The sequence below is a fragment of the Agelaius phoeniceus genome, chromosome 1, assembly GCF_051311805.1.
Source record: "Agelaius phoeniceus isolate bAgePho1 chromosome 1, bAgePho1.hap1, whole genome shotgun sequence".
Taxonomy (NCBI): Eukaryota; Metazoa; Chordata; class Aves; order Passeriformes; family Icteridae; genus Agelaius; species Agelaius phoeniceus.
In genome coordinates, this window is record NC_135265.1 from 110410455 (window position 1) to 110481390 (window position 70936).

The following is a 70936-nucleotide window of genomic DNA, read 5'->3' on the forward strand; positions in this document are numbered from 1 at the left end:
GGTGAGCGTCAGAGCTTACGCATTTGGGTCTGCAGTGCTGAGAAGCTCCAGGAGCTGCTTTGCCCTGCATCATCTCACCTCACCTCACTGCTCTGTCATTCAGAGAGATCCTCCAATTCTCACCTGCTTTTTACCTGCCAGCCACTGCTCAACAGCTGGATCTCACTGTGAGCTGCCATTTGTACCACCTCCAGCCTCCATCAGATAAGCCCAACTCCCCCTACAAGGGTCTCTCTTATTTCATCCAGTTTCTAAACATGATGCTCTTGATAACCCACTTTGGACAGGCTGTCCTAAAATATATACCAACTGTGACTTAGAACACTGTGGCCTACAGAGCACAGCTGAATGGCATCAATAATGACTTTTCTTTCCCTAAATGGGTGTAAGACAGAAAAAGCAGTGATGACACAGCTTAAGGCTACAACGCAGAGAACCTTTCAGATTATTCTTTCAAGCTGTACATCAGCAGAAAAGGCCTGAAGCAACATATTCATGGACAGAGAATATTTCAGTATTCTATTGATTTAGTAACATGATCCACAGTCCTATTAAGTTTGACTGTGAAAGGTTATGTGCTGTGAATGGGCTCCAAGTCTTTAAGGAAGTCTAAAGTCCTGGAGACAGTCATGCAGTAGTACCAAACATGAGTAAAATTGAAGGCCTTACCTAAAAAGAATAAAATGTATCAGAAGGTAGATGTCCTGTGAGGGCAGCAGCACCTGTGGATTGCTACAGCTGTACGCAAAGGGAAGCAAAAAGGCCACCAGTCCATACAGTGAATATGGTGTATGCTTTATTCTATTTACAGTACATTTGTTATAAATATAATACATTTCTTGAAAATCTTGAGTAGATTTTTTTTAAACAGATCTGTTGTTATAGTTACATAATAAAGTAAGTGACAATTTAAATGACAATCTCATGGTTGTGAAATAGTGCATTCTGTTTTGAGATGAATGAGAAAATACTCAAACTGGTTCAAAATTTTTTTTAACACCCTAGGTGGACTTTTATGTAAACCTTGAAAAGTCACCAGTTTCTATAAATATGAAACCAAAATCTTTAACTAAGGAACCGAGAATCAGAAATGGAATTGAGAGACCTTATTGAACTTCACAGTAAGGTTGGGATTTACCATGACTAATGGCTTCAGACAGGAAAAAGCCAGTGAGGTTTTCTTCCTGAATCGTATCCTAATACAGCCACAAATATTAAACACACCATGCTGGAAGTTGTAACAGCAGTCAAGCTGCATTTTTGACAGGGCATTGGACATACAAGTATGTTCAGATCTGCAGTTAGAGTATTTTATGAGTATCTTAATTACCAGAGAAGAAATACATTATAAAAGGATAAACGTATGCTCAGTCCAACGTGCATTGCATCGAGAAACAAACTGACAAGTCATCTGAATATTTTGCTATTTTCTTTTCTACACGATCTTTAGTAACAAGTTAGATGTTTGAGGTGCTATTTCAAAAAAACTGCAGCAAAATGTCAACCAGCAATGTAAGAAAAGAATCCCATTTATTCTTTCTTTTAGTGCCTTTTTTTTTTTCAGAAAGTGGTCAGATATTATTGATAATAATCAGTGCAGGCATGGAGTTCTGCTGACTTGTTTCAAACAAAGTAACTTGGTCCACGAGCTTGGCAAATACTCTGGGGGTTCCAAGGTTATAGACACCTGTATGAACGAAGCAAGCTTTGAGCTGCAAGCTATAGACCTCCTGGCCTTTAAGTTGAAGCTTGTACTGTGTTTGCCCAAGCCATGTGAAAGATCCATGTATTTCTAGTGCTTCGGAGCTGAAAAAAAAAGGATAAAAATGTTAATTCTCTGCACTTGAAGTATGTATTACCAATTTACAGGACTCCCTCCAAGTTTTTCTAAGATTTCAGAATGCACTGTGTCCCTGTCACCAGGCCCTTACAAAGACTGATACTTTCTAGAAGTTTTTCAGAAGTCAGTAGGGAACTTATGTTACTATTCTGGTTCTCCTTGGATGAGTGCCAACTGCCATTTGTCTTTGATGCTGCTGAGTCTTTTTGACTGCTTGCCTACAATCACTACCCTTAAATCACTGCCTTCCCCAAATGCATACTGCTGTCTTTGTTCCGCAAACCCTCCTTATCTTTAAGAGCAGGTTTTCTAGCAAGACAAAGCTGGACTTTTCGAGGATTAACAGCTGACATCATAGCTACAGAGAGAACTCCACTTAACATTTTATTGAGATACTGTAATGCAACTTAAAAAAAAAATCACCTATGTCTGTCTTCTTTCCTACTACATCCCTATCCACTCACACCTGTTCCCACAAATACATAAATACATGCAGACTCAGAGTACCTGGGTACCCTTGGGTAAATTTTGGGATACTTATGTCTATCCATCAGCTCAATTTAACTCTGAGTCTTACCAAATATTTTTTAATGTTCTCTGTCTCACTTAAAAATCCTTAAGAGTGGCTCTTCCCTTAGCTCAGATGAATCATTACATTTAATGCGTTTCTTTGGTTCCTAATGTACTGTACACTATACACAGGACATTAATTACACAAAGATGTATAATGAAGAACTCAGTGTATTCTCAGCTTTCTACATAACACTAACACTAAACGTAGTAACAATATTCAAATTTCATAGTTTAAGGAATTCCTATTTCAGGCATTCTTACGTCTGTCCCATGAGCTAGAGTTAAATCAGCCTGCATGTCACACAGGAATTGTCAAAATGGACATACACTGCTTTAGAGACACTGCACTGATACATTAGGAGAGAGCATGAGGGGGCTTTCTTTTTAAGCAGTTTCAAGGTACATGAGGAGTACACTGTCTTAGGACATGTCTCCCAATGTAATGCAATATGACCATCTTGTGAAAAAACAGATCAGTGAATGGCTCCCTAACTGTACCTGAAAAGTAAACCACACTTAAATTTTCTGTCTTCCATTTCTGAACCTGTGTATTGGGCTCTGGGCTTTTAAAATCTTACTTCGCTCCACGGACTGTTGGCAAGAAGCCACTGCTCACCCATGACTAAGCCCCTGCAATGTCTTCACAATCTTTCTCCCCCTTCCTGGTGGCAAACAGACTAGGTAGTATTATACCTAAGAGGGCAGAAGGGGAGCTGTCACCTGCATTACTCATGAGTTGAAGTTGCCTTGTTTAAACAGAAGTGGAAGAATTACAATGGTATAGATATCATGGTACTGAATTCTCTATCCGACAAAAAATCTTCAGTGAAACTTTTAGAAGCAACTCATGAACACTTCCTCAATGATAATATTTTCCCACATACTGTTACAGTACTGAGCAAAAAGGCAGTCATAAGAATCAGCTGCTAAACATAGAGGAAGTCTTAAAAATATCCAAGGTTCTACAAAATTTTACACAAAGCCAAACTGCGGGAGGAAGTTGCTGTCTACGAATTATTCAAAGTTTTAAAAATGAAAACCTAACAATTTATGTTTAATAAAGGCTGGTGAAGCTCCTACTTCACTAGTGGAAAAGCACTTCCCTTTCTCTAGAAAAGATCTGCCAAGTTTTAACTGCTCAAGAGTCACAATTAAAGGTCCTGTCTTAGCAGAGACTGAAGACTCACAATTAATTGCATGAGACCTTTACCAACTCCAATTCTTTCAAAGAAGCCACTGTAGAAAAAAATCCTATTCTAGATATTCAATGTAGTTAAAATATTACAAGACTCTCCAAGCTAGGAAGGGTTCTTAAAAAATATTGGTTTATTAACATTTGCACACTACCTTGTTGGTTTATGCCGCAAATCAATCATCACATCTACAACAGCCTGGGAACAATTGGAAAGTAGGAGAGTGACAGGTACCAGACAGAGGCTGCAAAGAGAAACAGTTCTACATTAAAGAAAAAAAAAATCTTATTTTGGGTAGTCTTAATTATACTCTTAAATAGTTAAAATGATTTCCAGTAACACAGAATTTATATGTAGTTGTCAATTATGCCAGTGTAGGTAGAAATACAATCACTTATACTGAATAGAGCTACTTATAACAAAAGCTGTCAATTAAGGCAAACTGCATTGGCTCATTTGGGCCAAATGAAGTTACCACCTCCCTTCATCCAGCTGAGAAAGGAGAGAAAAAGCATAAATACCATCTCAGTTTACAGGAAATCTGCTTGTTTGACATGAAACATACCAGAATGGGATAACATGGTCCAATACACTATATTCTGGATTTCTGATTGGCAGACTTTGACTGGATACTTCTGCACTGCCTCCCATAGAGGAATTGCTGACACTGGGCTTTAAGTTATAAACTGAACAGTGCTCAACCAGAACAAATAGCACACGTATACGTGGATTTAATGCAGACCTTTATACCAAATAAAACTAATACAGTTAATGGATATTCTGCTTGTTCACAATTACTATTATTGTTTCTATAAATAATGCTGGAGCAAGAAAGACCCCAAGATATCAACAGGCAGGAACACCAACTACTGCAGCTAAAATAGCTCTATGTATTCAGCAAGTGATTTGTGTCACTGGAATTCCTTGCCGTTGCCTAAACACTTAAAATATCCTAAACCTGAATTGTAAGAAAAGAACAATTTGAGACTGTAACCAATAAGAGCTGAATGTCTTACAGGGAAAATACATGCTTTATCACTGTCATTAAAATCCAGCACTTTATAGAACATTTAAATGTTAGATTTTAGAAACAAATCCCTTTCTTTTGACAACTTACATTAATTGTTATAAAAAACTGTAAAACAGTAGAGCTTTCAGATAAACAACTCAAGTCTAAATAGGTACCTTCACGTTTCAAGTACAACCCATTGAATGTTCAGAACTTAAGCCAGGGGGTTTGTTCATGTCATTACAATTTTGAAAGACTCATGCATTTTACAGGCTCCAACCAATTCACTCTAGCAGCAGGCTTTTTGAAAGAGGTTAATACTGATATTCTTCCAGGAGACAAGCCCCAGTGATCTGAACTGTTACCACCTTTCCTTCTGACGCAAGTCAGAACCATGTGCAGCTAATTTTGGCAAGTGAGATGTTGTAGACATAACAGTTCCTTTGAGCTAAAAGTGCATCTTTCTTTCTGTCTGGCTTCTCAAAGAAATCACACTGTTTACTCTGACAACAAAAATAAACACAAAGGGAGCAGACTATTCTTTTTCAGTAAGTTTGATAACATTACTTGTTAACATTAAAACTGTGAGCTATGGTGTTACAGGAAAATTTCATTTTATCTATAAACTTCTGAAGGAGTGAGTTTAAAAACTTAACAACATTTCACACTTGCATACCAGACTTTTAATATCATAACGCACACAGCATGTCTCAAAAGGATTTATGTCTAATTAACAATATTTTTAAAGTTTCTAAAGGTAATGTTTCACTAACCTTTTTTGATGAAAAGAATGATTAAAAGACTCTGGATAATGAAGACTTGTCTTAATAAGATTAGAAAGCTGCTCTGGCGTTGGTCTTGCAGGTACAGGTGTGTTTTCTGGTCGAAAAAACTTTAAGAGAACTGTTTCTGGTAGTTCCTGAAACAAAGTTAAAGTAACATTGAAAATAGTAACATAAGGTATGAGAAATCCAGTCACAGAAGTTATAATTCTCCATTATGAATGATAACTCATAAGGGAAACAAGTCTGCAGCATCATGAAGCTCACATTTTTTCCAACGTGGTTTGTATTTAAGCATGCTGGACAAGGAACTGGTATGATTTATCTATTACCCTCTTTTCAGACAGATTTCACAGCTGCTTATGAAAACACTATCTGTGCAAGTTTCACAAAAGCACACTATTGTTGCAGTGATTTGCTAGTGCTTGGGTTTGGCTTCTAAGGAAAAGGGACAGCATTTATACTGTTCCCTGTTCAGTAGCTGTACCTAACAACAAAAAAAATTCACAACCTGCCCTAGGAAGTTCAAAACAGGAAAGCCAATGCACAAGTTACCCAGAACAGATCCAAAGTAAAGCAAACAGAAATTTACAGGAATGTGTGAACACTGACAGAAGGATTGAATAACAGAGTTTCTTTGAAATTGCATAACAAGCAGTTGCAGATATGAAAGCTACCTTTTGTCCCCAGCTGAAAGCCCAAGACAAGCTCTAACACACTACTTGGGATTCCCCCTAACCCTTTGGATGGAATGAGTCTCTGAAGCAGAAGAAATTAAGTGATACAGAAAGCTGCAACCAGCCTGCATTTGGTGCAGCATTTCTGTCCAACATCATCTAATCTGGTTTGTGAGCAGGATTTATTCAGGAAGGGGCTGCCTGTAGTACTTCCTTCTGAACCTATTCTGCAGAAAATCCATCTTGAATGGAAAAAAAGAATTTGCAGCAGTAAATGTCACTGCCTACTAAAAACACATGAAACAAGATTTTTAAAAAGCCACCAGTAAGTTGGTACAATATAATAAAGTTAATACTTTTCATTAAAAGGCGATAGATTGTACCTTTTAAGTTGAAAAGAAACAGTACAGGCAATGAAACCTGATTTAAAAACCAAACACACTGGGCATTCGGAAATGTGTGTGAACACCTTAGTCACTGTGCTGATAATAACAGGAAGACACCAAATGTTTTCACAGGCTTGTAAGTCTTCCCTTTGAAAGGAAGAGTAGTTTGTGGTTTTTTTTCAAAAAGTAATTTGATAAGAAAAAAAGATATTCCATAGTAACAATAAAATATATTTTAAGTGTTGAATGAATTTGGTGTTTCCATCCTACCCAATCTAACAATGCAAACTAACAGCATGAAACACAGCAGAGATTATAGGTTCTCATTTAAATTACTCTCTTCCCTCAAATAATAGTCCAAACAATTTTCAAGGCTGCCTTCAACCACACAGCAATATCCTACACACTGTAGTTTGCCCTAGAGTCAATTACCTGTTCCAAGTCCTCCCAATCAGAATTCCCGAGTATTTTTTTAAAACCCTACAAAAGACAAATACGAATATTTACCTCTACAAGTAGACAAGAACATCATGAAATGCAGCAGAAACATATAGTGGTGAAAGTACAGAGTGCTGTTGGTACCTCAAACCTTTACTTCTAATATTACACCTCTGACAAAGGACTGGAAATCAGCAAAACTAATCATTTTCCAGCAGAGCTAAACCTTAATTCCAGCCACCTTCTGGGTGTCAGAGTCAGAAAAGATGTCTGTCTATCCAAGTTTAGCTGCTCAGACTCTAGGCTTTTTGTGATTGTGTACCTAGAACAAAGGCTAAGATACACCATTTAGCCCATTTTTCTCTTACCTAGTGAATGGTTCAGGAAAGAATTAAGGACTTCCAAACAATAACCAAGAAGATGTGCATACAGATCAGAAAGCTACCTAGAGATAAATGCTAAGTTTAAAGATGCATTAAACTCCTGGCCTGTTCTGGAGCTTGTGAAATTGGATCAAGGCTTTAAAAAACCAAACCAAAAGCCCATACCTACTTGGCACCTGTGTCTTCCCTTCAAGAATACACACCAAGCAGTAACAGCCTTATACTCACAAACAAAGCAAAAGAAAAATCAAGAACTAAACAGGTGATATTTTGTTGCTGAACACCTTGATTATCAGCCCAAGTGAAGTACTGCCTTTTAAAAGGGGAGGGGGGGGTGAATTCTGACCCCTAAAATCTGCTTGCTGACCCAGTGTCACTCTTTGCAAAGCCTCCAGAAGTGTCACAAGCTCCAGTAACCAGCAGAAGCTGCATACAAGAAAGCCACATAAATGGTTAGGATTTTCCCTTTCGAAAACGTTATGGTGTAATTTGAGTGTCTCATCTATACAAACTAGTAGAGGTAGAGAGGCTTGACTGGAAGAGGTTGGAAGACGGGTGTGTGTTTTTGTTATTGTTTTACATTTTATAGCTGTATTTTAAAGCTTTTTTGCTTTTGCCTAAAAATACACAACAAGCATTAGCACCAGAACAACAGTGCTCCCTCAGTTATGTTCCAAGAGCTACAAACTGCACAACTGGTGCTTGGCAAGTGGTTTTCTATTTTTAGAAAGCTTCTTGTTGCCCAAAGCCATTTACACAGGCCAGCTTCAAACAAATACACTCAAAACTAGACAGAAGATTTCTAAATCAAGTAGAATAATCTCAACATCTTCACTTATTTGTGTTACAAGAAAGTCACAACCATTAGAGTCTGGTATTTTGCTAGGTTGAAATAGCTATAAATCATCTCTACATACACTTCTGAAATGGTGCTTTAGTCATTCATACTAGTTTCAGATCTCTCCTGCAATTATGCTTAGCTAAAAGTTGAAAAAGCAACATTTTAACAATTTAAAGCATCTTTTAATAGATGTAACAGACAGATCTACCCATAATACATTCCTTAATATCTCAGAATGCATTTTCAAATTCAGAAGTTCCTCCTTTCCACCAGATAGACAGAAGTGATGGTATCTTCACATACAGTCATTTTAAAAGATTTTTATACCAAATGTTAAACAACTTAAAGTTTTCAGTTTCATAAACAATATTCTTTGTTTTCTTATGAATAACTGTTTTCTCATCAATTTTCTTATGAATAACTGACCCAGAGACTGGGTCAATGTGCCCTTAAGCACACCAGAAAAAGCACTGTAATTTGATTTCCAAGTTGTATAGAAAATCAGCATATTTGCCCCATAAACCACAAGTCACACATAGCCAAAAGGATTGATGTGCTCAGTCAAATATGAGGGACCAGTATGCACAGAAGAAAACCTAAACAGGAAACTCTTGAATGGAACTAAGCATAAGTAAAAGCAGAATATATGAAAGCAGTAGAATAAGAGTGAGACATCTAGATGATGTGCTTTTTCCCTTTCCCATTTTAGATCTGAGAATTTCTATTTTAAAACCCCAGTTCTAAGTTGCTTCCTTCAACATGTGACTCATCCATATTCATTCTAGCTCTCAATTTACAGAAATGAGAACTCCAGGAACAGTATTTTACTGCTACAAAGAATAAAATAATGCATTTGAAAACAGATACCTTCAGCTCTTCAGTCCACAATGAGTAAAACAGCAGATCAAATGTTGCAACTACTTGTAATATTTCACTCATGACAAGAATATAAGCCAGATCTCCCCAAGTGGTACTTTATCTGCTCTATTAATTGATAAAACAGAGTGAAAAATGTGTGTTTCAGCTCTTGACATTCATGTACCCTTAAGAACTTTGCTTTTCCTCTACTGAGGTGGTTTAAGGAAAGTCTTAAATCCTTCCAACAATTTTGTTTTATTCAAGCATCCTCTCCCACATGTTCTGTAAAAAAAGTCCTGAAGTAGCAAAAGATGTCACTTCCAGTAATAGGAAAAATAGTTACTTAAAGCCTACCATCCTACATTTCAAGAATTCCTGCTTCCAACCAAACTGTTGCTGACTCACTAAGCTGCATACATTTTAAGAAGCTGTCTTACCTAAAATTATCCTCTGTGCTTGCATTCTATACACATTTTATGGATTTTACTTTGGGCTAGCACTGGTCTAATGCACAGGACTAAACATGCAGCCCAGAACATCGTGCAGTCCCGAAGCACACCTGGAAAGGATGGATGCTATTCCCAACATGCCAACATTCAAATGACAAACCTCTAGGCTGCTTCTCACCTTCCATTGGTGAGAAATCTTTGTAAACCAGAAGTGTGTCAAATGTCCTATTACTTCCACTATTACTTCTATCCCACCATATTACACTGAACTTTTCTTTCAGAATCTTTTGGATTGAACTCACCAGATTAGAAAAACAGGAAAGAGAGCAGTAAGAAATAATATTAATCAATAGCCCTAACTGTGACTGGATGTTTAATGCATTTGAAGTTTTTGTCCTTACACTAATTTAAAGCAGAGAGGTCAAGAAGAAGAGACAGAGTAGCTGTATTTCAAGTGCAATTTTAAGTTGACTTTCAGTTAAAACTACTTGATTCCAAAAAGCATGTTTCAGAAGAGAAACAAAACCTACAGCAGTACCATAGCTGAAAAAACCAGCCCTAATTTACAAATTCTTAACTGAATTTATAAGTGAGGCTTTTATTACTTGGCCTGAAATGGATTTATTCAAAGCAATTCACTTTATTTACACCTTATATGATTTTTTTTCTTCATATATTGCTGCCTGTGACTATTAACATATCACTTTGTGGCACCTTCTGATTCAAGGCAACAAACTATATTTAGCATTTTTCCCCTACTTTTAGCCAAAGGACATTTTTTCAAAAATACAAACGAGAGGAAGGATAAGAAGATAAACGTTTTCCATATAATCTAGAGAGATTTCTATATGAAACACATGAACACTTTAACAAAGTCAATATTCTGTAAGTGGTTCCTTCAGCACACTGCATGTTATGACTCCAAACTTCTAGAACATAAAAGTGAAGTAGATTGTCACATCTCTTGGTAGGTCTATGCTATCCAGTAGCCTGTGCTCTAAAGTAGTGCTATTTTGTTATACAAAAAAACTCTAGTGCAAACAGCAACAATAAACATCTCTAATTTAGTGACAGAAAATCAGCTTTAAAGTCATAGCTATTGTAGTGGTTGGAATGAAAAAGGATTAGTGTCTCTAATTCTATTTTGAACAAACATGGGAAGAAAAGGGAGCACATGAATTTGAGCATCAAAAAACTTGTATAGAATTTTACTGCTGATTACCTTTTTAATATGTTGGTACATATAGAAATTTTACCCAGAAAAACATTTCAGCCTTCCCCCAAGCCCCACTGTAACCAGAAGTTCTATCTTGGTTTTATCACATACTATAGCAAGTTATGCTACCGTGGTACAGGAATAATTGCACCCTGCTGCCTGTTCCAGATCCCTGTTGTGCATTAAATGTCCCACAAGGACCCAAGCAGAAGTAACCACCCATCACCATGGTTCAGTCAGCAGTCTAACAGACTCTTATAGACATATGAGGATGAATTTATGCCAATTCACCCAACTACCAATCTACCAGAAACTGCTGGAACAACTTAAACATAACAGTGCTGAAAAATATCTATCTCCTGCTCTTCACTACAGTGCTTTACTGAAGCTTTGTTTCCCTGAACAGTAGTAGAAGCTTCTGTGAACCCAAACTACATATTTAGAAGCTGACAAAGAGTTAATCTGAGATACACCACAAATGACAATGTAGCAGAAGCTAACCAGTACAGAGAATTTAACCAAAATATAAAGTAAGTGATCTCATTTTTTTTAACAGAGTTGTTTGATTAATTTGGCTAAGATCTGAGCCATTTCTCAGAGGACTAAAATAAATAAAGGGGGGGGGGGGGGGGGGGGGGGGCAGAGAGGAATTCTGTTCATGTTTCGTCAGTGTCCACTGCATGACTGTTCTTGGGCTGGGGATAATTGTCTGTGTCTGCCAGACAGAAAAAAATTCCTTTACTGCATACAACAGCATGAAACTAAAGAAGTCAAGAAGAAAGTCACTGTAGAGAAGCAACAAACAAAACTCAGCAATAAATGCAGACAGTGGACTCTTGCATCCTAGGTGACACCCAGTTCAGAGTCAGGAATTTTTTTTTCCCCCCCAGATCAGAGCAGCCCTCTATCCTTTATGAACTGGTAACCCACATGTGTTAGTAAAAAGCATGCACCTCCATCTCCCTCTGCTGTTCAGTCCTCAGAAAACAACCAACTTCAATACTGTTGGCACAAGGCAAATCAGAAACAGTCTAGAGTAGTTTCCAACCCTGTTCATGACTTAAGAGAATAAATACAGGCTTATAAGACAAAATTATACACTGAAAATACTAAATTAGAGGTAACATTTGAGTTTGGGATTTTCTACCACTGCCCCCCCCCCAACTTTTCACTGCTTGTGTTACTTTAAAAGAGCAAAATAATTCAAGGACAACACACAAATCTTAAGAGATTAAGTACATTATTTTCTATATCTAGCCTAATCTAATTTTATTTTGGGGAGTCTTTTAATTCTGAAATGTGGACTGAATGAAGTAAACTGCTGCAAAGTCTCAAATCAACTAATTGTTACACCTCAGCTCCCACCTCAGAGCAGTCTATCTGCTCTCCCCACACTCTTATGAGCCAATTAAAAAAAGCAGTATGTAAGGATATGCAATTTCTCAATTCTTAGCAGTCCTCAGATCACAGATTCTTAAAATTTATGCTAACTCTGGGCTTTGGTTATCATGAGGACACAGAATTTACATGTTTATTAAAAAAACCTCAACAACTAATTACTCTTATAGCAGATTTCAACTGCATGACAATGCAGATGCTTTCTTGCTCCCAACCGAATTTCATTCTCCCAACAGAATGCTTCAAAAGAAGTGCACTCCTCATGGAAGTGAATACAATAATCAATGTACAATCTATATGAAGATAGTTGTAACAAAACCTGATTAGAAATAGATTTTAGACAGAGAATGCTAATACAGTAGCATATATTCCTCAAAAAACATTGAGAGTACATACAGATCCTCCTTGTAGCTAGTGGCAGGATCAATTTCTTTAATTTGAAATTGATTGTGATACAGACAGAGTTCCAGTCAACAAGAAATGTGAATTTCTACTCATACCCATACCATTCGGTCATTTGTTTATTTTAGGATGCAGATGTGATTAATTTCTATTTTCTCTTCCTATTCATTTGAGAATCAGAACTTGATGAGATCAGAAGCTCACAGTATTGTGTCTCCTAACCTTAGATGTCTACAGAGTGATCTACTGTTCTACATATACATTAAGACAGGGAAAGGAATACCTGAGGGGGCAGTTGTCATTAGATCAATACAGCTTCTTGTACTCCTCAGCCTAGCTAGGGCACATGTGTGCCAATTCCCATTTATTTCATAGCACAAATAACTAAGTGGAAAAAATTATTTTAGCAATGTACAAATACTTAAAGGCTGATGAACCAAAGCCAAATGCACAGCTTCAGAGTAATTCACTGCTTGCATTATAGCATGGTATTTATAGGAAGACATTTGTCCTGTATTGTTTTCTTGACAAAATTAGTACATAGTACTCTTTGCTGCAACTTTAAGAGCTCACTAAAAGATATATATTATGTTTGCAATATTGGTAAAAACATTAAGCATGGCACCAAAACAAGAAAGAACAGCAATATGCTGCTCAGGAGAAGTCTAAACAAGCACAAGATCTATTTCCTCTTTTTCTGAACATTAGTCTTCTTCATCCACATAAACTGCATTTAGTACAGACATTTTTACAGAACCTTATCTGTAACTTCAATAGTTGTTATCAATTCATGTACCAGAAGACAGCCACCAGTTTTTTACAGATGCTGTTTTCTTTCATCAAGCAAAACAACTACAAACTTCACCATTTTACTACTGTTATGTAATAATCATTACCTTTCATGCCATTAACAAGTTTCTAGTTCAACCTGAAACACCAAAGAAGAGTTTACCTCAACAACAGCTCATCAACATGCTTACCTGCATATTGCTTTTCTCATGTTTCAACTGGGCCTGGCTAGTTCAATACAGAAGACTAAGCAAACCTGGAGTTTGTCAGCCTGAATTATTTAGCAATAACACATATCTGATGTTGAGATTCTACAAAAGCTTACACTTACATACTAGGGAATTCATTAAGTCTATTTACAGCAAGAAGCAATTGTAAAGGAAAACTTCACAGTAGATTACCTGCTTCTGAGGAAATGAAAAGGCCTCCTTCCCAACGGTGTTAAGGGCAACATGATGCTGGCCCTCCAAAATAAGCTGCTTGCTGTCTTCCACAACATATGCCTACAGAACATAATACAAAGACATTTGCAGACCAGAAACTATCATAAGAGTCATAACACAGAATTACTGACTGCTCCCTAACTTAGGTGGAACATGATGTACTGATCAAAACTTAGAGGCTAGCATGACATATTTCTGCTAATTTCCATTGCTTCAAATGAGACTCTTCTTCAAAACAGACTGGGTTGCTCTTACAGTTCTGTAAGATTAAGCATTAATAAGTCTCTTAGTTTAAGATTTTATAATTTTCTCTTTTAAAAGAGAGATTAGAAGAACTGGGTGCATCCAGAGTAATGTAGGGACACTTATTACAGTAATAGATACTAAGACTATCTTTGCTGTTGGCATCATTATAGTTTGTTTGATTGTTTTCAGGAAAAAAAAATTCACCCATAAATTCCATATGTATATGCCTGAAAGTTCAGGATACCACATAAAATTATTTTCTAACTGTAATGTTTCATGTCCAAATTACCACAAAGGCCACAACCATACATACCTTCCACAGTACCACAATGTTCAAATCAACTTCACTGCATTTTTGTATCAATCTGACTGTTTCATCAAACGATTGTTTCACTGCCCTTTGAGATGCATGAGTATGAGATTGCACATGTGTTCTTTTAAATTCAGAGGATAAGCTTTGGAAAAAAAAGTCTGCACAAGGACTGGCTGAACTTATTATCTACAAGAGAAAAAAAGGAAGAAAGTGTTCAGAACAGGATGTGAGCTGACTCAAGTTGCTCTAACAGAGCTAGCTCATTGTAGCATTTCAGTTCCATTATCCCAGTGGCCTTCCCTTTGCAAAGCTACAGGATGCCAGACACCTTGGTTTCTGTGCCTGACCTGTTAGAGACCAGAATAGCTAAAGGGCTGCTAAAGGTAATATAGGGAACACAGTGCTATAACTTGCTAGTTTAGAACTACAAATACCAAACTTGGAAATAGGAGCTTTGACAAAGCAGTCTACTGTGATATATCAAATCTATTAAAGAGAGCTGCAGCATCCAACTAAGTCACACAGAAGTCATTTTTGCTTACTAATATTTTCCTCAGCTTAGCTAGAATTATTTACCTAAATTAGAAACATACATTTTGCTAGCAATAGCAGAGATAATAGATGTGCACAGCACATCCCCACAGATACATGGCACAAACAGAAACACTGTACTGTCATGCGTACCAAGCTCTTCCAACACCAAAAGCCTGGCAAAGAAACTGGTTTCTAAGAGCAATGATACTGTGTCCTGTTGGAGGCAACAAGATAAGCAAGGAACTTTAGCTTTGCAACCCCTTCCTTTCAAAATTGCTAGCTTTTCCAGAATATGCTGTTGCAAAGCTGCTAATTATTGCACCAGCAGAATGCTGATACCCAGGGAGAAAATCCACCTTTGGAGCCACTGCTCAGAAGGGAGGACTCCCTCCCCATCTTTCCACTGTAATAAAATGTTCTCAAGGAAAGCTAAAGCTCCTGTAGCTCAGATTCCAACTCTAAAAATGCACAGAGGTATCATCTACCTCAGATTTTTAGTCCTGACTTCAATTTATATGCCTATGAAATGAAATGGCAGTGAATAGGTTTTCTTTGGCTTTAAAAGCTGAATAAATTCAGGAAAAATGTATGCTCAGCATAAAATAAGCAATCTGTCATTCAACTGACTAAATCCACTATGCAGATTTTTGACCTAATGCAAGAGGCCTACTTTCCTCAGGTTTTGGGAAAGCATTTGTAGAACCAAGATCATTTACCGAGAGGATTATTCAATATCTGTGTGTTTAAAAAAGATTAGAAGAGCATGGTAGTCTAGAATCCTAAACTTCTAGAAAAATCAAACAGACTCCTTGAATTCACTGCAACCTCCTGTAGTAGTTTTGAAATTCGGGGACCAACATCCATTAGTTTTCCAGTTTTTCAAATAAGCTATAATAAGAATTTTTAGCCTGTCTTAGTAAAAATATAATTAAGAACAAGAATATAATATCTGCAGGCCTCTATTAGAAAACTAGAGGGCTGGGACATATTTGAAATAACTACTCCAAGAGTGAAAAGGAAGGAAAAGCATTAGCAAAAAGGCCCAGCATTGCAATGTGATTCCAAAGTAGTTCAGCTGTGGAGCTGGGATCCTACTATTCCTGACTACAAGCCAGCCTAAGTTACCTTACCACCTCTTTGTCCTTTCACATGACAGGGACACCTTACAGAAGACAAAATATGCAGTTGCACCCATCCACCTACCTGTTCATTTCCAAAGACAATATCTGCAAATGTGTAATTTTCTAAGGGATAAAAAGAGAAAACACTGTTTTAGCATCATGGGAAGTCACAACTTCAGCATAGAGTATCCAAAAGAGGATTTTTTTCAAAAAGTTACCACATTCAGGAAAAAACCTACCTTCTGAGTTTTTGCATCTCACTGCTTTAAAACACAACTTCGCTCTCTCTCTGCTAGCCAGTTTAGTATCTGAAAGAAAAAGGTGGCAAGATTTTTTTATTCGCTCTCAGCATGATCGGAGTCCCTTAGACAAAAGTCTTGAACATTCACAAGCAGGAAACACACTGATGACACCCAACAAGCACAGCTAATCAGGCATAGCAATGGCACACAACACAACCATATTTCTTGTGAGGAAAGTTATCAGCCACCCCACACATGGATTTCTCTACATCACAGAAATAATTTACCTGTAAATTAAATTTGTTTTTAAAATTCATTAAGTCTGAATAAGTTATCTGTGTATATATATTTCTTGAAATATAACAGAAGAAGGGCTTTACTATTTTTGGAATGGACAAAGTTATTAGAAACTAATTATTCTAAAAGCCAAATTCAGTTCCTTGTAAGATTCTTTTAACTATTTTTATCAGCCAGAAGCTAGACTTGCCATCATTTTGGTGATAAAGATACACACCTTTGTCTCCAGAGATGTTAACAGATTTTTGAAGCTTCCAGTGCTTGCTATTGCTTGAAACTTGCACTATATGAAATTCCTTAACACCCGTCTCACTCTACAGAACAAACAAAAGTTATGTCAAAGAAAACCAATCACAACTGTGATGTGCTACATTGCACAGTAAGTGTTCACTGCAAGGTGGCACTGTTAGAATCTTAATTTAACTCGTTATTCACACCACTCATAACACACAGTACTTAGAGACAAGGAGAGATGTAAGACCCATTGTAAAGTAAAGCAACAGTCCCAGATCACAGCAACTTCCAATTCCAATAAACAAAGCCACACAAAGAGGAAATAAGGATCCCCCAGAAAAAGACTCACAAGCTAGTACTTTAGATTAAGAACAACTTCAACAAGAACTAGGCTTTTTAACTCCAATGCAAACACTGTCCACAAGGCTGCTTAGTTTCTAGGATTACTTTAGGAGCATTGCTATATCATAAATCCTAGAAACTCAAGAACTATTTTGGGTTTACATATATATACAATAAAATGTAGCTTTTCGAGTTGGCTTCCTTTCTTGTAAAGAGTGAGGTGGTGGTAGAAAAATAACTCTGCCTCACACTGTTAACTTGGTAAGTCCTTTATAAAAACATTTCGCCCTCCTTAAAGGAGTGGACAATATTTGGTAAATGAAGAAAAAAACCAGAGTGTACACACCTTTAAAAGAAAACAACAAATCATCTCAGTGGTTCCATTACCAACTAAGTGTCTATGAATTCTATGAACAGACAATTCAGTTACCTTGCTTTGTGACTGAAAAAATGGGAGCAGCTTTGCCAAAAAAATGAGTAAATTTAAATTAGCATGTTTGAAAAACTGAGTATTTTAATCTGCTTTAGTGAGTCAACAGACATATCTGTATTTGGATTGTATTAGTAAAAATGTCTTTATAGTTTAGTGATAAATGTAAACAGAAAAACTTCCTTCAAATTGGAGCTTAAATTCTGACTTTGACATTACCACTAATTCTACCAGTGTTTCCACTGAAAATGGACACAGTTCTGAATAAGACAACCTTGGAAGCTGAGACCAAGAACACTCATCAATTTGGAAGAAATCTTCCTAAAAACACTATGAACTATAGTCTTGCAATATGATTAGTATAGGAGACTTCCAGAGAGTTAGGATATAACTTCACATTAATACTCTTTCCAACAGTAACTGAATGATCAAATATGCAAGGTTTTGGGGTTTTTCTGTTTGCAAAGTTACTGTAGAAAAACTTGAGTCTTGGTTCATATCTGCTGAGCTTCAGGACAGTACTATTATTATTAATACAAATAAGAACTTACAGTATTGATATTTTCTACATCCACAAAGAGCAACATGTTGTCCCCTCTGCCTTCTTCATCCCCAAGTGCATTACTTCTGCAGACAGTAGCCCGAATGTGCAGAGACCGACTGGTACAAATAACTGCAGTGTGCCTTAATACTCTGTGACTAGGAAAGGGAGGAGAGAAAGGAAAAAAAAGACAACATTTTGAACAACCAAGACTGCCCAGAACATGACATCAAGAAATTTAGCTTTTATGTTTGTCAGTATTAAGGCCATTAGACAATTTGTTCATCCCAAGCACCAAAGATACACTTTTCACTGAAGATACCCCATCAAACCTACTTTATTTTTAACCATCTTGCTTGCATGGGTGGGTGCTCTTTAAACACGCAGTCTAAGTCAGGGTGAAACATTGGAGAAAAAGGTTCAGGTGTTACCATGAGGAAAAACACTTCAGAAATGTTTCAGATGTAAGACAACTGGCAGAGTGAAAGCAAACATACATGTATTGGCACACAGATATCATTAAGCTATTTAATGCCACCAAATGCTCTGGAAAACAGTTTCTGAGTAAATAAGTGAGAGAAAGACCACTACTTAGTCACATCTCTTGCCATAAATATTTACTAAAAAGCACTTAGAATACCACTGCATTCAATAAATTCTCCTGAAAAGAGAATTTAAAAAAAGGAGAATCAAACTACAGCTACCCTGCCTATTTCCAGGTATGCTCAACCTCCAGGACAGCAGTCCCTTTGTGAAAGTTATCTTTCTGCTTTTCTAAGGATGAATTAATCTTGACAATTCCATTTGTAGCTGCCATCAAAGCACTTGAGCTTTTCCAATGTAGAAGCTTTTAGTTACCATAACTTCCACTTGGAAACATTTTAGAGGCATGTAAAAGTTTGATACGCATTACCTACTGAATATGTTGAAACATAATGTGACACTTGGTTTTGGGAAGGAAAAATCAGTGGCTTCCTAAACTCTGCTTCACAATGTCACAATTACGGAAGAAACTTTTAAGTTTTGCAGTTACTGTTCAGATATACAGATACCTGTATATCTTTCAACTGGTACAAATTACATAATTTTTTCAACACTTAAAAGCTATGCTCCATCTACAAAGAGCACTCAAACCAGAGCAATTCCCTTAAGTTCCCCTCAAAACTTCAGTACAGTAAGGAACAAGTACATTACTCAAAAAACCCTCTTCCATCGCTCAAGCACCTCTGTTTCTGAATAATATGAGTTGTAAGGGAACAAATTCCCTATTCCTACAGATTAGCTTACAGTCAAATGAATGCTAACTTTGATATTTGAGAAGCTACAGAAAAATCTAAAGCAAGGGTGCATTTGTATGACTTCAGTTTTGAGAATATGCTACTGATCCACTGTCTCAACCATCTTCAACTTACTCTGCTTTGGTTTATGCCCCAAACCAGTCTCACAGTACATGAACTTGGTTTCTCTCTCAGAACTAGCCTAGAAAACAAGCTTCAGCCACAAGACGACATTCAGTCCATCTTACTGGAGTTTATCTGAAGTAACTCTGGTACAGACACCAAGTGTGCAGGTTTAGGCTGGGACAGTTAATTTTCTTCACAGTAGCCAGTAAGTGGCCATGTTTTGGATTTGTGCTAGAAATAGTGTAGACACAGGAATGTTTTTGTTGTTGCTGAGAAGGGCTTGCACAAGATCAAGGCCTTTTCTGCTCCTCACCCCACTCCACCAGCAAGCAGGCTGGGGCTGCATAAAAGGCTGGGAGGGGACACACTGGGATGGCTGACCCCCAGCTGACCCACGGGATATTCCATATCATATGGTGTTATGCTCAGCAACAAAAACAGGGAAAAGGAGAAAGCAGGGCCTGATGATCACTTGCCAAGTAATCATTAAACATGATGCAACCTCCCTTTTCTGAAAAGCTGCCTGCCCACAGAAGTGGTGAATGAATTTCTTGGGGCTGTTTTAGCTTGTTGTGTCAAACTTGACTGTGGACTCTCTCAAGATGGTCCAAAAAGGAACTATACAATAGTGTGCAAATCAAACTTGGTATTTAACCTCTGGAAAGAGACTATCCTTCATCACAATACAATTACTAACCAGATTTTAACTAACAACAAAATCTTTCATTCAATGCAGACAAGATTTTGTTTTATAAAATGAGAAACAAATTAGGTTATGATTTTTTACCCTATACCTCAGAACAATATGGTTCCAGAGGAACTAAATACAAATAAAGGTTGTTATAACAGAATTCCATTAACCTGCCTTCTATTAATTTATTTTATTAATTTAGTATTTACTACTCCAATAAAAGCAGCATAGGCTACTCAATTTCCTATGGAAATTAGATCATATAGTAGAAAAAATTTTGCTTAGAATAGCAAATAACAGGCCATTTTCACATCATCACAGTGACTGAGAGAAAATCAGTAATATTTACTTTTACCATTCCAATCACAAAACCACAGAATCTAATAAGCATGACAGAGAAGGTAGATTAGAAGAACTTACCACATTTTTGAGTGCTTTTTAATACTTTCATAGTAGAACAAGAAGTTAATTTCATGAACGCCTTCTTCATCTGGTCCCCGTAACCACATTGGCAGCTGCACCGAAGCCCCAGGAAGAAGAACAGCATCAGGAAGTGGAACCTGTATTACTTCAGGTGAACCTCCCGTGCCAACCCCAAAGTCTGCAGAAGAAGCTGAAGACAGCAGTGCTGTTCGCACAGAGGTAGGATCTGTCACAACAGTCTTGTAAGCACTACAGTTCTCCGAGGCTGAAGGACTTAGCGGTGTTAAAGCAGCAGTATTTCCACCAAAAGTGAAAAATTCTGGATGCTTGGACACGACCTTCAGTGCAGTAAGAGGACACTTGCTTACGTTCACAAATTCTACATATGCTTTTCTGATTTCTCCACAGAGAAGCCCGGTAGGAAAATTTATAAAGAACACCTGTATGGGAGCGAAAAAGAAAAAATAAAAACCTGAACACTGAGCCAAGTTGGGAATGCCATGAAAACAACCATTAACACAAACTCTACAGCTGCCTAGAGCTTCCTGCGGGGAAGTGAAGAGGGAGGTTCTCTTATCCCTGAAATCCAGTGATCAGACATGTGGGAATGGCTCAAAGCTGCACCAGGGGATGTTTAGACTGGACCTTAAGATTCATTTCTGTATGGAGAAGGTGGCCAAAAGGGTGGAATAGCTTTCCAGAGAGGTGGTCAATGCCCCAAGCCTGACACTGTTCAAGGGGCATTTAGATAAAGCCATTAACATACTGTAACTTGGTCAGGCAGCTGGACTGGATGATCACTGTAGTCCCTTCTAGCTGATCCATCCCACTCTATAGGCCCCTATCATTAACCAGTTACCATTTTAATAACCCTAGAAAGAAAAAGCACTGTATTTTAATTAACCAGTTGGAGTAACATTTCTGGATGGATGGCAAGCAAACAGAAAAAAGCTTCTTTGACTGTTCCCTGTTTACTTTAAAATCTGGCTACCAAAGGTGTTGCCGACTACAATTCTAAAGGGAATATAGCAATTTCAGAAGGATACTAATTTTGAGGCTTCAAGTTTCAATTAAAAAAAACCCACACAAGTTTGTCACCGACAGATCAGAAATTACCTGGAAAGATTAGGCATTACCAGAATCCAAGCCACCATTGTTAGAATTGCATTTATAAACTGCATTTAGCTATTTTCTCAAAACCGCCAACAGGAAGTAGCTACATACCTCTAACAAAGGCATTTCTTCTGTAATAATGGGATCTAAACGTCGATCGGGTCCATATTTAATCGATGTTTTTTCCTCTTTTGTGTTATTAAGTCGAGGTCCTTGGATTTCTAAATCTTGTCTTCCTCGTACAGATAACCCATTGGAAACAAACTTTCCTGAAAAAGAGGTTTTTAAACTTTTGTTTAGTTGGTTTTTTTTAAGTAATTCCTGACTTTGTCTCTAAGAAATGATCCAAAGCTTCCAATCAAATCTCAAAAGTTAATTTTTGTCATGCAATGCGGTTTTCATTGATTAAGCAGCATCACCAACAAAGAACTATTCAAAGCTTACAGCCACATGACACATGGCTGGCTCAAGTTCCAACAGCCAGTTATCCATTGCTGTGGGCTTATTCTGCCCTTCCATAGTTTGACTACAACTGGAAGGGAAGCGGCAGACAGTGCATGAAGCTGATGGCATTTATTTCCTTTCCCAATTTCTGCCAGGCTGGAAAAGTCACTTAGAGGATTATTTCCTTTAAAGACAGCAACCATTCTCCAAATGGTTTTTATTCAAAAGGTTTCCAGCCTCTAAACAAGCTTCTATTTCTTTCAGACATGTTTTAATTTCCGTTTCATCTAACAACTAAATTCACCACATGAGAGACAATTTCAGATGAATGATTCAACAAAACAGATCAAGAAGCACGCAATTAATTGTCAATTTACATAGTAATGTAAAGAAAATTCAAGATTCTAAAAAAAAAGCTGAAAAAAAAAGCTATCAGCGAAATTTAAATTTAGGAACCTATAGAAAGGACTTCAGTGCAACATTTAGACAAAAAAGTTGAAAGTTAACAATGCAAGAAGATGCAGAAGAAAAATTAACAGCAAGAGAGTAAATGGAAGTTGTTATAGATTCAACGCGGCATAGATGGAATATTTACATTTTGATTTTTTTTACATTCAAAAATTTCAAAAATTTAGCAAATTTAAAAGGAGAAGTAAAGTATGGATCTGGCATCCTTCCTTGTGGATTCCTACAAGAGCCAATTTGTTCTTTTTCCATTTCAGTTGTTTCTCTTATTTCTACATCCCTACCTGACGGAAGGCCTTGTATCATGATAGTTGAACATTAGACACTAGAATTTTGCTCTAGTGTGCAGAAGCCATGTCTCCTCCTTCCAGAAACACACAATTTAAAGTAAGAATACACTTACCTGTCTGTAATCCAATAGAAGGATCTATCCCATCTAATGACACAGCACCTTGAACACTGCCAAGATTATAAACGACTCCCAGAATATGTAGCTCCCCTGTTTGATGGGGAAAGAGCTTTAGTCTTGCCTGTGGAGATACGTTAAATTTTTGTTGTTGTTGCTACTAGAAAGAAGTATTACAGTTAAATGTCCAATTGCTAAACACACTCATGGCTACATTTACTTTATAGCTGTGTCAGGTGTAACTGCAACAGTAAATACAGATCATTTACTAGATTGAAAATTTCATATACACAGAATTTACCAAACCACTTCAGAGCTGAGAAATGCTCATTACATTAGAAAAAATTCCTTAAAGTTAACTTTCACTGTGATTAACAGAATCACAGAATGACTGAAGCTGGAATGGACTTCTGGAGGTCATCGTGCCCAACTTGCCTGCTCAAGCAGGGCCATCTAGAGCCAACTGCCAAGGACCACATCCAAAGGGCCCTGAACATCTCCAAAGATGGATACTTCACAATCTCTCTCGGCAGCCTGTGCCAAGTGCTCAAGCACCATCACATTTACAAAGTAAGTAAGTGTTATAAATGAAGTTATAAACATTTCCTCATGTTCAGGAGCAGCCTCTTGTGCCCACTGTCTCTGGTCCTGTCACATTTATACGAAATGATAAGATACATGAGGTACTGGAATTTCTGATTCAGTCATGTGTTCTGTCAGTTTAGTGTTAAGTTCAGATCATAACAAGTCTGAAATGCATACTAAAGTTCAATGCTGAAAAGACTTTTTAAAACAAAGTATAGTACTTACCACTTTTGTCTCCTCACTATTAATTAAAAATTCTGCTATTGCTTCAGTTCCTACCATATCTTCATCACACGTACCCTGAAAAGAAGAAACAGCTCTTTAGATACTATTACTTCTAGGCAGAGAAACTGCCATAAATAATATTTCCAATACCCTTCCCCTTCCTCAAGGGAAAAAAATCACATAGATTTCCAAACAGTTTGGAAAAGCAAGTGCTACATGCTCAGCTTCTCAGCATTTACAAATTAAAAAAGTAGCTTGAGAGCTCAGTAAACATTTATTTAAGAGAAATTTAAGATTTAGCACTATAAATTGGAACCATTCCCAGTCTGTTTCACGGATATTCACAGAAGTATTTATCACATCATTAAAGTAGCAGTTCAGGTCAGAATAGAAGGGAAAGTGTATGGTAAGCCTTGAGACTTAAACTATGTAGAACCATGTTTATAACTCTGGTAAATACTTACAGAACCTTTAGAGATCACTGTGTTCCCAAAGTTTTGGCCAGGAAAACAAATTATTTAGGAATTTACTGTACTACTCAGTATTAGAATATATTAAAACCTTTGGATATGACAACAGTCCATCAGAGCTTTTGGCAGCATTAGTTGAAGTATTAAGTCAAACAGTAGCACAACAGCTCATCTAAAGTATTCAAAACATTAATTTTTAATACAATAAGTTTTCATTTCTCTTCAAATCAAGATACTAAGATATTTCTATGTTATATGAGCACAGATTTTCAGAACACACATTTCACTACGTACAACAACTCAAATAAGAAAAAGGTATTTGATAATCTACCTACTGACACTCATATTTGCAAGTCAAGGCTAGTGTGACTCAAAATAGACGTGGTACCTATATAATGAAATCTTAGAAGTATTTTGTTTTGCATTCAGCTTTACAATGCACGTTAGAATTTTTTGCTAACTTGGCTGCTTTGTGCCCTACAGATCTAGGAAAATCTAGGTAATATGAAAATTGTTTAAGTAGCTACTGTTTTTCTTCCCTTTTTTTTTTAGTTTACACTTAAATCTTCATGTTTAATGCTTATGCTTAAATGTTTTCATACTCTGGAATTTTGAATACTCAATATATACTCCATACCTGCAGCTGTTTGGGTTGGAAAAGGATGAAGCTTTCTTTACCTGCTCTTTTGTTTCTCCATCATGCTTTGCACTGAAGTCTTTAGGTTGAAACTTCCACAGCAATGAAAGGTCAGTCAAAAGAAGCGGAACTTTCAGAGGGTTTCGGAAGGACACTTCTACAGTTATTGGTTCTATCAAAAAAGTGCAAGAAAATAATGACAACAGGCTTTCCCCATCACAATCTGAAGGCTATCTCAGAGTATTCACATACAAAACTTGCACAAGAATGTTGGCTCAAATCTCTAATAAGATAGATAAATTTGTATGGATATTTCCTAACTCAGTTTATTTCTGAAGTGTAAAAATCTTAACTTTACCTTCTATCACAGCAAGTGGAAATTTGGAGTTATCTGAGTAACGATTTAAACAGAACTGCGTTGGTTGAAAGTTTGAAGGTATTGTTCCTTTATTTATCACAGACACAACCTGCTCCTCGAGCTCCTTCCACTGCTGGGATGATTCTGAGTCATACTCCTGATCCAGGCTTACGTGCGTAGCTGCCTGCTTCTCACCTGGGAAGAGAAAGGCAGTCTTAAAGGCTAGAACAGTGATGTGCAACAGCTGCATCAGAGGGCTGCACTGGCAGTTTGATAACTATTCTTAAAATATTTAAGTGCTAGGTCACTATAATTCTTATACTACAATTGATTTTAAAAAGTGAGTTGCAGGGCAGTTTGAAATGCACACATGGAAGACAATGCTGAGATTAATTTGAATATAGTTCAATTTGGATACTACAGCATTCCAAGATTTTAGCATGCTACATAGTATACCCAGGCTACAAATCATTTCTACTTTATAATGGAGTACAACTCCACAGTACAGCCTTGGATTATATAAGTATTTCCACTCAGCTTTCTTTACACTCAGGAATCAGAGTGTTTCAAATATTTCATCCTAGAGGAAGTTAACTGTAAAGCTAATTTGTAGCATCGCCACTAGCGTCCAGTATTTGCTACAGCAATAATAATCCCTTTCATGAAGTTCATTACAGACTTGCATTGAAGCTTTCCAGGTGTGAAAAACAGTGACAGTCCACACAACCACACACACAGATTTCATGTTTACACAGAAAGTCTGAAAACATCCAGCCAGTAGATATTAAGCTCAAGCTTTCCTTTTGAAATATTTTTAAGTTACCTAGTCACTTTAGTTTTACATAATGACAGACTTCTTTTAAATGGCACCAACTCCTGCACTTGTTTTGGTTCTTTTAAAAAGGGACTTGAAACCGTTAACTTAAAATTTTCTAACCTTCTGCTGGTCGTCGATCATGGCCAAAGAAAACACGAGTTGCTGAGCTGTTAATATATGGTAAAGGAAGCTGTGGTAAGGGACCATCAGGTGACAGCTGGGTTGCATTCTGGAGCAAAGGAGCAAGAAAACAGTGTCATGTACATTACCAATGATTGAATGATAAGGAAGCCAAGTTAAAAACACTCAATGTTTGAACAGGAAGTACTTTTAAGATGGAATAAATAATTTCAATTAACTGTTTGACATTGTTTAATTTTTTCTATAATAGGTGTTTCAAGTTTGTGAAATCCTTATGGGAAAAGGAGAATAATTATTTTAACCCTGAAATCTAATTACTACCATGGTTGCATTGCTGTTATGAGCTTTATTTGATGCAAAGCTTGACTCTCTAACTCAGAATTTGATAAACTATATTTACTATCCCATCACCATTAAACAAGACTCTCACCAAGCTGAGCTGCGGATTCAACTACCAGCCTTTGAGTAAGGTCTGCCATAACTTAAACACCCCAGAAATTCTCTTCATAAGCTTTAAAAGACAGTAGCTACATGGCATATTGTGTGGCAATATCAGCACTACACACCCCATGATGTATATAGTATACTGCAATCCAGAATCACCCATGAACTTAAACACAACTCAATGAGTCACTTGATCCAACAAATTCTATCCTTAATAAAGAATGAAATTCACTATATGGATGATGACAGAGCTATCTAGTCTTTATTAAACATGTATTATCAAAAGCCCTCAAAATCATTATAAATTGATCAAAACAGAACTGACCCATTTCCTCTAAAATTATCACAACTACAATCCAGCTATGACCCTCAAAAAGAAGACTTTATTGTAATAAAAACACATACATTACTGTGATAATAACTCATATACTTATACCCATTAGTGAAAGCACTACACACATGAAATGCAGCATGTGCAGGTTTTTTGAAGTCTGAAGTAAAACACTGAACACATCAACTAGATTTAAAAAGAAACCAAAAAACTCTGGAACAAAGCAGATAAAACAGAAAATCATTTAATGATTTAATAGAGAATTGGCGGCAACAAAATTACTTATTACTCAAGAAACAGAGACAAGGAAGTAATTTACCTTATAGACATAAAGATATTCTCTTAAAAAAGCTCCTTGCTGAGCTGGAGGCTGTTTACTGTCATTGATCAAAATATGTCTGAAGGCAGACACGGCGTTGTCCAGCTGACGAAGTGTAAAGGACTGACGACCAATGGTGAAGTTAATGTGGTCTTCTGCAAGAGACCAGCCCTTCCCTTTGTAAACCTGCATGGCTTGACAGTAGCAACGTAAGGCATGTTTCTTCTGCAAGAACAAAGGTCATTTGTCAAATTTTCCTGTTATCCACTGACTGAAATTATAACATTAGGAAGACTGAACAGTTAAGTCAGAAAAGTATTTTTTACCACATCCCTGCCACTATGCAAACTGTAATGTTTCAGAACTGTGCCTCATAGAATCTGGTCAATACTAATCTAAGCACCAAAGTACTTGTTCCTACAGTACAGAGCCTGGCCTCCAGATTAAGTTTACATTTTCAGACTACAGTAACAGGCAGTAAGTTAGAAAAGCAAATAATACTTTTAAAACAGTGTTTGAAGTTCCTTTAGGACTGACTGCCAAAGTCTACAGAGCTCTATTGCCAAGCCTCAGGACATAAGCTAGATGTAATACATTTCATTCCACCTGAACTGAACTTTCAGTGTGATACTTTCAGCCAACTGCTGTTCAGTATATGTATCTGGGACAAAAATCCATGCCAAGAAAACCAACAAAACACAGCCCTACATACAAGAAAAATTACCAATCATCGTATCAGCCACTGGGAGATAGATGGACTGATCCCAGTAAGCTACATAGCTCCTTTCCTGCACGTACCTCAGGACCCAGGCATTCAATCCCAAGTCTAGGTGTTGAACAGCTGTATAGACATTCACTGTACAGCTAAGTCTCAGCTTCTAAAAAATGGCAACAGCATTCCCTTACTTACAGCACTAACGGGGAAAAAATCTAATACATGCTCATACTGATATGGTGATGACAGGAGAGTACAAGCAGTAAATCCTTAACATCAGCATGTACTAGTGTCACTTTAAAATATGGTATTATGGTCTGCAGCTAAACAGCCTGGCTGATTTCTCTTAATACCATTTTATAGTTTCGTACCTCTAAGGAAAAATAAAATAGCTACATTTCCTGTAACACTGAAAAAGTACTTCTTGGAAACCAGAATCCCTACAAATATTAGACACAAACAGCGAAGAGAGCTGTTACACAAAAGTCAAAACTTTACAAAATGCATTCACTTTCCCAGACAAAGGAACAGGATATAAAAGAGTAAAAACATGAAAAACTGATCAATAGCTTCCTGCCATTACTGTTCTGTCATAACAACAGACAGGAAAACTGTTGCATGAAGAAAACCAAGGAGGGGGTGAAGTACTCCTACTATTCCTTACTTCACAGAAGCCAACAATGCAAAAATACTTTTTCTAGTCCTTACCAGCACAGTGAGCCTGAGATTGGGCAGGGTGGGAGAAAATCCCCAGCCAAGACCATAGGGCTTTGTTTAAAACAGAAATTTGACACCTTGATTCTCCTGTATTATTGTCTAGCAATAAGAAGTCCAGCAGGAATCAAGCACAAGCTATCTTTACAGAATATATCCCACAACTAATGCAGAAACAAAGCACAAAAGTTCTATCCAAAGAAGTTCATCTACCACCATTAGAACTGCCTGCAAAGTAATGTGAATGGGAGTAAAAACAATCTGATCTGTATTGCTTTAACTGCCACTTAAGTCTAACAGCCACAGAGATGCTTTGGTTTGTTGTGAGTAACTGTTCACACACCTGCATCTCCAATACAGAACATGTATTTAAGTCACCAGGAAAAACAAACACCTAAATTCTGCTACTATTCTAATAAGCCGAGTTTAACAAATAATTATCTCCCGCAATTCACTCTTATCTCAGGAGTAAAAATATTCCTTTGCCCAAAAAAAGCAAAATTACTGTGTATAAAATGAGACCTAGAAATGAAAACACACATCACTTAAGTTTCAAGTCACCGATCTTCGGCATTCCTTCAAAAACAGAAGTAAAAGGCTAGGGTGATCACTCCAGAAATCATTTTCAGAAGATTACAAAACAGAATATTGCAGACTAGCACAGAAGTGTCAGATGCTAAGCATCTTTTTCCAGACTAATGACACACAAAGTATCTAATACCAGGCATATTTTCCATGTGGAAAGATAATACTTACCTGGCCTGCTTTACTAAATCTGTGGCCAGCCAATATCATATGAAATGCAAACTTTCTAACCATGGGACTTTTCATGTTTATAAAACAATGGGCTGCCTGCTCCAACAGGAGTGCACTGCGAAGATCTGAATCCTGTTCAAAAGGAAAAAGAAGAGTTAGCCTGAGTCAAATAAAACCATAAAGGTAACAGTGGCCTTGTTTTAATGCTAAGAGGGACAGTAAGTTGTAAGAGTTCTGTGAAGCTGAAGATTCTTTTATATGCAAACATTATATACATATGTGAGTACATAAAATATAACTAAAAGTATTTTTCAACATTCAATGCCATCATGTTCTTACTTATTCTAGCGAAGCATATATGAACCCTTTTCAGTATGAGTAACAAAAGAAGTATTTTCTGCTTTTTCAGTTACTCAGGCTACAGTTTCAAACACTTACCATTACCTCTGAAGAACTCTCCCACCTTTTACCCTCCCCTCCCCCTGCAGATACTAGGGCTAAAACCAAAAAATAAGACCTCTACCAGGAGGGCTGAAAAATACAGGAAGCAATGAAACTTGGTGAATTTTTATCACATGAACCTTTTGAACGTATTGATTTCTTAATGTACAATTTCTTACTATTATATACTTCTCTTCTGCCAAGACACAGCTATATTACTTTAACCAATCAGAACAGAATCTACTTGATTTTACCACAGCTGAACTCCACGCTATCAGTGATGCTCAAGTCTGTATCTTGACTACAAATATACTCTGGGACACCAATATAGTATCCAGTGAAGATTTTCCTTGCAACTACCAAAATGCTCCACAGGCATACTATGTGCAATTTTAAGCTGTAAAATGACCATGCAGACCTAACAGGATTTAAATTCCTTGCTTTAATAACTTAGTCTGCTCTTGTAAACACTGATAGCAGGCTTAAGTTGAAAGGGAAAGAATGAAGCTACAGAGACAGTTGAGAAAGAAAATTACAGAACTAAACAGATTTATTCCGTGCTTAAGCAGTCCAAGGAAGGTCTCAGAAGCATCACATTTGGTGCAGCTGGCCATGAAATCAGAACTACTAATTAAACTTCCCTCCAAGCTTTAAAGGAGATGCTACACCAACATTTTTCTTCATTCCTTTTAAAGCAAGACAATTCCTGGGTCAGAAGCTGATCCATGCTAATTTTCACCAATTAATATCACAGAAGTGTACAGTTTCATTTACACAGCAAGGTTCTAATGATTCATACCAGCTGAGCTACAGTAATCTTAGTTGCCTAAACTATAGAGAACTTCTGATTATATATGGGATAGTGTCCACTATGGCTCTAGCAAGCCATGCTAATACTTGTAACACATGAGTTTGTAAGCTACACCATCCAAGAGCTAGGCAGATGTCAAAGAAAATTAGTTACAAAGCCAAAGATAACATATTTAGCATGGTTAAGGAAGTCAAGCAAGTCATTTGACTAGAAAAAGAGTAACTGTACTAGTTCCTTCACTTACAGTGTACACAGTTTTCTTCACTTCATGCTCTATACCTGTTCATTTGCTACCTTTGGCTAGAAAATACTGTAGCACAAGAATCAGAAGGCAACCTAGAAGTGTTTGAGTAAGAAAACAAATAGTGAGAGGGCAGAAATGGAAAAAGCTACTAAGTTTTACCTCACTGGTCAAACGAATCAGAAGAGCAGCTGCCTCTGAATATTTGCTTTGACTTTTTAAGATTTCAGCACTAAGCAGTACACAGCGTTCAGCCAGAACCATGTTCCTGAAGTAAAAACATGCATGTATTAATAAATATTTATCAAAATAAACCTCAGAGAACTTTTTTTTCTTGAATCTTACTAATTTGCTAGACATGACATCAGACTGAGGTTCTGTAGCTTATTCTTCTTAAAGCAAAATATATGACAGTTCACTCCCCACAAAACAACCACATACAGATTGACATGTTAAGTGTCCAATTCTACTATAACAGGAGCATTATGAAAGTCAAAGCTGGAGAGCATTTTTTAGAACATTATTTTGTTTTTAAGAGTACCAAATAAAATTATCTGATAAACAAGAAATCCAACAACTAGAAGCAGGTTGTACTGGCAAGCTGTACCCATATACCAGGTGCCCACCAAGCTGCTCTGTCACGCCCCCTGCTCAGCAACACAGGAGAAGAAGATCAGACTAAAAACCTCATGTGGCAAGAAAGGGACAGGGATACCACTCACCATTTAGTCATGGGCAAAACAGACTTGTTTTGGGGAAGATTAAATTAATTTATTGGCAATTAATAACTGAATAGCACAGTGATAAATAAAAGCAGAAATAAAACACCTTCTCCTGACTAATCCTTCTTCCCAGGCTCAAGTTCACTCCAAATTCTTCTACCTCCTCCTCCCCACAAGCAAGGCAGAGGAACAGGGAGAAGAAGCTGTGGTCTTTTAACATTAATTTATAACATTTCTCCTTTGCTGTTTCCTCCTCCAAATCCTCCTCGCCTGTTTCAGTGTGGGGTCCCTCCCACAGATGCAGTTCTTCAAGAATTGCTCCAGCATGTATCATTTTTGCAGTGTTGGGTCCTTCAGGAACTGTTTCAGTGTGGTTTCCCCACAGGTCAGAGCTCCTGACAGCCACCTGCTGTGGCATAGGCTCTGTACAGACTACAGCCACCTCCAAGGTACATCCGCCTGCTCTGGCCTTGGGACCGGCTACAGGGTAGGTCCCTGCTTGCCCATGCACCTCCATGAGCCACAAGGGAAAACCTGATTCAGCATGGTCTTCACCACAGGCTGCAGGGAAGTCCTGTCTTCTGCTGACCTTGGTATCAGCAGGGCTGTTTCTCTCATTTTCTCACTCCTTTCTCCCAGCTGCTGCACAGCTATTTTTACCCTTTCTTAAATATGTTATCACAGAGGTAACAGCAGCACTGCCAGCTTGGACAGCAGCAGGTTCATTTTGGAGATGAGTGAAAACTGATTCTGCCACAGGCAGCTCCTGCTGTCTTCTCACAGAAACCCTCCTTGCAGCCATCCCACTACCTAAAAATCTACCATGTGAATTTAATACACAAGTTCAATAATCACTCTGTTAAGAAGAGCCCAGATCTCCTTTCATGCTATCCTAGATATGTTAGTTTATCTTACTCCTTAAAATGTTACCATTATTTTGTGATCATCTGGCACACTATTACTGTTCAGGGCAAGAAAGTTAAGCCACCAGATCTTTCAACTTTCACTGTACAAAGATCAGTACAAAAGTAAACAACATACTTGCAGATATCTCGGTAGGTCTGAATTGCTGTCTCCATATAATGAGCAGGATATGGCCTAGGAGCTCCAGGCTGAAGAAAAGCTGATACTGCTGCCATTTCCTACAAGAGAAATCCAGTAAAGTCAATGTCGGTTTTTCAACAAATCATAAACCTCAAAATACTGAGGAACATGTTTCAATAGCTATTAGATTCAAGATCCTCATCTAACCAGTTACTGGCATATAAAAGTATCCAATACACTGTAACTGATAAAAGGTTTAATACAACAGCCTATTTATGGCTCTGCTTGTAACTAGCCAGAGAGTTACACACAGAAGTGTTTGCAGTTGACAGTACACCCAACATTGTGCAGAAGCATTAATTCAGTGCAGTTTTACAAATCCAAAAGAACTTCCTATTATCAGGAAGATTGCTCCTGCAAAGTAGCACTAACATGTATTTTAAGATGAGGTCTGTTTTTTAAGTTTTGCTTAAATGAAATTACATTATCAGCTTCCAAGGAAACTCTAGTGAACACACAGTCTGAAATTTTACTGCTTTTCTCACAGATTGAAATATTATAGCAAAGATTTTCTGCAGAAAGTAAACATTAAGACTAGGAAATTGCAACAAATTCTCAATTAAGACAGCTTCCATCAATTTGGAAATTAAGATTTCTTAATATTATTCTGCTTATTTATATTATCCAAATGCAGAGCAACTTTCTGAACTGTAAAAACAGATATTTAAGTAAAAGTTTTAATCAAGATGCAAAGGTGTACAATAATGCTTCCATGGGTCTATGAAGCAGAGTTTCGAATTTTAGCAAGTTAACCAGACTAAAGTTTAAAATATGTATCTTCTAAAAATTGATAAAATTACTCATTTTCCCCCAGTACTCCCATTCAGTTTGTTTAAAATTATTTTAGTCATAAACACCATCATTCTTAGGAGGAAATTATGAATGAGTATATGTTTAGAGTGAAATTCAGTAGTGACATACTCAAAGTGTAGCCTTCAAGTTTTAAGTCACTCAAAAACACCCAAAAACCATATTTATAGTGACAGAGTACAATATGTACAATACCATATTTATAGTGACAGAGTCTTGAATTTCTGGCAAATAAGTATTTTACTTAAGTCTAAAAGAGATACTCTAAAGCTACTTTATGTCTGGCTTTGAGTTATCAGTTTAAAGATCAATTTTTCTGGAGGTTGCATTCTAGTTTTTCTCCTTTCCACATTTTAAGAATTAACTCTCCAGTTCTTATTCATACCTTTATTCCATTCATATAACAGCAGAAAACAGATTTTACACCACCTTGGAGTTTCCTAAAGATAGGCAGCAGATTTGAGGAGACCCTTACAAATTTGGAGGTGGAGAAGAGAGATTGCATTTTGTTACCTTCAGACAAATATTAGAGATTATTAGAAAAAGTTCACAGAATGTTCATGTTACATGAAGTACCAACCAGTGCTCCAGCTGCATAAAGCATTGCCTGATCATTTAAGAAGTCCTTCTTTGCTGTATGGTAACAGCTATATGCAAGTTCATAGTGTTGCACCAAAAAGCACAAGTCTGCCATCTTCCGGATTTGAAGTTCTGGCGCTTCTGGTGGATACCTATAAATACAAATATTTAAATTCAAAGTTGTCCTCTCTCAGCCTTGCCCCAAAACAGCCAAGAAAAGGGAATCTCTTTCCTTGCTTCCACACATAACTTGGCTTCACATCCTACTTTCTTACTAGCAAGATTCACTGTTTCAGTAACACTGAAAGCACACACTCCTCTTAGCCAAGAAATACTGAATGGAGTTTATAGCTACCACTCAAACTGCTCAGTCAGATTACCATCAGAGCTAAGCAGAACTGTATGAGAAGGAAAAAAAATAAGACTTTGACTGCTCACTTGGCTTCAAGTTGTTATTTCTCCACATTTCTCCTGAAATAAATAAGTCCACTAATAACTATGCTTTATGCCAAAACACTGCAAGTTCCTGACCTCTGCAAGCATCAATCTAATTTTTGGTTAATCCAATATATATGATTCACTTCAGCAATAATCAAATACATTTTCACAAACACTTGTATGTCAGATGCTGTAGGAAGTGAACTACGCTTACAAGTTCAAAACAGAAAGCTGGAATTAGCAACATTTTCATTATGAATCCAAAGACACACAATACAGACATTTGAAGCTGTATGTGCATGTCAAGGACGTTAACCTTGACTAGACAATGATCAAAATTATTTGGACTTCTGTGGTAAAGACAGTTGTTTTTCAAGTTTATACAACCACAGAGGGAATTACCAAATCATACAGAATTTGTATTTTGCTAACACTTAAAACCTGGTTTTAATGTATACTAAGACACAGGTGCACTAAGTATGAAATTCCCTTCAGTTTAGCTCTTGAACACATTGTAAAAGCAATATACTCAATACTCTGCTGGAACAAACTGCATAAGCAAAAACACCTATACATGGAGTTTGGCTGTAATGACAGGTGGGAAAGCTTGTACAAATTCTTGAAAAATCCCCCATGACAAACCATAGCTTCTTTTTATGACCAATACTCTTAAAATCATGTGTTCATATTAACTTAGAAAGCCTCACTGTAAATAGAGCAGGCAGATGACTCTACAGTCTATTTTACCCCTTCTTCTTTAAGTTCTGCTACTCCTTTATTGTACATATTCAGGCACAGTACTTTTCATGATTTTTCTAACTGAAATCATTCACAACACTGCTGGTTTAGTTCACTTTGCAGAACACCATCAAACAAACACATGCTTTCCCTCCCGCCCCTAAAAAAGGCTACATTTCCAGTTTAGAACTAAAAATAAGGACTGAGATTACTTACAGCAAACCAGAAGTATTCTTGAGCTCATTTATACTTTTCTCTGGAACCTTGCTGCCACTAAACCATTTTTTAGTAGCAGAAAACAGTGATCGGCTCAAGCCTTTCCTGGATATTAACTGGAGGAAGACATTGAATTAGAGAATTAGAGCACTATATTGCAAGAGACGTAAGTTAAACTAATATAAAAAGTCAAACTTCACTTGTAAATTGATTTGTCTTCCATAAACCAGAAATAATTAAAGGAGTAAAATAACTAAGAACCCTCTTTCTTAGAATTAATCTGACATTGAGACAGAAGTTCTTATATTTATTTTTATATATTCATAGTTCATATGTTTATTTTATCTCAGTTGAGGTTTACAGTTGAGGTTTTTATATTCTTTCTGTAAAACAGACATCTTAAGAACCTGAACATTTGCTACGTGTGTTTGAAAACTAAATTCTAAATAATCAGATTATCCAATTTTGGGTAGTAGTCCAACCTAAAATCTAGACTAAGTGCATACTCCAAGAAAGAACCTTCTCTCTCACCCACATAAAGCATTATCACACCACGAACTACAATTTCAAGTGTCAAAGGTATGAGGCAAGCAACATTACACAACCTCATTCTTTTACATAAGTTCCACTTAGAAGGAAACTTCTGCAGGAAATTACCACTCCTGTCCTATAAGGCAAACTATAATCACTCTTTAAAGATAATTTTAAAAAGCAGAACATCTCTCTTTTCTTACCAGGACTAGGAATATATCACTGCATTCCTGTTTGCTACACTTTATGTAACCACTTCTTTTTAATGCTTCTCCATAAAACTTACTAAATGTAAATATGGTCAGCACATACCAACTCCCAAAAGTCAATTCAGGGAGTGAGCATTCCTAGCACAACATGACCCTCATACATATGGAAAGCCCTCAAACTATAACTTGAATAGACAATCCAATCAAAATAAAACCAGAACTCAGACAACTGACTGATATTTGGGTCCAAAACTTAATGTGAATACAGTAATTTGATTGCACTAATGCAAGTCAATCCATCTCTTCAGCTGCTTAAGCCCATGTAAGAGTGAAACACTTGTAAAATAAAGGACTTCACTGCGATGCAAATAACTTTAATGCATGACCTTGACTGAACATGGACATGATATTAATGTCACTTCCAAAAAATGCTAGTTTGAGAGAAGCATACTCAGCTGCAAAAACTGCTGAAATCAACAGAATTACACAATTCAGGGTGTCCCTGCATTTCTTCCATGTCAAGTAGCAACTGAGGGGGACAGCTTTTTTTGCAGACAACTATTGATTAAATAAATTTCTTAAATTTAGTTGTGTATTCTGATGTTGAAACACAAAGTCTATTTTGTTCCCCAGGCCAGATTAATCCAAAAGCATAGAATATTAAGGTACAACAGATTTCCCTGGAAACAAGTCACACAGGTTTTCACCAAGAAGCCACCTTGCACTGGAGTTGCTGATATGAATTAGTTCTTGTTTTTATAAAAGACAAATTAAATAATAATGAGAAAACTTCAGTTATTTCTCTTAAATCTACTAACAGTTTTCAGCAAGACTGTTGAATCGTTAGATGCAGAAGGAAGTAATACTGTCAAAACAGATTTCTGGGTAACTGGATTTATACTCTAACCATTTTTCCTTATTATAGCACAAAGTGTTTTTAAGGGTAAACTGACCTGATCATTGAGCTGTCGAATTGTTTTCTCTATGTGTGGCAAAAGTCCCCGAAATGTGAATTCCTGTATGAACTGCCTAATTCGATCGTGATCTGTGAGAGTTAAACAAGCACCATGAGGTGTCCCAGAATTTGACTTCTTTGAGTCTTGAAGTGACGTAGAAGCCTTCATGTAATCAGTGCTATCCAAACTGCCACTGGGATGATCCAGTTGAAGGGGGTGAGTCTTAAAGTTATTTGACAAGCTATCTGTTGAAAGATTGAAATAAAAGTTCCAGTAAGTATAAAGCTACTTAAATATTTAAAAGGTCATTTTTTACTAACCTACTTCAAAGCTTCCCTTACTCAGAACTCTGGAAAGCAAAGCAATTCACCAACTGTTTTGCACTACACATCAATGCTGAGCAGGCAGCAGCTGAGCACTGACTATTGTATCATCCCTGCAATTCTCAGAAAGTTCAGGCAATCTCAAGAATTACAACATGACTAAATATATTCAGTTTTGGTCCTCAACTACAGTGCAAAAAAATCTTCCAGTATGCTGATTAATATTAACAACTTTGAAGGAAAACTGTGGAAACATTAAAATCAAAATAAAGCATTCATCAAAGTAGGGATTGCAGCAATTACTACAATGGCTCCATTGGGTCCATTCTCTTTTTTTCTGTTTATGTTTTAAGGTTAAAAAAAAAAAAAAAACAAAACCAACAAAACAAATCTAATTTTCCATGTTGTTCCAAGCAATCATGATGTAAAACAATTTCCTCCAAAGTCCTCTTTGTTCAATGAGAAGGACTGCTTATCACTCTTGCATTTGGCTCTCTGAAATAGACTGAGACACTGCTTCACTCTAAGACTTAAGCAGTTCTCTTATTTATAAGAAAATCAGCTTGCTCTATGTGGCACCAAGCAAAGCTGAGCTGTGAAAGCAAATCCTCAATGGATATTACTCATGAAATCTAATCCTGAGTTTAGATCAATTGGTAGCTCCTAGATTACATCTGGGCTTACAAAGATGGCAACTGTAGGGTCTCCTACACATACTAGGTCTCCAAAAGCCTTTCAGGTGAGATATGAAGGATCTGGGCTGAGGCAGGCCAGGCAATGCAGGGTACCTCACTTTTTCCCTGTTTGGTGATGCCTCTCATCTGAATCTTACACACCTATCTTAATTGTGTTTAAGGGTGCAATAATTTGCACTCAATTTCATTTACTATCCTCTCCCATCCACAAGCCGAGTTCCAAAGCAAATGCTTCCGATCAACTTAGAAACTAAGCACTTCCCTAACATTTACAGATTTAATATGAAAACCAAGGACAAACTCCAAAACCTCAGCTTCCAAGTTATAGCAAAGTATACAAACCAAAACTTTCATTATTATGAAAACTGGCCATTTAAACCTATGCTATTTTCACTAATTACCAGAGTTTGCAGACAATATGCTTAGACTTACAAAATATGAGCCCAATACATCATTAACCACCTCATTAAGGAGATGTCACCAATCCAGTAGGTCAGTACCGCAGCATTTTTCTTTGAGGGCACTTAGAGCATTTAAAAAACCATTACTCTGAGCTGCCTAACAGACCATCTAATTAAATACTGTCCAAGACAAAAGACAGTTGTGTAAACGCTGTAAGATCGAGGTTTTCATAAAGCTACAAAAATACCTTTAATTTCACTGTCTATGCCATCTGATATCAAGTGATCAGTATTCTTGTTTGAAACAACAGTATAATCTTCATAGGAATCCTGCCAGAAAAGAGAGGGGAAAAAAGTCAGAACTTTAAGACTACTCATCCACATACAAAAGTCATTAAACAATAGTTGTCAGTTTCAATAAGTTAACTGAATTACTACAGTAGTGTGTTTGTTCATATGTATTAACTTCTCTAAGTAGTTTCTGAGGCTTTAATAAACGGTCTTATTTTAAAGATGAAAGTTATATTCACCAAATGAATCAAGTACCTTCTAACTTGCTCAACTGGCTTGCCTGTCAATCAAAGTAACTCCAACTCTTGCACAGCAATGCCTACAGCAGCAAAAATATATTCCCTAAAGCAGTTCCTGAATAAGCTCACACACACAAAGATCTATATTGCACAGTTCACATGAGACAGAAAAAAAGAAAAATATCTGATTAGTTTATGGTGGACTGTAACTCACTGGTCCTCTTAGCTTATAGAATATGGAATGTTTTGACTTTTCAGTGGCAGCTGATGCCAAGAATGGCTACCTAGAACAGACAGCTACATTTGGTAAAGAAATATGATTCCAGAAGCCTTTTAATCATAAGGAGTTATAACTGCAAGTCAGTCAAAAGCAAACTCAAAAAAAGAGTATTTTTGGTTCTAAAGCCAAAAATACAGATATTTATGGCAAACTCAAAACACACCATCCCTTGCAATCTTAGCAGATGACAGACCAGACTAGACCCACAAGAAGTTATCAGAAAAACCACACATACTCCCACAAAACAACACACCCAGACTATTTAGTGAAGTACAGAAGACCCAGGGAAAAAAATTTAAGACTGAGGAAGACAAATAAAAATGAAGGTAGAAATTTGCTATGAACACGACACTTCTGAGGTTGTTTCCTCTTACAACTCTCATTATTTCTTATTTATTGTCTATTATTTCTGTGTTCCTGTCAATCTATTTCAGACAGTCCAGTATTTCAGTGCTCCTTACTGTCAACTTAAGTAGCACAGAGAACAGTTCCTACTGAGGACTCATCTTATGCCCTCACAAAAAGCCACAGCTGTGTCAGAAGTGTCTGGACTGCGTAACCATTCTGTAGAAACACATAACACTAAGGTGAAACTTAATGCAACTACAATGGACTTTCATAAGCATGGTAAGATCCGTTTTTAGAACACTGTAATACCTGGTTCTGGATAGTGTTTTTCTGAAGGTACTGACTCCAAGGATCTGGTATCTGTTCGTCTGCTCCTCTGTTAGACACCCGAGAATTTATTTTCAGCAAATAGCAACCCTGAGTTCCATATCTCTGTTTCATCTCTTCATAAATGGAGTCAGCTCTGAAACAGTAAAACAACATTTATCCTGTCTTGATATCAAACTAACTTTAGAGCGTGTACTGCAACAAACTATTTTAGACTATTATCTACAGTGCTCAAAAGGAAAATTCTCCTATTTTTAAAACAATCCATTATGCAAGAGTAAACTGAAAATCTTTGAGAATTAGTTCAGAAAGCTACCAAAGAAAGCACCTACCCCAAAAGCTGGGACTGATTGATTTCATTTTACAAGAAGATCATCTAAAAATAATACTTTCAAATATCTGTCTTGATAATAGCATACTGGCTAATGGATCCTGTTGCATGTCTAATCTCAACAGAATTTATCAACACAAACATTTTGGTCAAAGAGCTCATCTGTAAGCTCACTGAAGGCAGATGACCCACCTTTGCTCCTCTCCTGTGCTTACATCATGCAGTAGCACATAATATTTGAGCGTGTTTGGTATAAACCACTTGGGATATGAGTATTCACTACTGTGCTGAATCCGATGCTGTTCTTGGGACAGCTTCAGGAACTGCTCCACAGGGTCAGGTTCACTAGAAGAAACTACCAGCATACCTGAATTCATTAAGGACATATACCCAAAGAACAAAGGGACACCACCGATCATAGAATAAAACAGGAAGTATATAAAATAGAATAGATGATACAATACTTAGGTATGTAAAGCATGCTGCCACAAAAGTATGTGCAATCAGAATTTGGCCTTACTCTCAATAAAAAACAATCAGCTAACTAACATGTGTAAAATGAGATGCAACAGGAGTTTGCTCCAATTCTGATGGTGAATCTAAGTTTAAGCTGCTACATGATAGCCAATTTAAGATTTTAGATAGAGACTAGATGTTCACATAGCAAACATGTAGCTGAAATTCATCCCCACTGCATTTTAGCTTTCAACCTCCAAGGAGAGTTGGGGCTTTAAGTTATCACCTGAACAACAGTAAGCACCAGCATTCATAAACACAGCAACACCACCCGAGTAAAAAGCAGAAGTGGTCAGATTTTTACCTCAACTACACAATCATTAATAAGGAACATCCCACCCTGCTACATCTACTCACCAAATCAAAAAACATTACTTCAGAGAAGCCAGAAAGCAAAGCTGTAATTTAAATGTTATTAAAATTCAGAAGCCAGAATCAGTATTTTGCAAAGTTAATTCTGCACAGGTGTGGCCATTATAATACCTTTCCACTATACTGAAATTATAATGTTCAGTACAGAATTAGGAATGGAGTGTCATAAAACCTGCAGTATCATAATTACTGTAAAGCTTAACACCAGCTACATCATGAAACAGTGATTATTCTCAATTTCCCTGTAGACAAGCAAATTAGGCCTAAGCTTTGGTTAAAAAAAAAGTGAAAGCATTCAGGCATCTTTCCAGACTTCTTTTTATCCAGCATAGCTCAAAGTTCACCAAATTTCCAAAACATCATCTCCCCAACCTCCACCACTCCATCTGCTTACAAAAAGCTATTAAAAAGCAGCAGATGCATCCCAAATACACATTCCTCTGTTGTAGATAAGGGACAGACAAGAGACACTTCAAGAGCTACAGCAGAAAGTGTCCGAGGATAATGGAGTTTCATTTACAGGTATTGTCTTTGAGCTCACTTTGACATAAAAAGAGTATGTGAAGAAGGGGAAAAAACCCAATAGGAACACTATAAAAAAACTCAGGCCAAACAGTCACAAAGAAAACCCTGACGCCCTTATGAAACCAGTCTGTGTAGTCAGACATAGAAGAAAAATATATAGACTTCAAATCATAATTGTGAAAGAGTTACTGCAACATTTTCAGTGTCTCCTACATTACATTTTGTTGCAGCCTTCCCTGGAGCGGTCTGTAACATTCAAAGGATACATGCAACATAGTGGTTTAAGAATTCGTGATCAGAGGCAGGCATGGACTGAAGAAAGCACTCTCTGTAAGACTCAAACCAAGGAGTAGTAGCTGAAATACACAATAAAACAGGACAAATTAGACTATTCAGTGAAACTTGTTTACCCATTAATGAAAAGGAAGTATGAAAGACTACACCTGAGAGTGAAGCCTGCAAACTCTGACAAGGTTTGCATGGCAGGGGAAAGAAGGAGGAACAGTCCAAGGAGAAAGTATTTTAGATGCAACACAAGTAGGAGAAACAGTAACACTTGAATCAAATCCTGTGAAACTGAACAGCACCTTAAGCACCACATTCCTCACCACTTCAGGCTCACATGTATTGAGTTCTTGTTAAACCACTACTCTTTACCATCCCTTTAAACACTCAAACACTTGGCAAAGAAAGAAATAAATTCTTCTAACAGTCATTGAATTTCTGGGCTAGGGATGTAAGAATTGACCAAGAAACAAAATTCATTTTTGAGTATGTAGAGGAGCTAAGGATTACCAAAACCCTATGCTGCCTGTTTTCTACAAGTGCTGACTTGGCTTGACAGCAGTCCCCTTCCCATGCCTTGCTAAAACAAACAGTTCAGCTGGCAAAGATCCAAGAAGATAAAACCTCAGATCTAAGTTGTGCCATTAATGCCTAATAATTTTAACCTGCCAAGTTCAAGGCCCTTTCACAATAGGGATTTCATTTTCCTAAGAGTAACAAATCAAAGGAAACCAAGGATGTCTGGGACATCAAAAAAATGTGAACCTAATATTGTCCATTTCTTTCCACTCCAGCTATAGGTCAAACAATGAACTATTATTTCTTCTTTTAAGCCTGTTCTATTATATCTTTGTTCTCCAACCCCTTTCCCTTGAGTGGGAAACAGATTCCAGAGCAAAATCAATTCACTTTCAATAACCTGATTTCACACTGAAGTAACTGGAATCCACTGTCATCTCATCTGCAAACTAGAAAACAGTAACTAGCACAGAAAAAAATTTGTGAAGAAAATCTGAAGGTATTTTCTTTATATGACCCTAAAAACCCACATTGCTAGACTTTAGTAAATAAAAATATCTAATGCTTTGTAAGGCTCTCATGCACCTCCTCATAAAAACCAAGCCAAACCATCACTTTGATTTCTTAAGCTAATTTTGGAAACAGGTTCACTTTTATGTTGGCATTATCTTGTATGGCATTCATTTAATGCATTTTCTTCAATCCTACATTGTCAAGCCATCTTAGACTGGCTTCAGACACACACAAGTCGGACACAGCCACACTTGAATTCAGTCTAGCAGTGAGCACATGTCACATTAAAAAAAGCCTAATAGGAGACAAACTTCCAGCTTTTGGTTATAGCCTTTCCAGAAACTGTTCTCTGAGTACTCATCTAGGATATAAAAAGCTCTTGGCTTTACTGAGTCCTATATGCAAACATGCCAACTATTTAAATTAAGGAAAACACAGCTTGTTATTATTAAAAGTAAGCCATAAGAAAGTGACGCATACGCATTTTTCACAAGTATAACAAGCCATGCAGTAACTCTGGTTCAAAGTAAACACTGTTAAACAACCTAAGGCAAAAAAATTTCACTTCTGTTTTACAGCTGAATCACTGCAAAATAAAAAAATGTGTGTTTTTTAAAATCTGAGAGATACAAACAGGGAAGTACTACTCTGTTTTGTGGATTGGTTCCCTTGCCCTCTTTTTTCATTAGGCCTATTTAAAAACCTTGGAAGCAGCCTCAAAGGAAACTGGGATTTCCTCTACACAGCAACATCAACAGGATTCACTTGAGCCTTTTACAGGGCTGTAATCACTTACTGTAGATACTTGATAAACACACACCATACTCAAAACAAAAGCAGTATTTGAAAAAAATTTTACAACTGTAACACGTTACAGCAGTGTAAACCAGCACTGCCATTCAGGTACCCAGATCATACACTTTGCATTTTTCCAGTATGCTGAAACAGAACTGAAGTTTTGGCAAACTTGTTAACACATTCAGAACTTATTAAGAATAAAAAAAAGTAGTATTTCTACATAACAGCGTAATAATGGAAAGTCTACTTAATGAAGTTTTGTACCCTTTAGGCATTAGCAGGATCTGAACAGATACTACTGAAAGGATGAATGGATATTATTCACCAAAGGCATAAACTATATTAATATATAAAAATGAAAAACATCAAAACCTGGCTCTTATAGACCACAATGCAGAGCCTTGAGAGATCAATAACCAATGTGGTTTGGCAGCAATAAGTCTCATAAACTATATAAAAATGTATTAGAGAGCTTTTTCTTTTTTTAAGCATCATACTCCAGAAAGGATGTCAATATAGCAGAGACACATGTGCTCTAAGTACAGTCAGCAGTTGAGTTCCAACTTAAAAAGTGTTACTGTCCCCTGAGAAAGACGCTCCCCAGAGAAGCAGAAAGTACACTTGAAATACAGCATAGTGACAGTATACAGTTCCATAGGATCAAACAATCCAGTGTTTTTAACAGCATCAGGTAATTTACCACCACCACCCTTACTGATTGTATGGAAAGACCAAATGATTTTGATTAACAGGAGTAGAAATGTGATTAAAAGAAAAATTAAAACAACCACCACCAACGATTTTTCAGTTAGGGGGAAAAAATGGAGGAACACACATCTACGTCTGGAAAAGTGCTGAACAGTTGTAGCAGATGGTAAGGAAAGGTGGATGGGGCACATGGAAAAGGAGTAAAGGGCAATTTGGCAAATCAGCACCAACCACAAAAAAATACCTGAATAAAACGTGGATGTGTTCAGTTCCATCAGTGTCTCTTTCCAATTACTGTACCAAGGAACACTAGCCTTAACTGAGCGATCTGATAGAAAAAACATGATATTATTATACTAAAAAGGGTCAGATGCAAACACACTCTCGGCTTTTACACTCTGGTAGCGTGAAGTAGAAAAAATCTACACCATGCAGGCCCATGAGGGGCATGCAGGAGATTTGATTCCAGCTAACCTTAATCATGAATATTTCAAGCTTCTCAACATTTGACAGAGTATTTTAATGGAAATCAATATTAATTTCTAGTTCAGCCCCAATTCCAGGCTCAAACAAAAATGGAAATTCTATCAAGTAGCAAAGATTTAACTTGTATCTACACTTTATTTTTATTTTACCAGATGGAAGACAGTAAATCTAAGGCACTAACTTGTGAGATTTCCAAGCCTATAGTACTAGTTAAAAGTGCCTGAATACATTAGCTGCTGAAAGTGGTTGCCCCAACATTCTCATCTCAAACATATTCCTCCAATGCCTCATGCCAGCATTTATAGCATGCAGCCTTGAACAAACATAGCCAGGGAACTGATCTAGTAGAAAAAAAGTCTTTCCTTCTTTCAAATAATTTAGCTCTTTAATGGGATCATTTTTCTTCACTTTCTACATGCACCAGTACATGGGAGAAGCAGGCATGGCTGAACACGAGCAACTTTTCAGCAAACAAACGAGTCTCCCAGCACTAGATTATGGAAATAAAAGAATATTAAACAAAACTGTAACGAAGAAGGATTACAAACAATTAAATCAATACAAGACACCAGTTCCAAAACTTTTATCAAAAAAAGAGCAGGATTATGACCCCAGTGCCAGAAACATAACTCAGCTTCTTAAACAGTGTATAGACTGCACTTGATCACCATTAAAATTAAGGAAATATCTTTTAATATCGTTATCCTAGAAAACTAATTCACTCCCAAAAAAGAACAAATTAAGAACTGATGAGAACATTTCCCATTTGCAATGCCAAATGACTATGTTCTGCTGTCAGGAATGAAGGCATCCCTTGGTTTGAATAAAATGCTCTAAGAAAGTTGAAAAAAAAATGCCTTAAATGTCTTAATAAATACTCATATCCATCTAAGCATAAAGAAACCCTACTTGGTATTTACTCATACTCTCTTACACTGTAATGGGATACAAACTCCTCCATCACAGCACTGTCAGTGTTTTGTGACACAGAGCTCCACTGAATGACAAAGCTACTACATGAATTTGTCCTTCTTTGTGATCTTAAACAGCTCTCCTCCTGCCAAATAAGCATATAGCCAGTGTGAATGGAAATAGGAACCTAATCACTGAGAGAGAAAAGATAGTCAAACATGGTAATTTGTACATCTGAGGCTCCATCAGCAAATATGGAAAACAAAAGGAGAGATATTTGCTTCTGTAACTACAAAGCATTGCTTAGTATAGCCACTATTTTTCTTCCCTTCTTTCAACATCTAAACTAAGGTCATTAAAAACCTCATGGAAAAGTCTCCTCACTGATATCATTCTGCTTTCTTAGGGTTTTTCCATCTCTAAAATTGAAGCAAACTTTCCATCAAAAAAAAAATTCATAGCAAAATGGCAATTCACCAATGTGATCTATAAAGAAGGGCACAGAAATTTGACAAAATGTAGGATTTTCAACACATCTCAAAAACAAGAAATTTCCAGGCTCAAGTCTTTTGCTTTATAACCAACACGGGAGATCAAGCTAAAGACATATCTTGTAAATTAGGTATCCAAGACATGAGATTATGCCATTTTTCCATTATCAACATTAAAAAAGAATTTACTACAGCAACATTAGTCACTAATCCTCACAAAGTTTTATCAGTCTATTTCTATAGCAGAGCAAAACTCTTCACTGCAGGCTGAACTTTAAATACAATAAATTATGCATGTTTAAATAGGGCAGTGCATACAAGCTTCAAACTAAGTACATGCTCAGAAGCTTTAATGGATTAGGGTCTTAATTGGGAGGAGTTCAATCTTCTCAGCTCCTAAGATCAGGTCTCATTTAGCATTATTCACAATACCTTATCACTTGGAGATCTGAGAAAAAAAAACATCTTTAGAATACTCTAGTCATTTTGACAGTGAAATATGAAGCACAAGTTCCACACAGGGAAAAAAAAAAGACAAAGAATCAAAGGAATCATGCACTTTTCCTCACAGTCCTTTTTCCTTAAGCTTTTTATGACTTTATCATAAAAAATAAAAGAAGCTAGGATAACTAAGATAACTAACTAACTTCAAGATAAAGCCGTACATTAGTACCAACACCAAGTTCTGACATTTATTCAGCCAAGTGCAACAAGTCACTGTATCAGTTTTGTAACAAGAAAATACACAATGAAAGCATCACTAATGGCTACATTAAAATAATGATTTCGCAGAAGTGGAGAAGAACTACAATACCAGGAAAATTAAAATTATTAATTCAGTTCAACCACTCTTTCAGCATTATATAAAGCCAAAACTATTCGATAAATCCAAGGTTTCAGTAAAAGCAATGTCTCAAAACTGCATCTCTGAATAATTTTAGTACATGCCACAAAGCTGAAATGAAGGCTAGAAATCTCTCAGCCAATTTCAGTTTACATTATGAAAAATACAATAGCATTACATACCACTGATGTTGAGATCATAATCTCCAGCTGTGATCACATTAGCTACCAGTCCTTCAGCAGGCTGACTGACAGACACAACATCATGCAGAAGTTTCCGAATAGCACCGGGCTGAGGTGGGTGAGTAATGATGTTGTTGACAGCGATCTTCAAATTTTTAATGATGTGAAGCTGATTATTAGGATCTCTCATGTGAACTAAAAAGGAAAAAGAAGAGGATTTGTTGAGGAGTGTGACAGAGTTAAAATAGTTGTCATAAATTAGTCTTTTTCCAACACATTTTCTCTTTAAAGATTGCTCCACTAAACTTCTCCATCATCAATTTTAGATCACAGTCCATAATACTTGACTACCAAAAATGGAGGGGAGGAAGGTGGTAACAAAAAATTACTTGATGTTCAACATTAGGCTCATCTAGGCAGACTGATTAATGAATAGCATAGGATCTTAGTTGGTAAGAATATCCACTCCATCTAACATAGTACATGCACATCCTACACTGATACACTCCCTTCCGTGTAGAACATATCAACTTTCATGGAAAAGCCATAGGAACCATGTATGGATTTCACTCAACACATCATTTTTCAAGGAATCAGCAGTTTCCAAGAAATCCCACACACACAAATAAATAGCATTTAAGAAACTTGACAGGGATAACATAGTATTCATTCATCCAAAATTAACATATCCTAAAAGACAAGCTGAGAGAGTTGGGGTTGCTGGAGAAGGGGGGAGACCTTAGAGCAGCCTTCCAGTACCTACAGGGGGCTTTCAAGAGAGCTGGAGAGGTACAAGGGCACGTAGTGACAAGACAAGGGGGCATGGTTTAAAACTGAAAGAAGAAAGCAGATTTAGATCAGATATTGGGAAGAAATTTTTTACCATGAGGATGGTGAGGCATTGGAACAGGTTGCCCAAAAAAGCTGTGATGCCCTAACACTGGAACAGCTCAAGGCCTGGCTGGACAGGGATGTGAGCAACCTGGTCTAATGGAAAGTAACTCTAACCACAGCAGGGTAAACTTAGAACTAGACGTTCCTGAAGGTCCCTTTAAACCTAAAACATTCTATGATTTTTAGCTATAGCTTCCTTTGTAGAATCTTTGTGAAAATTGCTTCCTAAAGCCATCTGGTTTTAAAAAACTGTTCGCAACATTTTCAACACTCGTTACAATTCTGGGCCTGCTGGGATTTTTCATGTAATTTCACCCTATTTCAAACTACAACCCGACCAAGCAAGCCAGACTGTGAGTGCAGGCAGGACACACTGACTACAGCTGCCTAAGCCACCTGGTGCTACCATGTGCCACGCAGCACAGCCCGACTCCTCTGCATGCTTTTTCACAAATTCCTGTATAGCATAGAAAAGGTAGCACAAAGGAAAATTCTTAGTGTTTTCTTCATCTTTCAACTAACTACAGGATTCACACCATAAAGGTCTGAAACTGAGTATTCAATCTGTTCCAGCCTGGAAAGCACTCCACACCTTCTCCACAAGCCTCTTCAGAAAGAAGTACCAAGTACATAGCTAAAGTCAGATCACACTAGATGTGTTCACAATCCATTTTGAATGTTGCAACAGATTTCTAATGTGGTTCAAATCTTGACTCATGTAGTTCTACCTTCCTCAAGCACATATTCACTCCCAAGCTTTACCAGCACTTAAGCTCATGGGAAAACACAGTAAAGCAGGTTAGAAAACTCATCCTGCCAAAAATAACCTCAAATTGTGTGGGTTTTTTCAGCTGTAAGTTTCAGATTGAACTCGTATATCTTAAGGCTTTACCAACACCAGAAAAGGCAGTTGTGCTAGCTAAACTTTACTTAGTTCAGCAATTCTATCAGAAAGCTGAAGCAGTTGTTTTGGATGGGGCTTCTTTCATCTTATCACATTGGTAAATTATCAATCCTATTTTGAAATTATCAGATGTAAAGGAAATGACAAACAACTAGGAAACTAGTTTGCCTTCACCAGCACAGCTGTAACACTACAACTCATCCTTGCTGTCTGCCCTAAACGTAACAGCCATAATAATGAAGAGCAAGCACATTTCCATACAGAACACAGATGACATCTGTGGCATATGTTTAATGATAAGGACTGAAATAACAGACATACCTGGAACCTCAAAAAGTTTTAATACAAAAAAAGACATGTCTTGTGTTATACATTTTCTTAAAATGTTTATAAGATAATTTCAGAAAGAACTTTGCCAAAACTGGCAGCAGTATCATGTATTAGAAACGTATCTTTCTCATCAGAAGTTGAAGATGCTAAGATACACATGAACAAGGAACTCCTAATATCACACTAAGCTTGAATAAGCACAGTGTTGCCATTATACTTCCTTACATCTTGCACATATTTAAGGCTTAGAATCAGACAAAGTTATCAGAAGCTCTCTTTTTTTTTTTGTGTGTTAAGGTCAAATACTTTGATTTAAGAGTAACCAATGCTATCTTAAAGTGATACTTGCTAATTGACATGTGTACTGTAATCCTCCCTCCCACAGAGACAGTATTAGTTCATAAGCATTTTTAAAGAGTGTTAAAAACAGGATCCTATTTTAAAGAAAACTTACCTATATAAACAATTTATACAATGCATACACATGTTAAATCAGGTATCAGTTGTTACTAACAAACAAAACATTTAAGAAAGACAGCCACTTTGAGAATAAATATGAGGGTATAAAATCCTCAGTATACTTTTGGTTTCCTTATTAAAGGAACTTGAAAATTTGGGGAAGCTGTCCTTTCACTTTTTTAAACATTTCTCCTTCACTAACAGGAGGTGACTTTCTTACAGAAGTCAAAAGGCTAAAATTTACAGGACAGAGCACCTTGAATCTGTGCTTGGGACACTCTACCATCACAGTTTGCTGAGTATGGCAAGGGTATTTCTGGCTACACCAATATTAGCAAGTCACTGATAGGCCAAAGTTGATGAGTAGATTAAATACTGTGCAAAGGGTGCTCCTGTTGTGTCTACATTACATATCTTTTTGGGGTTCTACTTGAAATTAGATAGAATCTGTCCTCCTTAAATTAAGCAACCTCAACAGTGTGTGGTTTTACACTACCTGAAGGATTATGGTGTGTTCTGGTCCTTCACATCTCTGTTAGCACATGAAGGATGACTGATACGTGCACAGTAGAGAGCTCAGCTCAGTTTCTGTTTATCAGAATTGTTTTGCACATACTTCAGTAGATTAATTTCCTACCTGCACTGCTTCTCTAAGCAAGAAGGTTGACAAACACACAGCCTTCAGCTGGTTCATAAGCTACATAATTCCTAATTTCAGACAAAAACATGTATTGTAATAGGACTCTAAAAATGCAGTAGCAAATCCATGACTGAGCTTTTCAAGTTATAGAAGAATTCAAGAAGCTATTAATGTACTTTAAACTTCTGCATAAGCAAGGGACAGCTTATTTCTAAAGGGATGAAATACTAATCAATCCAATTTTCTGTTACAAATTCAATGGAATAGCCACTAAGTAAAGAAAGACGGATTAATTTAAAATGGACAGCATTTCACACCCCCTTAAGAAAAACTGTGCTTAGAAAGTAAGATATCAAAACAGAACTAAAGAATCACAGAACTGTTATAGTTGGAAGGGATCACTGTAGATCATCTACTCCAACCTCCCTGCCAAGCCAGGATCACCTCGAGCAGGTAAACAGGAACTGCCTGGGTGTGTTTGGAATGTCTCCAGAGAGGGAAACTCCACAACCTCCCTAGGCAGCCTGTTCCGGTGCTCTGCCATTCACAATGGAAAGAAGTTTTGCCTCATGTTGAAGCAGAACTTCTTGTATTTTAGCTTATGGCCACTGCTCCTCACAGAATCCCAGAACAGTTATCACCACAATATCATAACCATACATAATATGAGAATAATAAGAACATTATAACCAGAAGCAGTAAAACACAGAGCATGCCATGTGCACACATTCTGCTATACCACAATCAGATCATTTAATCATGCCTTTCTTCCTCTCTGTCCTTACCCTCACACATGCTGCTTCTAACACAAGAACTGAGAGTCAGCATGCAGTAACATTTTTTCCAGGCAGTAGGAAGAGGAAGTCACTCTTGGAATGAGGAACTGGACTCAGGCTTGTGGCCTGCTGGATCAGAATACACACAAAATAGTGCAGCAACAAAACCCACTGTGCCAACTTTCACTCAGGAAACACTGAGGATAATTCTGGTTTACAAGTTCCTTAACTGTCACAATAATTGGACCAAAATAGTTGCAACTAAGTGAATTAATTAACCTTTCAAGTGAATGCTTCATTTCCAATACTCTGCCTGGTTTTGTTTCCTAGATGCATTTTGAGAGCCTTTCACTAAAAGAAAGAGATAATTAACTTCAGAACTCTAAAGATGTGAGCATCTGCATTTACTATTTTTATCTCTGCTGCATTCTCACGGAGTTCATAAGCATTGTTAAACAAAATGAAAAACATTTATGAACAAGTTACAGTTGATAAGTTACTAAGACTCACCTGAAAATTAAGGCAGACTTTTAAAAAAGTAGCTTTTAAGCTGTTGCTATTTTTTGGGAAATGCAAAAATCTAACAAGAATGACAGTACAAACTTAATTTTCTTGCACTCTTTCCTCAGTGCATGACACGCAGAGGCTGCGGTCTGAGCTACATGTCAGAAACCAAACCTGACAAATGTCATTGCAGCACTATTCTGACAAGCAGTTCTCTGCAAACTGCTGTCCTGCACACTACTGTATTGACCAGCAGCTTGAAATGCATAGCTTATCTAAATTAAAAACAAACAAATTCCGCATAGTAAGTTAAAGCATCATAGCTAAAAAACTGTTGTTTCTCTTGAATGGTTATTCTCCAGTTTTCCTGCTGCTTCACGTGGCCATTTTGCCACATAAGCAGCTCGATTCCCACTCCTTCTTTGCACAGGTCTTACTCACAGAAACGTCAACAACAACAAAAAAAAAAAAGAAAAAAGAAAAAAGAAAAAAAAGCATAAATGATAAAGCTACAGGCAAGAGAAAGGAAAGCCCTGCAACTGAAATCACGATTAATGTTTCTGAAAGACTAGCCGTACTTTCAACGCCTGGCTACGGCAAGTGCGAAACCCAGTAGTCTACAGCAAGAGTCAGGCACCAGTACTACGGAGGTAACAGCAAAGTGGTTTTAATGGAAGACAAAAATCCCTCTGGAAGAGCTGAATTTACAGACACCTTCCTCTTCAGCCGTGGGATGCCTCCAGGAGAAGCCAAACTTCCCCGGTTCCGCAGACCGAATGAAACTAAGCTGACTTAACAGCTGTCACCCGCGACAACCCCGGCAAACGCGTGTCTCCGCCAAGCCTGTCACGGCTCCCGGTGACACCCGGGGACACCCGAAGGGGCGTCGGGCCCGTCCCGCGGGCGCAGCTCCGGCGGCCGCAGCCGTGCGGGACCCCCGGAGGCCGCGGGCGGAAGGGAGCGGCGGCGCCGCCTCCCCCGCCCCGTGTAAACAACGCGCTCCGCTCCCGGCACCGACCTTCCGAGGTGAGGCGGCAGAAGGGCCTGACGAGCTCGGCGAAGCTGAGGTTGTTCCTGCGGGTGAGCCGCTCCGCCTCCTCGCTGCACAGCGCGGCCACCAAGGGCACGAACGAGTCCTGGATGAACTCCTGCACCGACTGCACGCACTGGGCCATGGCCGCCGCTCGGGGCCGCCCGAGACGGCCCCGCCACCTTTCTCCGCAATTCTCCGGATTATTCCCTCCCTCTCTCGTTCCCTGGCCGCTGCCCGTCCGCGGCTCCCGCCCGGGCCCCGCTCAGCGCCCGCCGAGCGCCGCCATGTTGCGCCTCCGCCGAGCCCCTCGGGGAGCGCCCGCTCCCGGCGGCCCCCGCGCCCGCTCATGTGATTGGCCAAAGGGGCGGCACCGGGCCGGGAGGGGGAGGCGACGGTGGCCGGCCGGGGGGGGGGGGAGAGAGGGAGCACCCAACCCTCCCCCCCCGGAGCGGGCAGTTGGTGCGGTCCGGGCGGGGGGCGGTGCGGACCGTGGGATGCTCCAGGGGGATCCTGGCGCTGGGAAGCGGGTTTGGCCAGGGAACGAGAGAAACAATGCTGTCGGGTTTATTCAAAACAGACAAACAACAAAACAAACCAAAAGCCCAAAAATAACAACAAAAAGTGCCAAAATTACCCCGAAGCAAGAAAAATAGAGGGGGGGGAAAGCGCCCCGAAACAACAAAAAAAGCGCCAAAATAACTGTGAAACAAATCAAAACAATAAAATTGGAAAGTAAAAAACAACGAACACTCAAAGCAAAACAAACAAAAAAATTAAAAACAAAAATAAACCCAAAAAACACCAAAGCAAAAATTGCCAATATGACCCCAAAACAAAACTAAGGGGGGGAAAGTAAAAAAAAAAAACAAGAACAAAAATCCAAACCAAAACAAACAAAAAAAAACCCAAAGCAACAACTATAAAAACCCTAAAATAACCTCAAAGCAAAACAAGAAAAATACACAAAACAGCAACAAAAAAGCAAAACAATTATACCCCCCCCCCCAAAAAAGGGGGAGGGACAGAAATAAAAAACAACCACCAAAAAGGGGAAAGAAGCCCACCAAAATAACCCCAAAGCAAAAACCCCACACATGAATAAAAGTATACGCATCAAACCCATGAATGGTTAGCCATAAATTAAAACACAAGTTCCGCTTCAAGGTGAGGAAGAAGCGCTTTCCATTGAGGGTGGCAGAGCACTGGAACAGGTGCCCAGGGAAGACATGGAGTTTCCCTTTCTGGAGACATTGAAAACCCACCTGGACACATTCCACTGTCACCTGTGCCAGATAACTCTGCATTGGCAGGGGGGATGGATTAGATGACCTCCATTGGCCCCTTCCAACCCTAATAATTCTGTTAAAAAGTAAAGAGTTGCTGGGGTGTTCTCTGGCAGATCTGTCAGTGTATGGAAGACATTCAAACTGGGCAAAATAGCTTCATTTTTAAAGCTTTGCCCATTAAAGCATGATATTAAACAAAATCCTTGTGCATAGTGTGGTGGGCAGCTGTCCTAGGGGATTTCCTGGCACCAGGAAGCTGGTTTGTGGTGGGACAAGAGCTGGGATTTGGCCCCAAAAATCTCCTCCAAAGGAAAGCACTTCTGTCAGTTTTATTAAAAAAAAAATAAAAAAAGGAAAGAAACAAAACCCCCACAACAACAACCACCCCAACAAAGCAACAACAATAAAAGCAGAAAAAAGATCCCAAATAAAACCACCAAAAAACCACACAAACCCCCCCAGAATAGTTAACTTATGCACAGGAGGCTCCACTAGAACATGAGGAAGAACTTCTTGACAGTGTGGGTGAATCTGCTGTGATTTTCTAGAGAGGTTTGCAGTCTCCTTCACTAGAGATACTCAAGAACTGTGTGGATGCAATCCTGTGCCATGTGCTCCAGGCTGACCCTGCTTGAGCCAGGATGTTGGACCAGATGGCCACTGTGGTCCCTTCCAACCTGAGCCACTCAGTGACTCTGTTAAAAATTAAGGAGTTTTTGGGTGTTCTCTGGCAGACCTATTACTGCTCTGTTGTTTGCATGAAATTCAAATGGGATGAAATAGCTCCTTTTCCTTTTTTTTTTGATATTTGCATGTTAGAGCAGGATTATCACCCAAAGTCCTCTTGCATTTGTCACCTGAGGAAGGAAGTCATTTGGAAGACAACAGTGATAATCCATGGTGAAATAATTGATTTTGAACATGTTATTTACAAAAAAGTAGTATTGTAGTGGGGCTGATTTTTAACACCCTGCCAGGGACAGGGCTTGTAAACATCACAAAAAAACCCATCCTCTGTGAATGAAAAAGTAGTTTTTCATGTAGACAGTAAGAAAAAAAAAATCTAATAGGCCATACAAGTTGCTGTTGTTCAGGACTGGGTCCTGGGAATGTTATCTAAAAGCTACTAAATATTGCAGAAGAAAAGTTTTTTTTGCTTTGATAGATTATTAGAACAAGAGGAAAGCAAACTTCCACAATATTTATGGCTTATCCACATTTAGAAATTCCCCAGAGCTATTGCGAAATCATGTTTTCACAGATACTTAAAACTAGGACCTCCACACGGACAATTTGGGAAAATGGTGCTTGTCTCCCATTCCTCTTGATTTATTATTTCTGAACACTACATGAGCTACATCCAGTAGAGTGAAGTGGATCAGAACTCCTGATCCTGTGCACACATGACTTGAGGTTAAAAATTATTTTAAAATTCTGACCATCATCACATCCTTCTGGCAGGGATTCAAATTTTTATTTAAATTTCTGGCAGAGATTCAGATTTCATGTGGCTATTACCAATCTTCAGTAGCCACTACAGAACGAAAAATCATTCATTTAATTGTAATTGTGTTGGAGGATTTTTTTTATTATAGCAGGTCTAAACTTATATTTTTGTGCTCAGAATTTATTCTCTGTGAATGCAAACATGTTGTACAAATTTTCTTTTTACCCAGTATTAAAAATGTGGTGCTTAGAATGTCTCTGTCTTTGGACGATCTCTCCCAGTAGGACACTGTTTACAGGACCAGTTTTGTCACACTAGTTTAATGCTGCTCTGCCATCACATGGACTGCTCTCCCAAGACAAGGTAACAGAATCACAGAATCAATTAGGTTGGAAAAGACCTCTGAGATCATTGAGTCCAGTCTTTGACAGAACAACACCTTGTCAATTAAACCACAGCACCAAGTGCTATGTCCAGTCATTTCTTGAACACCTCCAGGGGTGGTGACTGAGAACCTTTTGATGCAGGCTCTCGGACTTGCCTGGAGTACTGCAGAGGGATGAACAACCCCATCTTCAATGAACACAGCAGCTCAGGGTGTTGTATCCCAGATCTCTTACTAAAAATTGGGGCAGTCAATTAGGATTCAAGTACCTTTATTTACAAGGCAGAAGATTCATTAGAAGGAATATAATAGGTGACTTGTAGCACCCTAAGTCTGGCAATGTGTGCACAACATTTTGCTTTCAGATTCTGACAATGTACAAATAGATGGGAAAGACAGTGGACAGAAATACAAAGGGATAATACAATGTCACAAATCCATGTTTTAACCATCTGAATTATTTAACTGAAAACCAGTTTCTCTGGTTATTGCAGAGAAAGCAGTGGATCAAAGGAAATGGTAACTGAACAGAAATCAGAGAGTATAGGATGGAAAGTGACAGGGGAGGCCTAATCAGGGAATAGAAAAAAGAACAAATAGTAAGAAAGTCATTAATAGATGAGAGCATGTCCACTGCTTCAATTGTAAGAATAACCAGAACGTGACTGTAAAATTTGGAGCTGAAACTGCTTAGCCTCTACCCTTTGCTGTTTCTTTGCTGCTGCCAGTTGTGCTTTTGTACTCCTTTGGTCTGGAAGCTTACCGAACTTGTAAGTTTTGCAATTCTTGTATGCAGCTAGGTCTTTCTGCTGAGCTCAGCTACTGCTGAAGAAGTTCATTTGAAAGGGTTTTTGCATCTGTTAATAAAATATTTGTATTATTGTGTAGGTTTAAAACACAGGAAAAAGAATATAGAATTGCAAGAGCTGCAATCTCAGATTGAATCCAATACTTTCATTTGTAGTCATTTAATATGGGAAGTAGCTGTTTCCCTGTGGTAGTTACAGGTTAAACTATGTCCTTGAAAGTTTACAACATGGATTCCCAGCTCCTTGCAAACTTCAACTGCACATTTGAATTTATGCTCAGTTCAAATTTCTGAGTTACAGAATTAATGTTTTTCACAGCAATCCTCTGCAGCCTAACTTGAAATGAAAATTTTAAAATTTAGCTAAAATCACACAAAAAGCTATCTATTGGAGGGGTGGAATTGGTTGGTTGAGGGTTTTTTGTAATAAACCACAGCAATACAAATAATTACAAGTTTGATACCAGCATGGATTTACAACCATAGATTTCAGCTGTTGTGTGGCAACTCCTCAAGGTTAATCTGGGACCCTGATTTTTCAATTTTTGGATTTGGTCATGACCTTCACAAATGTGAACAATGTGGTCATCTGTGCCAGCAGACACTGGTATGGAAGACGAATTGCTGCCAGAGCAAAGCTGTGGTTCCTGCATCTGCCATTCATCAGCAGCCCTCTAAGTTTCACTGCCTTCCACAAATGAGGAAAAGCTCATGAAATGCCCTTCTGCAGCTTGCAAGACAAAGGAAAAACAACACATGCACAGAAGAAAGAGGAACTCCTCCTAAGCTGAATCAACATCGCTTGTCCTTTCCCAAAAGACAAGGACAAAACCCAGTTCTGAAGGAAGATTTTAGACAGCAAAGCAGTAAGAACTGCTCCAGGGGCCTCAAGTGTGTATCAAGGCCAGGGTGGCTGGGACATGGTCCAGGTGATCCTCTGGACAGTCTGTTGGCTGAAGCAGAAGGTCAGATCTGAAGCTACAAGGATTAATGGGAAAGGTTTGCCCAGCCATGCTTCAAGGTGGTAGCAGGGATCAATCTCCTGCTCTCCTAAATCAATGGGACACTGTCCCTGACTACTGGGGATCCCAATGCCCTTGATGGGCACGGGATGGGAATCGGTGATCATGCAGTTCTCCTTCCAGGCATGATAATACAGCTCTTGATAATACAGTGAACAGCTCTGGGTATTCAGAGAGAGCTAGGAGTAGCTCCTGGTGATCCTGCTCTGGCTGGGAATTCCAAAGTAATCGTTCTCTATAACCTCTCTTTTGTTCCCCAGAACCAGCCATGTACCACCCCCCTGAATCAACCCAGGATTAGCAGTAATCTTCTGTTCTTTGCTGGTAACAAAAGAGAGAGACAAGTAGAAAAGAAGGAATTAAGTAAAACAAGTGTATCAAAACTCAGCAACACAGTCTTTGGATCCATTCACCACAAAACTTTGGACATTTATAAATATTGCCACTCTCCTTGTAAGAAAAAGTGAAGTTCTAACGCGCACTCTCTCACACACTCTCATACTTCTTTTTTCCTAATTATCTCAGATATTTCTACCTAAAGTCTGTCATCCTTGCTGCTTTCTTTGAAACTGTAATCAGATGATCTTCTGGGGGTCCCTTTGTCAGGGAAATTCCTGGGGTTGTTGCCTGCCACTTCCCGAACCTGAGTCCCTAAACTAACAAAGGACTAACAAACTCGTTCTTCATTTGTACTAATTTCTCCAAAGCTGTTCCATTTTTGCAGTCCTAGTCACATGCAAAAGCCCTACATGTAATGTGTCCCTATAACAAGGTGCCTACTGCAGTATTTATGACTTAGTGTGCGTGTATAGTATGAAGCTTTGATTTATTTATTTGATCCAAAGCAAACAGGTGTATTTTAGTGGATGGGAGGCAAGCACTGGTTACAGTATGCATACACATAAATGGATACAAATAGCTGAAAGTATAAATTAAAACTGATTAATTAAATCTGCTTCCTCAGATTCCACTCTGCTTTCACTGAGCTTATCTAGCAGAGGGATGTTAAATTTAAGCAGTAGAAAGATAAAGGCAAAAAATCGTCACTGGAGCAATAATTAGAGAAAAGACAGCTGGGAATGTGGAAATGCAAGTGGATATGTGATTTCATGAATAAACTATATCTGTTCACTTGAGGTGAATCCTTTTTTTTTCTTTTTCTTTTTCTTTTTTTTTTTTTTTAAGTCAAATGACAATGTGCTTTATGCAGAAGAATTTACCAAGGCATCTTAATACTACATTTTTTTCTCATCTTTTTCCTTAAAAGAGAGTCATGGCACATTATTGTTGTATCCAACCGGATTTTCTCTTCTATGTTCAACATATTTAAGTAATTATTCTTGGAGACAGAAGATGAAAATGAGCCAAAGAGTAGATTCTCACCAAGAAATCAGTATTTTCCTGGTTCAGAAAGAGTATTTTTTCTGAGGTTTTTTGATACATAAATACAGTGCTATATAGTGCAAAGTCATAAAATAATAATAAAATGCTGTGAGATGATAATATCAGTTTTCCATTGTTCACCAGATATTACTCCAGGGAATACAATCAATTTGAGATTTCCTGTCTTTCCTATGATTAGAATCACCTCTCTATCCTTCCACAAACATACTTTTACTACATTTAAGAGATCAACAAATAAAAAAGTCTAAACAAACTTTTCCTTGTCATTTAAAGAAATTTCGTCTTTGAATCATCAGTTCATATTTTCACTGCAAAATATATTTCAATGCATTGGAAATAACAGGTAGGCATAGTAGGGCCATTTTGAGCTTGACAGAGTTTACCAGTTGCAATAGTCAAGTAGATGCAATTCATCTGCCCCATCACAGGGGAAATGAATTTACAGAAATTTTTAAAACTGTCTTAATTATATGCTTAAAGATGTGAGAAGTAGTGTTTCCAAACAAATAATTTTTTATTTGGGTTCGAGTTAATAGAATTCACTGTATTCCTAGAAAGTGCCTTGTTTAGACTCTCTGTCACTGTAAATTTTTTTTTTTTTTCCAAAAAAAACGTCATTGAAGAGGAAGAGAAAAGCAAATGAGAAATGCTACTCAGGAGATTTATTATTTTTTTACTAATGACATTATCAAAAATGCTCTTGGGAAACGTTAAAGTTACATACTCCTTTTATTCTCTGTGCCTAGAAAGTTTAGTGAAATATGAAACTGTCCAAATAGCCTCTAAAATCTATAAGGTTTTCTCATTTTAATATATCTTTCAACCATAGTGCTTGTTAAACAAGATCAGCATTAAAAATAAATACTATTTATCTTAGGAGCCATCATGCATATTTTAGTCTATGATATTATTCAACATCTTAATTGCTGCATTATAATTTGAAGCACAAAGGAATGAATTCTGATCTGAATTATATCAAAAGCCACTGGATTTAGTGGGCAAGACATGATTGCTCCTATATTTTTGAAAGGATATAGGCCTCAGCTTGGGAAGAGATGGGGTCAAATTGGATAAAAAATCAGAGCACTGCACTCCAGCAGCTTCCAGCTATGCATAATGCAAACACATAAGAGATCCATCTTCCCTACTGAGAACTAGAATTGAATGCCTGATTATATTTTTACTGTTTGGGAAGGAAGGGAAATGGAGGAAGGAAAGGAGTGCAATAGATTCAGCATGACAATACTGGTTCCCAAATTAGAAAGCCCTGGCCAGAGGATATAATCACTTTTTCTTCCATGTCTTGTGTCCTGTACCAGACATGGCAAAGTAACATCCAAACTTTCAAACCACTTCTAAACAGCCTGCTTAAATTTTTGCATTTAGTAATTCTGTTTAATTCAGAAAGGTATTTCACATTCCTGACTTTTTCTACCCCCAAAATGCCAGCTGGTAGGAGATTTCAAAATTTCAACTCTTGTTCCAGTTTAAGGGGAAAAAAATTAACAAGGTCATTTCTTGAGGAACAGGAATTAACTGTTAGTTCTACACCTACTATACTTCATCAAAGTCATCTTATGCTCCTGAGCTGAGCCTGGCAAAGAGGTGTAATGTCACTAATCTGAGTGTGGTCACTGTGGCTCTGCCCTTCTAAGGCAATTTGAAGTTTTTGTAATAGCTTGTTTCCCCTTTCCCTCCTATTCATGATTCCCCAGGGCCTCTTTTCACTCTCTTGGTTCACTTTCCAAAAGCCCAGCCTGGTGAATCAATCAAACTGTCCAGATTCCTCAGCTAGGCACCAGGTCAGGCCTGCTGGTTCTTTCCAGGAAAAGTTTCTTCAGAGGAAGTTGCAGGGAAGATACACAGAAAAATTGAACATTTGGACAAGCATGCATTCTCACATGGAGGAAAATAATTTACTCATTCCAAATAATTCTACTTCAAATTCATCAGGAAAGCAGTGAGTGCTTTCACTCACTGGTCAGGCAATAAATACTGCATGGCAAAACAGTAGACAAATCTAGAAAGCTAAGCCAGCAGACATGGGTAACTACCTTGTAAAGAAACACAGGATGGAGAAAAACCCACACAGATGAAGAAAGCTGGACTTGGAAGGACAGTACTGCAAGGAAAAAGCATTGGTCTCAAATCTCAGTTTGATGAGGATGACAGGCAATACTCTGTAGGTAAATGAAGGAGAGGCAGGAGGGAAGGTCCTCCTGACTGAAGCGGGGTGGTCAGTGAATCTGTGTGGAAGCCACAGCAACAGATAGGATCAGAGCTTGATGCAAATATGAGGAATGGGGAAATCAAAATACTGAAGGAAGTTTCAAAAGTTTTCCTAAATGTTGATACCAAAAAGTAAATTTTGGGCACTGTATTGCCACTTTGCCATGAAAGAAGTGATTTCATAAATTAACAAAAGGATTTAAAACCTTCTCTTAAAATCCTAGCTATTGAAGATATCAGTACTTACTTGGTGGCTTATCTTTTCAGCCATCTTTTCTTATTCACAAGGGTTTTCCCTGGGGGAACTATAGTTTCTCAAGGTACAAGCAGAAGCAAGAAATTATACCATGATTTTATAAAACCAGCTTCATGTCAACACATGCTTTCACCAGGCACCATGTGTCTACTTCAATTGACCTTACCCAATTACTTAATTGTATGACTCACTCTAACAAAGGTTAAGACATTAAGGTTTTAGAAAGTTACACCAAATAATATACTTATCACAGATTACTTTCTCATATAATAGTGTCATTAAAATCAGGTAAATAGATGAAGGATCATGATGTAAATAAGCTCGCTGAAATTAAAATTCACGTTTCAAGGCAACAGCACTGCTGCCTGACATATGTGCATGGTGTAATGTCTCCTTTTTGGGAGTAGGAAATCCTTGCCTCTTTCTGACTTGCATAAATGACAGGAAACTCATATGAGGAAATCCTCTACAATCTTAGCATTTTCAACTAGGACAAGGGAACAAAGAGGAAAGGCAACTTGATGTGCTCTTTTCAGGTCAATCAACAAACATCCATTGTTGTGCTTCAACATGTAGCCTCAATTGTAAAACCACAGCTTCTGTGTGGGTGGGAAAATGCCCTGTGGTTTAACAGCAGTGTTCATTATATGCATGCTCAGGTTACACCAGAAGAATGTATCCCTGATCCTGTGCTTGGGAAACATTGCCCTGTTTCTCATCCCCTTCCATTATCCCCTTGTCCTTGTGCAGATTATTTGTGGGCACAGGTTATCTGATGTATGTTATGCCTTGGATAAGGAAAAAAAATTAGTTAATTGCAGTAGCAGAATTTCTTTCACTTGCTCTGCATTTAAGAGCAGTGAATCCAATGCAATAAATATCCTATTTTTCAGTTTATACTGTTGTTTTTCTCATCAGAAGTCATTTGGCTTCTTTGATAGCAAAGCTACCAGGGAAGTGCAAGCTGCCTCTCCAACCTGCTGCCAGGTTGTGTTCAGCCACTAGTTAATCTTCCAGAAATATAGCACACATTTTTTCTTCCCCTGGATATATGAGATTGCACTTGACATTTTAGGATCTGCTTTCTCTGAATGGGTCCAATTTATCCTGGAATGCAGATTGTGCTGTGCAATCTACATTGCCATCATGATTTATCTCTTCATCTCTGCTTCCAGCATCTGCAAATACAGTCACTTGGTGGTTGTGTATTTGTTTCCACAATGCCCATAAAAATATTACCTATGGTAAGGTCAAGTATGTATGTTTCTGAAGCTTCTTTGTAAGATCTGCCATACTGCATTTATTGTTTCCCAAGTATCTCATTTATATTACATAATGTTATTTTATATTAGTTTGTAGGCCATGAAAGACTAAGTTAAATGCCCTATAGAAGTGTATTACATCAGCACAGTTACAAAACCCAATTATAATTGAAGTTCATCAGAGTACAGCTTGAATTGAGGTTTCCAAGTCCTGTTTCTAAAACCAAATTAGTGAGCATCAATATATTTCTACTGATGGTGCTTCATATTTTACATTTTATAACTGATTGGGTCAAACATGTTTGAGTCCAGCATTGGAGGACTTCCATTGCATGCTCAGAATTATTAACAATGATTAACAGCAAGATAGAAAACTCTTTAGCTAGTTCATCTGGGGTTATTTCTCTCCCTTCCTTTTAGAATATTTATTTTTTTAAAGAATTTTTATTAATGTTGTTTAAAACTTACATTTGCATTTTGACCTAGCAAATTATCCACTACCCTGATCAGATGTAAATACATCCTTTCACTCCTTACCAAATACTGTAGCTAACATTAGCACTCTCCTATTAATCTAGCACCAAATCTTACTTGCAGTTTTACCTTCTCTTGCTTCTACTCTAGATTTCCTTCTGTTGTCTCTCATTTTACTAGGCTTGAATTTTCTTTGGATTTGTGTGGTAATTTTTATTGACATGCTTGCTATCCTCTTCTAACTATTGTCTTTCCTTCCTTTTCCAGAAAAGGTTTTAAATAAAATTGTTCATTTTAATATTTCAAACACTGCTTAACACCATTAACAAAGTCTTCTGATACACATCCTAATTTTCATTAATACTGTTAATTTTCTCATCTAATACATTCTCCTTATTTCTTAACTAATTTTTCCCTAGGAAACCTAAAACCAGGCATATGTAGAATTTATTTGTATATGTGTGTCCACATTAAATGCAAACACTCTGTAAATGCCTACTCAGCCATAAACACGTGCACATGTAACAGAGCTTGGCTGAGTCTGTTCTCCCTGTGACCTCATTTGATGTAATTGGTTGTGAGCATTGTGTCTGTCTTGAGACCACCACAACCTTCCATCCTGGTGCTCATTCCAGCCCTTCCCACCACAGTCAGGTTTCCATGTGTGCCATCTATTGAGTACTGGAAAAATATCATCAGTAATCCCTGAAATCTCTAAAGCAGTTTTACCACTGTCTACATGAGACTTCCATTCTTCACATCAGCAATGACAATGCCATTTCTGTTTTCACATATTATTGACAGGCACTTAAGGGCTTATTTGCTGGGTATTTTAATGTTGGTTTGTTGGTCTGCTTTTTTTTTTTTAACCTCTTTACTTTTAACCTTCCTGATTTAATGCTTTCCATATATTATTCATTCTTACATTAAGTCAGATTTTAAATGCGTGTGTGATTTACCAGAAGAAAAACCCTACAGATTTAGTCCCTGATTGATTTTTTTAATAATCCGAGCACTTAATTATCTTAGAGTAGCTAATGACCTTTTATCACATTAGATTATTAATACAGTCATATGCAAAGAAATTGAATTTGGGTGTAATTCAGATCTAAATCTTAACCAAGTGACACCAAATGTAATGCACTAATAGACAAAATTAGAGTCCAGCCAGTGGCATGGTATTACTGTTTTCCTCCTGATTTATTGGATACTAAAAGAAACCAGAAGCTGTCAGAGGAAATTCATTAACTTGATTCTGACTGACAAGATTGCACATGTGCTGGAACATACTTTGTTGCAGTTTCTATAACAATGCATGCTGCTATCCTGGCTTTTGTGGGTTTTACCTAAGATGACATACAATTCTTAGATCTGCTTTTATTATTCATCGGGGAATAGCATTGGAGTAAATAGAAAGGACAGGATTTCCTGTCCTTCTGCTGTCATTACATGTTTGATTTAGCAAGTTAATAACATGACTGTAAAGGCTGTTTATATGAGATAATAATCACTGCAGAGTTTGGACCCAGAAAATGCTGATAACTTCTCCAAAACCAAATCTGTGATGGAAATTTCCAAGAAAATCACTTTGACAGGAGATTACTAGATTTACTGCAGGCCAGATGCAAACTGAAAGATAACTGAATGTGTTGATGCTTTCATCTTGGAGGTGCCAAGTCTACTGCATTTCCCATTTTATTTCTTACTCAAAAGTGGGTCATACTTGACTTTTCTTCTGTGAAAATATCAAGCTGTGGAAAATACATTGGATACTGGAAAATATATTCATAAATTGCCAGGTATTAGTTTTTATGATTCTATATTCAAATTTTCCCAATAATAAAGAAAAAATAATATTCTGTCATGACAAAAAAGACGCTGCCCAAAAGGTTTGCAACCTTTTCCAACTGTATTCAATAGGGCAGATGCAACTTTTAGCCAAATGAGAAGAACCTACACAGATCCCAAAACACTTAAATGCATTACTGAATGTATCATATATATCCCAGTGCCTGCAGAAATAAGTAGAACACTACTTTGTTCTTTGAGTGTTCATATGCCTGAGGACACCTAGAAGGAATCTGCCTTTTTTTTTGCTTCATTACAGGCAAAACCAACCCAACACTTGCTTTGGTAGATTGCTTTGACAGCTGCATTAAGGTCACTGTGTGATGTTTGTACATGTTCAACTCCTTCCATGATTTTCGCTTGGCTTCAGCACTCATTTCCACTGTTGGCAGAGAAGCTTCATGCACAGGGATGAATGATGTGAGAGAATATGACAAGAAAAATCACAGCTTTGTTTCCACAGCCCAGCACTCCTTGAGCACCTTAACTTCCTGCTAAAATTAACCTACGTTTGTGTCTGTCAGCCAACACAAGGACATGTCTCATATCTTTTGTTGCCCTATCTTGTCATTTGCCACAGACATCCCATCACAGCTATCATAAGAGTACTGGGTAAAGAAATAACAGGCTGAAAACAGATAAAAATTAGAATCCTTCATGACCTTTATAAATAGAGCAAAATAAATCTCTCTGAAATATCCGTGGTCATTGTTTTTAACATTTAGCCATTAAACCTTTCCCTATTTTCTTTGACAGAGGTAGTTGATGGTCCATCATGCTGGCACAAGGAATGTGGGCCACAGCTGCCCACACCCGAGGAAACGCCTTCTCCAGTGCTAATGGAAACGTATTTTTAAAAGTAATCGATGACTGAATCATCAGCTTTGATAACCTGCCTCTGCCTACCACTATTTAAATGCCTTGTCAGTAACATCTGTGCTCAGCAGTTGCTCCCTTTCCCAGCCTGGCACTTGGCACAGGCCTCCTTCTGCTGCTTATGGCAGGCAGAAGTGTCACTTAAGCAAGTGTTCAGGAGTTATTCCAGGGGGAGGAAAATGAGAAAAAAGGATGAAAGGTTTCCTTGCATGTTTCTGAGCTCCCTTGTTTCCGGGATCACTCGCTGGCCTCAGAAGCTAAGTCAGCTTTGCAGTGTTCCTTCCCAACAGTGATCCAGCTAAGCAGTTGAGCCTTTTCCGCTATTCATCCGGCAGGGCTTGTTTTCACTATTTATGCCAGGTCACAGATTATGGAAAATTAGGTGCTCCTGAGCTGAGACACACAAATATATGCATGCATGTCTAAAAGTGCAACTGTTTAGAGCAGCCTCAATATCTCCTAGATGAAGTAATGTATTAGCTTTTGTGGGATTTGGGAGGGGTGAGGCAGCCCCTGGCTAGAGACTCATGGCAATTGTATGGAGGCTAGGCAGGAAGGGAAAAATGTAGGGCTTTAGCAGTGTTCAGAGTCAATATCCTGAGATACTTAGGTGTTATTTCATCTATCTGCACTGTCTTAACTTTTGTTTGTTTGTTTTATGTGTTTAGGTGCAGTCTGAGCAAACAAAGTGATAAATTGAGTTAAGGGTGGAGGGCTTTTTGTGGCTGGACCTGAATTTTTTGCAAATTGCTTTTATAGTCAAGGTAAGAAATCACTGGCTAACAGCATAAGACCATTTGCATATAATGCATGAGTGCAGTTGTTCTTCACCGATCCTTTATATCAACTTTTTTTCCTACTACTGACAGTTTTAGAGGGAGGGTGAACAAACTGGCAAAGGGTAATCTGATTTTATATTCTGTTACATTAAAAGGGGAAAGCTCTCAGACAGCATTTGTGAACCTTGTACGGGGTTATTTATAGAAGATTCATCTGTTCCTCAGGGAAACAAAGAAACCTTTTCAACCCCGTCTAAAGTACAGGAATGATCTAAGTTAAAACCTGCCTGCGGGCAAACAGTGTGTAACATTTCAGAGTTTATCCTTGGACAGGGAGCACGTAGGGTCTCTGCTGTACCCTATTTGCACCTTGTGCAATCATTTATACTTCTGTGAAATAACTGCAAAATACCACCTTTTGTCTGACTTGGACTTTGATTGTATTTTATATGGCTCCGTGGAGCTATAGATGATGGTGGCTTCCAAAGGAGATTACATCTGAAATCCTCCTGTAGATCGATCACAGGCTGTTAAGTATGTTAGAAATGCTGTTGCAGAGTGCTCTGGCAAGCTTGGCAGGTTGTTTTACAGTGGTCTGAGGTTTTGCCTCATTATCCAACCCCGCTCCCTGCCAGAGCTGCCTTCTACATTGCAGAGCTGGTGGGAGCAAGGTGGACTCTTGCCTTAGCACTTTGGTGCAAAGATTAGCATTTTAGCAACGGGGAAAACAGGTGCATTCGCTCTAAAACGGCCAACTGAGTAGAAGTATCTGAGGAAAAGTCTGTGATACACTGAAGGTTGCAGTCTGGTACAACAGCTTCTTCTAGCTCCTCCAAAGCCGGAGGGGCTGTCTGTGAGTCAGTCAATGTGCATCCTTTCTTTTGTCCTTCCATGCAGCCCCAGGCTGTTATTTTGAGCTTCAGATCCCTATCTCGACATGACAGAAAGCAGTAAGCAAGTGTAAAGGAAGGCCTTTTCCTCTCCCATTAGCACCAGGAGTTTTCAATAGTGCACATAGCAGCAATGTCTTTTCTACATCTCTGCAAGAAAATTCACCAAAGCTTATCCATCATATCTGACAAATTTGACAAAAGCTGAAAAAAGCTTTCAAAAGCAGCTGCAGTGACCACTAATTCAATCTGTTGTTATTCCTAAAACCAGAGACATGGCTAAAATGCTCCCAGAGGCAGGTATGCCTTTACCCAAGCCAGACCCGGAGATGGTTAAATCAAGGAACCACTTGCCACACAACAGCCCAAAGCTTCCCCTTCAATTGCTGCCTAAAACCCCGAACGTAACTCTCCATCTCCTGACTTCATCATGTGCTGGAGAAATTGCCTTGTCTCAACAACCTGGATAGTTTATAGCTTATATCATAGAATATCCTGAGTTTAAAGGGACTCACAGGATCATGGAGTCCAGCTCCTGGCTCTGCACACTTCAGCCCCAAAATGGTTGTCCCTTACAAGAGCAGCAGGAAATATTCTGCTCGTTCTGGGCTCAGGAGAACTTTAAGTGAGCTGTTAATGTGCATATTTGTGACATTGTCCAGCAGCAACACTACAAAAATGAAATCATCTTTGCTGTGATGTCAGGTTTTCAATCACTGACTGGAGGCTTTGCCTGGCCCATGGGGAATGAGTTCCTCACTTCTGCTCTCAGTGAATCCTCACACTCATTGTGCATTTTGGTGCTACCAGGAGGCTCAGCTTGTCTGTTTTCAGCTCTCTGCTTGATGCAAGCAGGACCGATTTGCACAATCTTAACAACATATTCTAAGAAGAACAAATATCCTGCATGTTACACCAGGGATGTCATGTGATCCAAAATGTTTATTCTTTTTTATACACCCTGCCTCATTGAAAGCCTATTTTAAAGCATTTGGTTTTGTTTCTTTCTATGTAGAGATTCTGTCATTTCTGTATTTCTGCAGGTTAAAATAATGTGGCATGGATGTGTCCTTACTGTTGCACTTATCTTCCTTCTGCAGGAATTCCAGCCACTGATATGGCCAAGACAGAAAAGTACATACTGAAACTGAACAGAATGCAAAATATGGCTTTGCAGCCTTGAACACTAACTGCTAAATAATTCCAGAGATGTGTCCATGCCTGAGAACTAACACTATTGAAATCCCTTTTTAATGACAAGTATAAACAGAAATTCCACCAGCATAATGATGGAAGAATAAGTTTTTGGAATTCATCAAGCTGATATCTAAAAGAGCTCTAAAACATTCTGCCAGTGCAATTGTAAATCTTAATTCCAGACCTAAACCTACAGGAGCTGAATCTTCTTGACCCACTACATTGGCTTTCACCAGATAAAGGACACAAAAAATACCTCATGATTGTGCTTCACCAGAAGTATAGTAGTTCACTGTTATATGGAGGTTCTGAGTTTGTGGAAATCAGACAGCCAGTAGCAGCAACAATATCAAACACCAATTATCCTTAATGAATCTGCAAGAAAGTTTGGCTGAAGACTACATCGAGGTCAGAATCAGGCCCTCACATTGGAATATTTTTTGCTTTTAGTGCAGTTGGTCTAGATTTTCATCACAAAAAACAAGCCAGATGTGATCTGGAAGGGTCCCTCTCCCCAAACTAATTTTTTTTTCCCCTTTTGCCTTCCAGATTTAACTCCAAAATATATAATGGACAAATAAATTCACCACAAACTAATAATCATTTCACCCAAATGGACTTTACTTTTACAAGTTGAATGTTATTATTATATAACATATTAGTGCAATACTGACCCAGTAATAAAATGCTTGAGGAACTGAGCCCGTAGTCAAAGGAGAGCCTTCCCTAGGTATAGCCACAATGTTGTAATAAGGTTTGAACTAGAACATATTGAGTAATAATTTAGCATGAATGGGTCATGGCATAAACCATAACAAGCTGCTGCTTCTCACTGCTTAGGTATATCTGAGTAAAATAAAACCTCATTTAAGAACTTAGGAAAAATATGTAGAAAAATACAGACCTATACAGAAGCTTGGGCTTGCTGTAATAAGGTAGACCTCAGTGTTGAGGCTCTCAGGTCCAGCCTGGCTGCCAGCTCTGCCTGCTCATCCCTGTGGCTGTGCCACTGCCCAGCAGCTTCTTCTGGTGTGTATTGTCATGATTTATGGCATCATTTACACCACGAATGCACGAATGCACCACGAATGCTTTTTAAAAGCACTTTTAAATTTGTTATCCCAACATAGTGAATTCAGTTTGGTAGAAGAACTCTTTGTTGATTTTGTTCTGTTTTGTCGTGTTTTAGTTGGACTTGTTTCTGTTTCATGTAGTTCAACATTAATCCTTTACTAATATTTTTAAATTATAATACTGGAATAGTACTTCAGATGCATGCTATTTTTTGTGTACAACTACAAAACAATACATTTTACTAGCATTTAGTAGTTTGATAGACTTTAGCTCCACAAAACCTGCTTTTTAGAAACAGCCATATTTGGAAAAGTCAGCAGTTTTTGCTGTTTTTCTTGGGAGAGAATTATGTTTACTTTCAAATAAAACTCCTTGAAAATGTTGAATAAGACTGATCATAATCTGAATGTAATTGACCATCTCCTAAGAATTTATTCTTCAGAAATAGTTTTGAATTATGAAGATTAGCAGCTCTTCTTATTAATATATAGTATATAGAAAGAATATATATATATTAAAAATATATGTGTGTTGTATGTCAAA

The 70936-nt window shown here is 37.8% G+C and overlaps 1 protein-coding gene across 4 annotated transcripts; it reads right to left on the bottom strand.

Annotated features, from left to right (window-relative positions):
• Nucleotides 1-774: 774 nt before the first annotated feature.
• On the bottom strand, nt 775-53508 carry TRAPPC8 (trafficking protein particle complex subunit 8). Of its 4 annotated transcripts, XM_054628239.2 has the most exons (31): nt 53142-53508; nt 47617-47811; nt 44946-45029; nt 42145-42234; nt 40658-40832; nt 40117-40270; nt 38898-38979; nt 37228-37475; nt 35535-35650; nt 34144-34294; nt 32691-32791; nt 31090-31195; nt 29435-29566; nt 27250-27474; nt 26135-26243; nt 25198-25392; nt 24881-25011; nt 23733-23807; nt 22920-23046; nt 21719-21876; nt 20492-20934; nt 17988-18135; nt 16648-16744; nt 16131-16199; nt 15974-16014; nt 14237-14422; nt 13636-13737; nt 6893-6940; nt 5389-5534; nt 3761-3850; nt 775-1806 (listed from the first exon to the last, which is right to left on the bottom strand). In XM_054628239.2, exons 1-31 carry the CDS (start codon nt 53296-53298, stop codon nt 1572-1574), a joined length of 4416 nt encoding a protein of 1471 aa, XP_054484214.2. In that variant the 5' UTR covers nt 53299-53508; the 3' UTR covers nt 775-1571. The 4 variants fall into 4 exon arrangements, with proteins under 4 accessions (XP_054484214.2, XP_054484231.2, XP_054484223.2 ...); XM_054628256.2 differs by lacking the exon at nt 44946-45029; XM_054628248.2 differs by lacking the exon at nt 6893-6940.
• Between the last annotated feature and the right edge of the window lie 17428 nt (nt 53509-70936).

Coding starts and splice junctions, on each gene's coding strand:
- TRAPPC8 (XM_054628239.2), bottom strand. CDS start 53,298: ATGGCCCAGTGCGTGCAGTCGGTGCAGGAGTTCATCCAGGACTCGTTC. Junction 42,235..44,945: donor CACATCCACGTTTTATTCAG/GTATTTTTTTGT, acceptor TGTGTATTTCAG/CTACTACTCCTTGGTTTGAG. Junction 29,567..31,089: donor TGATTCGTTTGACCAGTGAG/GTAAAACTTAGT, acceptor CCTTTTGAACAG/GATTCAGATCTTCGCAGTGC.